Genomic DNA, 72,089 nt, shown 5'->3' with positions numbered 1-72,089 from the left:
AACCTATCTGCCAGGATGTTGCCAATATCAGTCAGTTCTGTAATGTTTATGCCTTACTGCTGTATGTCAGAGCAGATGTGGGTATCACCATCGAGAGTAGTGACATACCTCTAGAATGCTTTGTGGTAGTCCTAGGAATTAGTGGCAGTAATGTTTACATAGCTAGCTTTGGAGGATGTGATAAGGGATCTCAGATTCTTACTGAGGCTGACCAGGGAGCTCCTCCACTCATGGGATTGTACTCTACTTTGCAACAGTCTCCTCCTTCTGTTGTACATTATGTCCATGGCAGTGGACCACCAGAGTGGTATCCATTTTCTGGTGGGTACCGTCATGGCTCTGTTTGGGATAGCATGATCCATGCAGTCGTGTAAGTCCTTATTAAGTGCAGTTGTGTATGATTCAGCGGTTGTAACTGTATTGTCAATCTGCATGGGTGTCATGACGTTTACTACTGCTGTCATAAGAAGCCTGAAGTTGGCTTTGTAGAAATATTGTACTGTGTTTTCCGTAAAGGGTGTGGTGCCGGGATGTGGATAACAAGGGTGATTAGCGTACATTCATATCTAACCAATGAGGAGATAACTCCAGGTGTGGAACACCAGTCACACATGTTGGTAATGACCAGGTCTAGGATATTGTTGGCCCTGGTGGTGGTGTGGATAGGTTGATCCAGGTGATTGGAGGTTATGAATCCCAAAAAGCATTGGCCTAATGTGTCGGTACATGAGTAGGTATCCCAGTTAATGGTGGGGTAGTGTCAGTCGCACAACAATAGTGTCTGTTTGAACCCTACTTTCCAGTACACTAAGACATGAAGACAGTTAAGCGTGGGGTATGGTGTGGGATTTGTAGCAAGCTACAATTTGTATAGCAGTTATGGCCAGAGTTAGTTGCACATGGATTACCTCTGATGCATTGTGCTAAGCAACCAGCCTGGAGGTGTGGATATCCTTGGGAAATATGGACACACCTCTGCCGTGGGTGTTCCGGTCCTGGTTACATGACTGAAAGGTGTGGTATGAGTAATAGCCTGGTAGTCCAGGGGTGCTCTCAGGAGCCTAGAAGCGGTCCCAGTTACTGCACAGATATCAAAGTGGTCCATTACAAGGAGTGCCTTGGGTGAGTGCATTTGAGATGAAGACGTCAAGCATTGAGTAGCATTACCCTCAGGTTTTGCTTGCCTGTTCCTGTTATGGTGGTGAATATGTTATTTGAACCATGCCTAAAACAGGCACTATAGGAGCAGCAAGAGCCTTAGCCATTATCCATAATCCCAGGGCCAACAGGTGCAGGTCATCTGTGCCAAAGCTTCGTGTTCTGTTGACCATGTCATTCAAAGCAGACAGATACTGGATACCCTTGGAATGACACCAGAAGCATAGCCAATTGTTGAAGTAAATAATTTTGTCCTTATACTGCATTATCAGTCTGGATGATGGCCAAATGCTACTCAGGGCTAGGGCGATACCTGCCTGGGCTACAAGATCAGAAAGCTATTCCATGTCTCTTTACATGTAGTCCAGGAAGGTACATCTCAGGGCATTCACACTAACATGGAGAATGACACAGTCATATTGTACCTGTTGAGAAGTGACCTGAGTGCATAGGTTTTGTTGTGGATCCTGTTACCCGACAGGCAGCTGACTGTAACTATCACCTTGTATAGCCTGCTGAGTGGGACATCAGTGTTGCTGCCTATAGAGTCACCTATGACTAGTGTGTTGGGTACGTTATATCGCCCTATTGGCTGTGGTTGATGAGCACACTGAGTCTGTGGGCTATAAGTAATTGGTGTTGTGTTGGGGGATGGGGGCTGCCTGCATTTCTGCTTTGGAGTTCTCTGTTGCCTAGACAAAGTAGTATTGAGAGGGTCTGCAAATGCTGTAGTCCTACTATGTGTGGCCTGTGGTGGTGGAGATCTAGTGAGACTATGTGATGAGTGTGGTGTGGTGCAAACGTTTAACATCCCCACATGATTGTCAGGTTCAGTCTGGGTTATAGAGAGCTTTACCTCCAGCATGGCTAGATATGTGCATCTCCCACAGGTTGTAGTGTTGTCTGTTAGGAGGGGAGTATTGACTGTGTACATGAGACAATTTCTATATTGCCTCATGATGCCCATATTCATCATATAGACAGGCGATAACACTGGGAATTGACACTTGGACATGCCTGAATATTTAACTATTTCCCACTAGATATGTGAGGAAAGTGTGTACAAGAGCTGCTTTACTCTAAGCAAGTGGGAAATGTAAGTACAAACAGTGTTTACCTGTAGGTAATGAGGAGGATTGAGTGCTATAGTAATTAGTAGCTCATGAAGTGCTTACATGTTCTGAACCAGTGCTGAGCATGAATAAGCAATACAAATTGGGTGTTGGATAACATAAACACACTGCCCCCCAACAGGCACACAATCACATATCCATGAACACTACAGAGCCCCTGTAACTATAACTATGATGGTACAAGGTGCACTCAGGCTGCATGGGACTTGTCCACATCCCTGGTTGTATCATACACATATGGCAAAACAGTTTGCTCTACACATACACATCATGTAAAACATAGCTTCATGTCAGTCTGTGAAAACACTGAATGGTGCACACCAACAGTTATCACGACCCACAAAGTGGAGACACTACTCATAATGGGAGGCACTACACTACTACCCTGCTGAGTCTGTTCTGAAAGTCCATGAACCTTAATCAACGTATATGTTGTTAGCAGTACAGATGTAGATGACAGTACAGATGATTTCACACTGCATATCATACCTGTGACAGGTCATAGGACATCATCACCCATACTGTGTTCCATCTACACTCAGTATACTAGATGTACCTTTGTATGTCACAGGAGTGTTCTGCCAGTGGACTGTTGACAGAACCAACACTACAAAAGGTGTCTGAGTAATATGTGCATATCACACCAGTGGCAGCTATAGTAAAACAGGGTTAATTCACTGTACTCCCCCTCATTGTAGCCCATACCACACAGACAAATGGGAGGCATCTGCCTATGTAAGTATGTGAATGGCTATGACCTAGGAGCAGTAGCTGACTCAGTGTTGTGGACAACATACAGAAGGGGCTTTGTAGGTGAGGTGTGTGACATATGTGCACCATCTGACAGCTGCATATTGCATTGTCACTGCTAGATTAATAACCCTGTACCCATGAACTATCACCTAGCCAGCGGTCAACATAATGGACACTGTGTGTAAGGGATGCTGCTGTGCAGTTTACCTCCCTGAGCTAGTGACATCACCAAGCCTATTAGGTAGTCATAAGAGGCAACCCTAGTCATGACAGGGTGCCATCCATGAACATGGAGATCATTGTACAGCCATACTCATCACTCAAGTGACCAATATCGGATCACATATCACCTTTAAGAGGTATTGGACATGTTTGGATGGGCGACACCAGCCTTCACAATCCTCATCTCCACTATGTAGCATGATGCCTACCCTGCATAAAGACATGTCCAACACTGTGATGTTGGACATGCTACACGTACATATCCTGATCTGAAATACATACGTCATGGACATCCACCTTCCTAGTACAAGGATTGCCACATGCTGGACAGATCCTTGTGCCATACACATTACATACTCCTGCCATACTATGCAACCCTGTCCAGCAAACTTGCACATTTCACCTCTGTCAGACATGGGGTGATGACCGCATGGTAGATGTATCATTAACCACGTGGATCAGTTATGTGGTACTGCTTCACCTGGCACCGGAAACACGGCTGTCGGCTACAGCTAGGTAACCTTACATCCTAGGCTCATACATGGCCCAGGGCATAAAGACTACTAGATGACCTTGGCCATACATGCTATAGTTGATAACCATCCCTGCAAATACCATCAGGCTAGCCAGTGTCCCATGTGTATCACATGTGCAACACAGGCGATACGTGGCATGATGTTGAACTGCTGTACAGTGCCGTGTAGATGTATATGGCAAAACACATGCATGTAAAGGCTTCCGTGTGCATGTCTGCATTGTTACAGGCCATGCCCCTTAAGGCAGTGTATGTGTTCACACGTGACATATACACAGCATTAAGGTTGACAGCATTAATGTGGACACATCCAGGCATGTGCTGATAGGTAAGAACACCAGTATAGGCAAACAGACATGCCCACATCAAGACAGCATCCACATGGAATATGAGCAATGAAATCAGGTGACACACATATATGGTGATAATATCCAATCCCCATTGGGCGTCACATGTGTGTGACACAAACATGTCAGTGGTGTCAGTGTCATGAAGATTTGCAAAGACAACTATTTATATGTAATAAATGTGATACACATGTATGTGCAGCTGTATCTCTGTGCATCTCTGAGATACTGTGACCTGTCTCCATCATTATGTCTTCCAGATATGCCACGAGCAAGGCTCCCAGTTTATACCCACTTGGAGGATGAGGCCCTTACACCTTACCTCCAAGACAACTATGATGTCCTGTTTATCCATGTGCCACAGGATGCACAGCAGTGGGATGACCTGTGGCCGGAACTTCGCAGGAGGGTTAATGATGTGGGTGGCCATAACCGCACATACCAGCAGGTGCACAGACACTGCATGGACCTGATTAGATGTGTGAAATAGTGTGCAAATGCAATCACCAGGGAACAAGGTGCAACAGATGCTGGGCCACCAACCCAGCCCCCACTCACACATACTGAGGAGCTACTGGCCAACCTGGAGACACCGTCAGAACAGCATCCACAAACCTTAGCTGACATCGTGGAGGTGGGTGTCTCTCAACCACCAAGCCTGGAGTTGCCTGGTAAGTCACTACTGCACATATAACTATTATATCCCATATAGTTGCATGTCTCACTGTACAATAAGTAATGTAACATCATATGCAAGGCATGTATACACACATGCCACATACTATAGTATGCTACTCTGTATATGCACACATGTGCATACTCCATAGTATATCCTATTGTACTAGCGAATGTGTTAACATGCACATTGCACCCTGTAGCTGTCATACAGGCGTGGACAATGATCATACTACTGTGTCACCCCTATATAGGTACCTCTTGCATCCCTCTGAGACAGCAGGCCATTGCAGGTGAGACAGTTATAAGTATCAGGCATGTTAATGCACAGATCTATTTGCCACGTGGCCAGTTAACACATGTACACATAATGTATGGTCCAGTCACAATATACAGGTTGGTTCTGCAATCCATCATGCTGGCTACCCATGTACAATACTTACAAACTAAGTGAAACACCGACATGAAACCTCAGCAAATGTCATTGCTAGATGTGTGGACAGCTGTGCATACAACAGTGGAGATGTTGTTCAATGTAGGTACGTGTACTACACATCAGAACTACACATGTGGGGTACACAAACAGCACTACACAGTGAGCTGGAGTATGGGCAGCCCACAGGATTCACCATTGTGGATTATGCCCCTGCTATGAGTGCACACATTGTGATGTGCCATCTGACATGTCCATGACATGTAGTGGGCCGGCTGCAACATTGTCTCACTATCCCATAAAACAAACCCCACATACCAAACATACAACCCTTTGTCTGCATAACCTTGTGGACAGTGGAGTATATGACATATATGGGTGTATGTCATATGGGACAACACAGACATGTGAGATAGATGGCCATCACAACCATTTGGCCAACACATGTTCACACATGACCATGGCGGATGGCCAGAGACATGTATCAACACACAGTAGATGTGATGTGTCTGTGTGTACACCCTGTTGTACATTGGCTACACATGGTCCAACTATAGCCTTTGTTGAATGGTTATATTGCAGATGTGGAACACTGGACAGCCTACAAGTCTGTGCACAGCCTGTAGAGGCGTAACTTCATTCAACCACATAAGATGTGTTGAACATCATGACTGTGTCACAGCATGACAGTACTCACCTGTACAGCATCCACATACATACACAGGCAACCACATCAGGCCACAGGCTGGAACATCTGGCAGGAGTGAAGCATAGGGCACGTGGACGTAGGCCAGCTACGTCACCTGGTGCAGGTCTACGTGAACGAGCTACCTCACATGCCCGCTCCCATAGTGGCAGTAGCAGCAGCAGTGCAGCTAGTGCTGCGCTGTCCACACCAAGACACAGCAGGCCATGTGCACGTGACCCTGGATGGTCCAGTGGATATGTGTCATTGGACAGTACCCGATCTGCACCTCTGCCTGGTAGTGCCCGTGCAACCCCTGGCAGGGACAGGTCACATGGCCATGGCTGGACACCGTGAGCTGTAAAACCTGGTCTGTACAGTCTGGAGCTGTTAATAATACCCCTATGTAGGCCAGACACATGGTAGAACTGTGTGCACACATACACGCACACACCAGAAACATCTGTAGGGCACCGCAACACTCACATGGCCAATTAGATCACAGGCCCTAACCCACACATATGATGTCATCCACTGGTGCAGCCTAGGCCCCTGGCAAACATTATCACCCTGTGCATATGATGATGCCTGTACCGCATCCCTGTCATCCACACCATCGGTGCAGGGACATGCTCATATGGTCTGATGCACAGGGTGAACAGAATAGGGAATAGGTGTACTGTTGGCACGCAGCAGACATACCATGTAATACAGGTTTAGAATGCATTGTTTTCTGTTCACAGTATGTGTCCTGGTAACAACAACATGTTGGTAATGATGTCCTGCTTCACTCCTTCAGGTCTAATTGCATGTGCCGTTGAGTGCCAGTGTTTGCAGTTTCCCATGTGTAAATGTGGACTACTCACAAGTATGTATGGCAATACCAGCATGCTATTCGTAGCTTCAACCTCACTGTTAGAAAGGCTGACATTCCAAAGATGTCTACACATCTACCAAAAAACAAACACACTGCAGACAAACTGTTACTCTGAACAAAGAACCAAGCAAGACCATCTCATTACCAGGAACCACAAATTTCACCAAGCACAGAAATGCTGACGACAATTTACCTAGGATTCGTCTTTAATGAACAGACTTCTTCAGAACAACTACCATTTGAAATCATTTCAATTATATACATTTCCCCCAAAAACCAATTAACACATTCTATTAAACAATTAATTACTTGTAAGTTTATATCTTTGATAATATGCATAAACTAAAAATACAAATAATACTATACTTACAAAAAAATGCATCAAATTAAATAAACATAACACACCAAAACCTTAATAAAATTTCATACAAAAATTCTTTGGAAATATATACTGACTCCACTACACCAATAAAAATTAAAAAGTGGCGAATAAAAAAAAAAAAAAAAATATATATATATATATATATATATATATATATATATATATATATATATATATATATTCCATAAATCTTAACTATGTACATTTAATTTCATCCTAAAATGTGCTTTAATTTTAAAATGGGAATTATACTAATATTTTCATTAATACCCAGAAAAACCGTGGCATCCAATCTCAGTTGCCATTTCATTTCACATGTATCCAAGTGCACGTCCAAGGCGGCACACTGACTATCCTTCTTAATATGCTGTATCATACAAAACTTGAATTCATGTCCCGAGTACTGCTCAATATGCCTAACCAAAGCGTTGGTATTTCTCATATGCTTGATATCCAACATATGTTCACTAATTCTTTCCCTAATGCTTCTGCATGTTTTCCTATATAAAAGGCCAAGCAATGGACACATTTCCCTATATAAACAACATTTTTAGTGTGACAATTAAAATGCCCATAAATATTAATGGGTACATCACCCACAGTAACTTTTTCACCACTGGTTAAAATATGCTTACATGTACTACATCTTCCGCATTTGAAATTCCCTTTTACTCTATTTGTTTGACTGCTCTCAATATTGGACTGACATCCCATTTCTAATAATTGCTTAAATGACCTTCACAACTGTTTGGCCAGGTAAACTGTCGTCAGCGTTTCTGTGCTTGGTGAAATTTGTGGTTCCTGGTAACAAGCTAGTCTTGCTTGGTTCTTTGTTCAGAGTAAAAGTATGTCTACACATCTACTGATCCAGGAGCATGGGAGCTGTGCACTAAGCTACAGTGGCTAGAGACGTGACATCCATCCCTGGTGACATCACAGGTATAGTTACCTGGGGCGGGGAGTTTACACAGCGGTCTAGCTGATGACAAGGGTAGAGGCCAGTTGATATCTTGAGGCCTCACTGTGTAGCAGTAATACACATTTACATTACAGGCTGAGAACACACAACTACACACACACACACACACACACACACACACACACACACACACACACACACACACACACACAGGTATTTACACACATGTATTCAGACACACAGTAACATGCCCACACTCACGGGGTCAATGACACTGCAACACACACACACACACACACACACACACACACACACACACACACACACACACACACACTTGATAGTGTTGAGGTGAGGACCCCTGCCTATGTGGTAATCACCATTACAGTACTGTGCACCCACATGACGTGACACAGAGAATACACATGTACAGGTAGTCAGTAATGCCTAAGATCAATGGCATCAACAGGATAGTAGATTGCATCACCTGGAGGGGTTAAGGGTCCTATCTGTTCACTATGGTAACATACATCCTGACTCCATGGACCAGACAGCCATACATACATACACACACACTGTGGAGTCCACAATTGAATGCACCTATGTCATGCACATACAGATAGCTCACATGTGTGTGATACACACCCCACCCCTGCCTATGTCTTGCTTTCTACACTGCAGTATGTACAGATCTCTACAACAGTGTACAGGAGTGTGAGTAACAATTGGGATGTATTCCCCACCATACGTGGCATATATGGACACACACGCAAACACACATGGCAGTACTGTGCATCAAACACCTGCTATCTTATGATACATATGACAGACATGCAGCAGTATTGCCCACATTACAATGTGTACCGACGCTACCTTTGGCAATTGTGCTGATATATGCACACGGGAGGTCTTAAGTGTTACAGGTGTCAAGTGATTTACAGTCAGTGGCACCCTGACCGCTGTGTAGGTTGTATGTCTTCCCCTTCAATTAACAGAAACATAGCTTAGTGTTTGCACATGTTATGGTAGGACAGCTTGTGACACACCTGTGACCTGTCTTCAGCAAACATCCATCTGCAAAGATGGCCCACCACTTAGTTATGTCCACACATCCGTCCATACCTGATGCACATCTTACCGTACTGTCAGTATATCACCATATACAGTTGGCAATGATGGGGCTGCATTGCAACTGCATGCTGTAGTAAGACACATGTCACCTGCAAACATCAGCTACTGCACACACATGGTTGCTGAATGCACACCACTACATGTACATGTGTGTAGGTCCTACATTCCTGTCATTTAGCCATGTTTGTAGGCATTGCAATTGGTGGGCATGTGTGATGACATACATGACACATGGACTGTTGTATGATATGATAATTGCCATGGGTAACCAGTACAGAGGGAATGTTAACTCAGTCAACATTGATATCACACCTTATGTACTGTTAGCATTCAACAGCCATGGATCTACCTTCCATGTGCATGTGTGTAATTGCTGTAGCCACCTGTCTGCACGAAGGACAGCAACAGCTATGTTATGTACATATGTGTTGTGTGTGTGTGTGGCATGTACATATCCATGGCAGGTACATGTATGTCATATCCAAACATGAGGGTGTTTACTGGTGTACAGTAACAGTCATATGTTACTGCTGTATATGACCCAGGGCCCCTGTTATGTTTACAGCCGACCTGGTTATGAACAGTGGTATCATTGCATTGCATAATACATGATGCAACTGTGTCAGTACATGGGTAGTCTGCACAGTTGATGTAGAGCTAGGTACAGTCCACATGGTGTTGTACTAATATATATTCTACCACATGTATGGATGTGTGTTGCTGGTCCAAGGACATGGTGATGTCTGAGGGCTACATCCTAGAATGCGGCTTTTGACATCGTGATCTGCACCTGACACATCTGTGATGCCTTTTGAGGGTGTACTGGTCAGTACATGCGACTGGCTTTCATGTACGTGGGGACACCACCACCTGGAGCGGTCCGTAACGGTGTTATGGCCCACATATCTGTATCCGAGGCATACGGTGGTAGTGTTATTGTGCACAACTGAGCCTTCAGCCAGGTGTTCCTCACTGCACAGATGTCAGTATTCCCCATTGTTGGATCTACATTGGGCAGCTGTGATTACCAACACTACACATCTAGCACTTTTTAGCATACACATACAATGCAGTTGTCCTCTAGGTGTCAGGGTGTTAACCTGGTCTCAGGACATTCGTCTATGAATGGCACTATATGGGCGAAGAAGCCACCCTGGCAGGACATCACCACGGCTGGTATTAGTGTGCCAGGTTTAGATTGGTACATCTAAGGTGACAGACAGCAGCAGATGTTGTGTAGAAGACCGGTGTCAGATATATGTAGTGCAGCATTCATGCTAACAATGACATCTATCGGCACCGGAGACCATTACAATGTGTTGTTCACGTCTAACTGTAATAGCATGGCCACTGTGCCATTCTGTGTTTAGAATCAGAGTGCATACAAAACAGCCCTTTGCTACTAAGTGTGTGAGCATGCCCAGTATAACGTTGTGTAGATGGACACATAGTGCATTCCAAACGGCCGTGTGCTACTAAGTGTGTGAGCATGCCCAGTGACACCTTGTGTCGGTTATGTGCCTCTATGTGTATGGGCATGGCAATTGTAACCCTGTATAGCGATAGTAGTCGCCCAGTCAACAGATGGCCATACCCCACTTCAGGATGGATTCCTACAGTGAACACACTGGTTCACATGTATGTACATCGTAACTGCCAGCATCCATGTTGATGTCCACATTACTAGAAGGTCATATTGACAGTCTTGAAAGGTGTAGTGTCTGTGGCGCGGATCGTATCTATGTAGTATTGTAATAGTGGTCCATAGATAGGCAGTTGTCCCAATCACACCACTGGCATGCGTTTGTCTCCGTCTGCCTGGGGACAGAAATATGCTTTTAGACTGCTCACACTCCATACAATCCCTATCGCCATATTTTCCATTGCTGATGATGTCACCCACCTAGAAGTACACCTCTGGGAGTGTTGTGTCCCAGTAATCTCGGTAGCATGTTCTGTAACTGCGTAATGCTGTAGTGTGACAAGGTTGTTAGGTCTGTGTTCTAATCCCAGCCATGCCAACTGTTTGTGTGTGTGTCTCCATCTGCCTGGGGACAGAAATATGCTTTTAGACTGCTCACACTCCATACAATCCCTATTGCCATCTTTTCGATTGCTGATGATGTCACCCACCTAGAAGTACACCTCTGGGAGTACTTTGTCCCAGTAATCTTGGTAGAGCGTTCCGTAACTGTGTAATGTTGTAGTGTGATAAGGTAGTTAGGTCTGTGCTCTAATCCCAGCCCTGCCAACTGTGTGTGTGTTTCCATCTGGCTGGGGACAGAAATATGCTTTAGACTGCTCACACTCCATACAATCCCTATCACTGACTTTTCCATTGCTGATGATGTCACCCACCTAGAAGTACACCTCTGGGAGTGTTGTGTCCCAGTCATTTTGGTAGCATGTTCTGTAACTGCGTAATGCTGTAGTGTGATAGAATAGACAGATAGGGTTTCTATTCCAAGACATGACAGGTGTGCGTGTTTGGCAGTCATATCCTATGTGTTGGTGTCTGTGAATGGCTAGCTCCAGGATGTGTTGAGGAGCGTGTTTTGTTGTTTTCCTATATAGTGTCCATAAATGTCACAATTGGCTAAGAGACTGGGTGCGGAGAGAGGGAGAGATGATAGTGCCATTATCAGAGGAGATGGAGAAGGAGGCTGGAGTTGTTTTTGATTTGTTTGGGGTAAAAAGTAGTAGTTTGGTTTTGTTAGGATTTAAGATAAGTTGAATGTTCGTGATTCATCTTTTTACTGAGGTGAAGGACTCTTCGGTGAGATGCTGTAGGGAGGTCAGGGATGGTGATGAACATATAAGGGTGGAATCATCTGGGTATTGGATTAGTGAGGTATGCATGGTAGATGTGTGTAGGTTATTGGTAAAAATTGAGAAGAGAAGAGGTCCTAGTATGGAGCCTTGGGGTACACCAATGGAGGTTGGGAGCAGAGGTGATAAAGTTCCTTGCCACCAGACAGCTTGTTGTCGTTCTGATAGGTAACTTTTAAACCAAGCAATAGTGTTTGGGGTGAAGGCTAGGGAGGTGAGGGTGTCTATTAGTATGGAGTGAGACACCATGTCAAATGCTTTGGCGAGGTCGAGGAATATGGTTGATACAAATCTGTTGTTATTCTTGTGTTGGTTAACTAGGTCTGTGAAGGAGAGAAGGGCGGTGGTAGTACTATGGTGTGGGCAGAAGCCATGTTGTGTGGGTGAGAGGAGATTGTTTAAGTTTAGGAAGTGCATGACTTGAGAGTGTATACATTTTTCTAGTATCTTAGATAAAGGTGACAGAATAACGATGGGTCGGTAGTTTGAGAATTCATAGGAGGTTCCCCCCTTATGAAGGGGAATGATATAGGAGACCTTCCACAGATGAGGGATATATGACTCCTGTATAGAGCGGTTGATAAGGATTGAGACTGGGTAGGCTATGGAGTTGGCTGCCATTTTTAGGAAATGTGCTGGTAGCCCATCTGCTGCAAGGGTAGTGCGTTTTAGTTTTAAGAGATGTTTCTTTATTGTAGAGGTTGGGATAGGTGAGAAGGTAAGAGGAGCAGAGTTGTTAGATGCTGTAGGCATGGGTGTGTAGCTATTTTTGGCTAATTGAGCGGATAGTGAGTTAATGGATTCGGTAAAATGTTGGTTGAATTTTTAGGCTATTTCAGTAGTTGTATCTGTGGTGGTTGAGGTGGGAGAGGGTGTGGTGTTTTTTCCTGGTTTTAGTAGGGAGTTAATTGCATGCCAGAACTTTTGTGGGTTGTTGGAGTATTTGTTTTGGATAATTATGCAGTAGTTTTGTTTATCAAGCTTGATTTGCTATTTAGCCTGGTTTCTAAGATGTTGATATTTTTGTTTAGAAAGACTAGTGTTGTCTTTCTTCCAGGTTTTCCATGCCTTGTCTCTAGTTTTTAATAGGGCTCTAGTGGGGTTAGTAAACCAGGGAGCTGAGTGGACTTTAGCTCTAGTAGTTCTTATGGGTGCTATTTGGTCAAGGGCCTTGATGAAAGTATTATTAAAATAGTCCACTGCAAGGTCCAAGTTTAGGGTATGTAGAGGTTTCCAGTTGCAATTTTCTAATACAGCGTTGAGATCTAGAGGGTTAATCTTGTGTTCCTTTCTGATTTGTTTAAAGACTGTAGGTTTGGGTATGTTAGCATGTCTGCGTAGGAGGAATGCTGGGAGATGGTCACTAAGGCTGTCTGGTAGACAACCTGTGTAATAGTTTTGTTCTGGGTAGTTCACTAATGTCCAATTTAATATGGATTTTTTTTGGATTTCCGATCTACTCTAGTAGGTTCTAGAATAAGTTGGGAGAAACCATACAGGTTGATGTGGCTAGTGGGGATTTTAGAGTTGCAGGCTAGCCAATCAGTGTTTAGGTCTCCTAGCAGAGTAGTCTCTCGAGGGAGGTTGTCTTTTGCCCATTGTAGAATTTCTTCAATTTTATTAGTGTTGTTGCCTGGAGGGATATATGTGCAGAGAATATTGATACATTTCATAGTGTTTAGTTGTAGCCTAATTCCTAGGATTTCAGCATTGTCGAACTTTGGTGGAGGGGTTGATATGGGTTGTATATTAAGTGTATCTTTATAGATAATTGCAATGCCCCCTCCCTTCTTTCCTGTTCTATCTTGTCTAATGATGTTATATCCTGGAGGGAGAATTTCTTCATTCCTTGTGCTGGGATTTAACCAGGTCTCTGTTATGGTTAGTATATGGGGGAAGTAGTCGGTTATGAATGCATGTAGGTGAGTAATTTTATTAGATATACTGGTTACAGATATCATGCAATATGTCATTCAAGGATGGGGGACAAGATATCTACCCCTATTAGGGCTGGAATTCAATAAAGACCATGTGAGGTCAGGGACTTCTGCCAACAGCAGGTATCAAAAAGCATGTATATTTGAGTATGGACAGCATGTAGGGAAGCTTAGAGAAATATTGGATACCAACTGGAACATATTGACCAGTGATGATGGGATCAATGAAAAGATAGGGGATAGACCAAGTTTTGTGTACAAGACTGGTAGGAATTTGAAGAGTATAATAGAAATGAAAACCAATTATGGTAATAATATTGGGAATAGTAGGTTGATAGGGACTAGACAATGTGGACATTGTAACCAATGTCAGTACATATTATTAGAAGACAGGATAACGTTGGATAACTGCTTAAAAAGTACTATTATATTGAGAAGAGGAAATTGTCAGACACAGCATGTAGTATACATAGGGAAGTGTACTACCTGTCCCAGCTTTTATGTAGGAAAGACGGATAGAAGGTTACGAAATAGGATCTATGATCATTTGTACTGCATAAGGAAGAAAGATAAAAATAATGCCTTATATAGACATATAGAAGATAGTCCTGGCTGCAGTACTTTCAAATTTGCTATTTTGGATGTGGTCTGTAGTAATCCTAGGGGGGGTAATATTAAAGCCCTATTGGGTGACAGGGAGATCAGGTGGCAGATCAGGCTTAATGCTGCCAATCACCCGGGTATTAATGAATATATCCCAACCAAACCATTGTTAATGGTTTGACAAGTATATAGATATAACTTAGTTATGGGAAGTGTTTTTTTATAAAAATATATTTTGAAGGATGGGCATGTTTTACATATTTATTTTATGTTTACGATATACCTGTACATAGGCATATCGAAGGTGTATTATGTATTACACATATTTCCTAATTTAAGGAAATTATGGTGGTTTACGCAATGTTTTATTTTTTATTAAATTTTACTATGTTAATAACAGTTTCACATGTTATAGGAATGAATTAACAGATATTTGTTAAATCATGTATTATATATTATGTTCATTTTACAATATATTCCTATTACATTTATTAGTGATTATGTAGGGAATTTATACACTATGTAGTTTAAATTTTAATAGTTAATGGACATGAATTAGTATGTTTTTTTTAAAAATTAATTGAATAATTGGTCAGATGGTTATAATTTGGCGGTTTTTTAAGTATTTAAATGGTGTACATTGAGATGTTCATTTGTTCTGATGAAATCTATAATGGTTAGATGAAAGCGCTCAACTGAACTGTATATTTTTACAATAAAATGTTTAATTGCTTGTAGTATATCTTTATACAGCTTCCAGAGTATTCCACGAGTTCCTGGATGCCATGTCACCACATGCCAGCGAGCACGTATATTTCCTCAACACACGTGAGGTGTTTACCAGCAATATGTGTCTCTTCCACCAAATGGCAGACTACCCTGGGGTAGTGGGTGCTATAGCCTGCACGCATGTATGCATCAAAGCACCACCCGGTGAGCAGGGTAGGGCCTACATTAACTGCAGGAGCATCCCCTCCATCAACTGCCAGGTCGTATGTGATGCTCACGGCATTATACTGAATGTGTGTGCTGGCCGCCCTGGACGCTATGATGATTCCGATATATGGCATCTGATGAAGCACTACCACAGCTTTGCCAATATGGACATCCCCTGCGTTCACGTAGTGGGGGATGCTGGGTACCCACTGGAGCCGTGGCTGATAACACCCATCAGAAATGCACACACATCTGAACAACTACGCCATAATGAGGCACACGCACAGGCAAGACATATAATTGAGCGTGTGTTTGGGATGCTCAGGTCACGGTTCTGGTTTCTGGACACATCCGGTGGAGCCTTGCAGTATTCACCAGCTACATGCACCCAAATTGTTATGGTATGTGCTATGCTACACAATATGATCCTGCAGAAACAGCGGCAGCAGTAATAACATGGGGCAGGGCCACACAGCCCCCCACCAATGCCAAGGCCTGTACAGGAACATAGTGACTCAGAGGAGGAACTACCTGAGCTGGACCCAGTAGGCGGAAGGAGGCATGCCCAGTATGACCTGGCCTTGGCAAAGAGGCAACACATAGCATATGCACTGACACAGTAGGTACATAGGGAATGTCACCCTCTCTGACTAGCACAGACAGTAAAAAGAATGCCAAACATGACACTGCCTGTGCTCAGCCATGTATAGGAAGTGCACTGTGTGCATCCAACATAGGCAGCCCTCCAGCACCATCCTCAGGTCTGGCACACCCTCAAGGTAAGTCAATCAACCTACCAATTGGCAGTTGTATTAGAATGTGTTGTTACCTGTAGCTATGGAATGGATGTGAGCATGCAAGGGAATTTGGTGGCAAATTTTAAGGCAGAGGACAGTAGACATCCATAGTGGCACCATGACATCTGTAGCACATATTGGGGTCACCATAGTAGCCAGTAGTATACAGGGTGTCCGAACCCACTGCGGGTAATGGGCTGAGCATCATGTGTGTCCATACAGCCCACACAAGTCTCAACCAGCTGGACAGGTGTAGACCAATACAGACAAATGCTGTACTATGGTAGCTGAGTATGCCCAATAGATGACCCCCCCCCACAGACACACACAGACAGACTACAGCAGGACAGGAAGTTGCATGTAGGTTGTGAAGGCTAGGACATCTGAAACTAATATGTTGGTAATTAAAGCTAAGATCTGGAGTACACTGGTATGCCTCTAGCCAGCACAAAAGGTAGGTCTACACATTGAAATGGAGTACCTGACATACCAGTACAGTAGTACCAAAAGTGTACAAGTGTCAGCTGTGCCCCCCTTCCAACGTACACATGTAACAGTCAGGTGTGCCCCCCCCCGGTGCTGTGTAGGAATGTGGATAAAGATGGATGTCCCCCTACGCTGTGCAGAAATGTAGCAACAGTCAATGCCACATGACTGATAGATACCCTGCAGACACAGCATGCCACCTGTCAGTGTACACCGCAGAGGTTGGCACCACAGTACTGACTACCTGGACATGTAACACATGCGATACAGTTGACCATACTGGGCATGCCCAAACACATGAAGGTATGACTGCAATGTCAGTCAACAACATGCGGAACAGTCATACTGGGCATGCTCACACACGTAAACACAAGATGGCCAGGTCTGCAAACACCAGGGGTCTGGACATATCTGCCAGTACATTGCTATACTGTTGGATGACTGTGCTGCATGGTATGTGTGTGGTACTGTCTATTGTCTGTATATTTGCCATGGTGTATTGGTAATTCACATTAGCTGTGTGTGCAGGGTGTTGCTACCAACAATTGCAAAGGATGGTTATTTGTTTGCGGCCAGAACAAGGCCATTGGATACAGAGTGAGTAAGGCACATTGCAGCAGTTGGGAGCGGTTGTGTGTGGGTTTGCACGGTGTTAAGCACTGCTGACCTCTGGTTACAGCTTCTTACACTTGTTTAGACTCCACATTTCTTTAACGGTGCAATACTCCCATACTGGTAGCCAAACACGCTTACACCCGCTCGCTCCCTCACTTGCACATGCACCGACATTGGTGCTTGCATTTGTCACTCATGCTGGGTGGGTATGATCCTTTGTGATTACTATTACATCAGACTACATGACTACAGTATCGGGTATGGCTGACCATTAAGCGACGGCATGGCATTCGACTGTACGGAATTGGCGGCCTGTCCAGTGAGTTAATCATATTATATGCGTGTTCCTCATACAATCTGCTCCCATCTGGCTGATACATGGGAACCGATACTCTGCAATGCAGACAATTAAATGTGTTTTGGGAACCACATCCATCTGCCGGGTCATGCTACCGCATACCTATTGTAGGTTTGCCACCTTTTAAATTGGCTGAGGTGAGACTTTAGGATTAACATCTGCCCCACATTGCGTGGGACAGTCCCTCCTTAGGCGTATGTGTCATGCGAAAATAATCTAGACATAGCAAATGTCCTGATTACAGGACAATATTATATTCTACGTTTCTCTAATAGTTGCATGTAGTGGTTATTGTATATATGACACTTCTATATGTTATGTGAAGTAGCATAAGCAACTTAACTGCTGCTAGACTAAGCTTTTATTTGTGCTAATACGTATAGTTCTGTACTAAGCATGGCTGTAGGTATGTTCTCACCTGGTACGTCTGACATTTCTACGGAGCAGGTCCCACTTTGGCCATTTGGAAAGGTGGAAGCCCTGTAGGACCTATATGTAGAGATGTCAGATTTGGCAAGGCAACACATGCCCACAGCTAGTAGAAAGTAAACTACTTCACCAGTTTGCATAAGTAAAGGTTATTCTTGTAGCATTATAGTTGCTAATACTGTTTCCTATAACATCTAGGTGTTTCAGATACAATATAATCATTTTATGTAACCACTATAGACAATATATGGATTCTTTTCCCTAAATCACAGGCCATGTGCCATAATAACATTTATTTTGCAGGACACAACTGCCCAAAGGGGACTGTCCCTCGCAAAGGTGAACTAGTGCTAACCCCAATCTATTATGCTATCATCTACCTAAGGTAGTCGTTGGAATATGCACTTTCCATCACTAGCAGACCTCACATACGAATGGGAGAAAATGAACACTGAATCAGGGACACTGCATAACACCCTCAAAGACACATTTAGATTATTGGTACTATTAACCTGACACATTGACAGTCCCAGAGCATGTGTATTCATACACATTTGTCGAGGTACATGCTGTTTATGACTCATATATGTTGTCATTAGTCATTGCGTGTATTGCGCCACCTGTCCACCTAATATTTCTGGAAGGGTTTAATTGGGACTGTTAGATTCTGATTCGTAATCACAGACATCCATGATAATCAGGTACAGTTCACTGACATAGTCCCTATGTGTTCCCCCAATGGTTTACAGACTATCCAGTAGATGGGCTCTTAAGGTTTGGGAGGTATGGGCGTCTGCTATACCCACATAGGAATATTAATTACTTCCACGGGGCGGGCCTAATACATCTCTGCCAACCAACACCTGCACACTTAGGCCCATTATTGCATACCCATGATTCCCCTACCTGATACCCCTCTACAGCACTCATCCTTATTGTGAGCACAGCTGGGGTATGAACACACCCCTACACACTGCCCACTCTCCCCATGTCGGGACACATGTTGTACGTTTAGTCAACCCATGTGTTATCAGACTTGCACAACCTACTGTTCTGTGTACAGCTACATCCTGGTAGCATCGATCATTATGCGGTTGTCAAAAAGGGAAATTTTTGGTGTCCCACAAGGGACCCCATGATCCATGTTTAAAGTGGGGGTTCCACTGGTGTTTCCCTTCACATTCGTTACAACTGCTTTATTGTGACCATGTTTATATATATATATATATATATATATATATATATATATATATATATATATATATGTATATGTATATATATATATATATATATATATATATATATATATATATATATATATATATATATATACATATTTATATATATATATATATATATATATATATATATATATATATCTCTGTCTGTACATATACATACATATACTCCTACGTACCTATTTGCATTTCCCATACTGTTGAATGTCTGCCACGCATCCCCGCTGGCTTTACCTCTCTATATCCGATGGACATTATTCTGGCCATCACATAAAATTAGCGGCCCTTGCATGGCTAGGACTCAGAAACAGGCACCTTATTCACCGGTTTGACCACTACACCATCCGTGGTACATTCCGCATGGATGGTAGCTAGGGTATATGACTTCACTACAGGTATTCAAGAGTACTGGCAACAAATGTGACGGTTGGTGTACATATGTGTACGGACCTCTCAATCACTCAGGGACTAATTTCAACAGTAACAGGGACAAGGCAAGGACAATTTAGGGACAATCACGGACACTTTTACAATATTAGTACTATTAACTTGAAACATGTTGACAGATTCAGGCATATGTATTAATACTTATTTTCTGAAGTAAAAGACGTCTATTACTCTTAATTATTGTCATTATTCATTGAGTGTCATTCAACACCTTTCCTCCAAAGGTCACTGGTTTTAGGGGGGATTAAGAGGCTGGACAGTTATTGTGCGAATGTTGTGACCATTGGTAGGGTTGCCACATTTTCATATGGCCAGGATGGGATATATTCAGGACACATCAGATTTTTCAGGCCAACACATACCCATGGTCAGTACAGGGTTTAGAACTTTACTTATTTTCCTAGATGAGAGCTTATTCTTGTAGCAGTTTAGTTGCTTATTCTGTTTCTTGTAAGATTTACGTATTTTACATACACAAATAACTGTTTTAGGCAACTGTTACATGAAATATGCATTGTTATTTCCTACAATCACAGGACATTTGCCATTATATCATTCTTGGTCAGAACACAGCTACCCAAACAGGGACTGCCTCTCACAAAGTGGGGCAGGAGGTACCCTGCTTACATCAGCACCTTAATCACCCTATATCCAACTGCCGCTATGCGAATGTGTAAAGTATATATTCTCGATAATTCATGTGGGGAGCCGTGCATCACAGTCAGGTGTTTAATCCCGGGTAGTAGGTTCTGCATGACCGGCTGGAGGCTGAGCAGTCTCGAGAACCACTACTGCACATACAACTTGTGTCCAGATGTCTACAGTACTGGACATCGTGTCGTGATACCAAGTCTGATGTTTACACAGGATACTTATCCCATGAGGGATATCCAAAAATTGAACAAGAGAATAACCTTCGATCTTTTTGGATTTACGAAAACGCGATAGGGTTTTACATGCAAGGGATACATAGTTTGTAATCCTGACACTGCCTAGGGTGAGACTGCCTACTAGATATGAGTAGTGGTCACTATGTGCAGATATGGCTGCGCCAAGCTAGCAGCCCGAGTATGGCTGGATTTGGTGGACGTTCAGGAATGGGAGGTGGGGTTGTGTGCTCTAGAGGGGATGATGGATATTAAATTATGCATCCAGGTGTGTAGTTGGATGGCTCAGTTCAGTCCAAACCATTATGTGGGTATGTGCCGGTGACATTTCTGTACATGTGTATTGCACATTTTAATATTCATATGTTTGTGGGATTGTGTTCTACAGTATGGCCTGTCAGGTTGTATTGCGGATGTGTATGTTTGTTCTTTGTGTTTCTTTCTGATTCACCCACTGCTCCCTCATACACCTCCAGTTCACCTATTGGGCATCCAACACAGTCTCCCCTTTGCGAATTATTACATTACCCGTCCCCCCCACACCCATATTTCACACAGGCCATCCATCCCTTTTCTGGTTGATGGCCCATGGCACGGTCAAGGAACACATTGCATACACTACACATCTTTGGTACCTGTATGGTTGTGAGGACTACTGTAGCATTTTGCACCTTCCACATGCTGTACATCACGCACATAGGTACACGCAAATACTTATCTTTCATGACATGGTAGGTAGACCAGGGTAATACCCGTTCATCTTTGGCCCATCCTGTCAAGGACGCCTTGGACCACAAATGGGCAGATTTTGGGCGAATGCTCTGACCATTGGTAGGGTTGCCACCTTTTCATATGGCCAGGATGGGATATATTCAGGACACACATCAGAGTTTACAGGCTAACACATACCCATGGTCAGTACAACGGATAATACTTTTGTTTTATGCCTAAATGTAAGCTTATTGTTGTAGCAGTTTAGCTGCTTCATCTGTTTCGTTTACTTGCTTATTCTATTTCTTGTAACATGTAGGTATGTTACATATGGAAATAACTATTGTATGTGACTATTACATGAGATGTGGGACATAATTATGTCCTACGGTCTCAGGATATTTTACATTTATAATGGTTTTGGTATGGACACAACTGCCCAGAGGGGGGCTGTCCCTTACAATGTGGGACAGGTGGTAACCCTGACCATTGGGCTAGACTTAGCTATTGGCGGCGTGCTAACACGATGTGTTTCGCTTCCACTTGGTATAACTATCAACACTGCAATAGAATATGGGCACGGGATTTTAAATGTCATTTGTTCAAGGGATGTGGACTCAGTATTCAGCTACGTGCATTTGTGTTTGCTTCTTATTTTTGTGTTTGCAAAACTGTCTTGCATGCTTTGCATATGTTTCAATATCCATGAACACTGACAGGTGTGATTACTATTGGAGGCAGGCTGTAATATTCAGCATTTTAGGTTGCACGTAAACAGCCGACATGTCCACGCCTCCGTGCGGCGCTTTGACACGCCCCATGCACTCGCGCACATTTCCTATGCACATGGATGTGGTGGCAGCGCGCCTTCATTAATATGCATATGGCACTACTGTGCCATCTCTACACCACACGGACGGTGCAAGCCTAATGCCGTCCTTGCGCCGAGCTTCATGAATCCTGGGGAGTAACTATTTCATCTGTAATGTTTTGCAAACAACTTCGAATATCTCAGCAATCATACATGTTGTCAGTAGCATTTTATTCATTTAGCTGAGATCTTTCATGTGAGGCTAAGCAGTTCTGTCTGTGTTGCTTGGTTGTTGAGCTATTTAGAAAAATGTGAACATTATATAAATTAATATCATAAAAACAACAGTTAATATCTATTTATCTAGACCAAATAGAGGTCAAATATTAATGCAGTTGAGTTTGCCATTGTGTAAGCTTTAAATTGAAATTTTCAAAACCTTGAAGTTAAGATGGTTTTGGAATTATTGCTGCAAATATTAACAAGCAGTATTTGATGCCTATAGGCATCAGTAGGAGTTAACTGCAGATGCACCTGGAGGTGTCACTCGGATGTAATGAGTTAAACCCTGGTAGTCATTATGGCTTTCCACGCAATCCCACAGACCTAGTTGGTAAACAGGTTTACATTTCTGCAGGTATTCATGCTGCCTTACACAGTTTCCTGTTGCTGGCCATGAAACCATGCTTGTATTTGTGAAGCACAATGTGCAGCATGCATATGCAATTATCGCTGCTGCTCAAAGGGCTTACATGTAAACTCCATGCAGGCTTCAAGCTATGCCTACACAAATGTAATTGAATCCCCAGGACCATTTCCAATATAAACTACACTATGAACACTACAGTATCTGTCAGCTAGTTCTAGCCTAGCACATATGCATAAGTAATTCCCAAGTTCAAGTTGTACTCAGTAAATGTGAATCTTGCATGGCAAACACTTTGCCATCAATCATGCAAACCAGTTGCTCAGCAGTGTGCTATGGAAAGAGCTAATTGGCATGTATTACTGTGTTTACTGCTCAGTTGGTCTTCATCCAATTATATTCCATGTAAAATACAACCAAAGAGAAGGCACTTGTTAGTGACTGAACACATATTTACTCAAACTCATGTGTTCTCTGCACCTATGCACTTAAAATGGATATGTCAGTAGTAGTTACCAAATGTCAACTACACTACAAAAATAAATAGTTTAACTGCATTGTTGCATCATCTAAAGTTTTACACTGGCAATAGACATTGATATTGTCTTATACATGTCTTAATATAGACATGAATTCATCACAAATATGAACACGTACATACACAGTTGCATCCATACTGATCACAAAATGCACGCACATGTGTGTGTGTGTGTGTGGGTGTGTGTGTGTGTGTGTGTGTGTGTGGGTGTGTGTGTGTGTGTGTGTGTGTGTGTGTGTGTGTGTGTGTGTGTGTGTGTGCGTGTGTGTGTGTGTGTGTGTGTGTGTATGTGTGACTGTAAGTGTGTAATGTACACAATATATTGATAAACAGATGCATATGTCTCACTTCTACAACATGCATTTCTGACAGCTTATTCCATCTAGGTTGAGAATTTATCTTTTAAAGTATATCTGCACATTGGAACCCCAACAGAAAATACAAATTCTACACTTTGTACACCACTCTCATAACAGGATATGTTATCTACATCATATAATGATGATGTCATCATCTATAAAGACCAGTATGACAAGGGAAAAGCATACTTCGGGGATGTTGTAATTATTAACTAGTGTATTCTGCAAATAGGAACAAAATAGTTAGATGTGGGTTAACTTACCACAATATCCACATCATTTGTGTGTCTGTGTGTGTTAGTGTGTGTGAATAGTCAGAAAAGCATGAGTCTGCATCTTACTATCTGCAATCCAGAACCATGGAAAACAAATATTTTGACAGCCATACATGCCTACACATCCATTTCATACAGGCCTCCCATCATCTTCTCCCAAACATATAATGATGACATCATCCACTATAAATTGTCCAGGAAGAGTATAAAAATCAGACTTGTGACATGGCACTTTCATTAAGTATCACTATTGCCAACAACAACGCATTCTCCCTTCAATCCATCTCAACAAATAGCATAAAAATTTGATTATAAAACTAAAGTCAACTACTATGACAGCTGACAACCTCCCAACAGAATACTTCAAGATAGCAGCTGATGCTATCACCTACCCTGTATCTCCTAATCAATTGATCTATTACTGAACATCAAGTCCCACACATCTGCAAAGTCTCTGACATAACTCCCCTCCACAAAGGTAACAATTCAACAGAACTATCAAATTACAGACTCACTGCCATATTATCTCCTCTATCTAAAATACTAGAAAGGTTAATACATTCTCAACGTATCCATCACCTCTTAGCTAACAACCTCCTAGCTAGCTCTTAACATGATTTCAGACCTAATCATAGTACAACTATTGCCCTCTTGAGTTTCACCAGTACCATTAACATTCACAGCTGTCTCATCAGTATTCCTTGATAGGGACAAAGCTTTCAACACAGTCTCCCACCAAAATCTTCTAACTGTCATTTCTAACCTAAATCTTAGCTTATCCACTCTCACTTAGTTCCAAAGCTATCTAACTGGCCATCAACAAGCAGTAAAGTGGTTGCAAAACATAAACTCCTCCCAGTCTCATCTCCCCCAAGGCTCCATTCTCAGTCCTGTTCTTTTCAGTATCTTCAATGATAATCTCAGCGCAGCTACTTCGCTAGCAACTTTAGTCCAATATGCAGATGACTGTACCCTAATATGTGCAGCCCACACCATTCAAGAACTACAGGACATAATGCAAAAATCCTTCACAACAGTAGAAACATGGCTCTCCAACAGACAAATTATACTCAATCATAATAAAACCAAACTCTTGATCTTCCAACCTACTAGAGCTTCAGACTCCCCACCCAACTTTTCCATAGCTGCTGCAGGTAACACAACTATTGTCTTTTTAACCCAGACAAAACTCGTAGATGTCATTACTGATAATAACATGAGATCTGACCTACACATATCATAAACTGTTAAGAAGATACACAAAAACTATGTTCTCTATATAAAAACAAACAGTTCCTAGCCAACACTACTAAAATAGCCATTGCTAGAACTCATGTCCTCTCGACATATCTTTATGCCTCACAAATACTCACAAACCTCAGAAAAATGGACCTAGGAAAACTCGAATTAAGCTATATTTGCTACTGACTCCCCATATAGAACACACCACTGTCTAGTACTAAAAAACTATCATGGCTAGAATTCCCACATCTCTTACACTACTACCAGCTAACAATGGCACATACATTACTTAACCAGCCAGGCAAAATACCTATCTTACAAAATCTATTAGAAACATATTCCAATCCCAGACTATTACACTCCACCAATAAATCCTTACTAAAACTTACCAAATATACAAATTTCCCAGGAAACTCTCTCTACTCTACTTATGTAGCAAAATTCTGGAGCACTCTACCTCTAGATTTAACAGCTACAACTAACATCACTCACTTTACAAAAATGCTCAAAGACCAATTGTCTAACAATTGGCTCTGCTCATGTAACAGCTCAGTATAAAACTTAGTTTTCCTAAAACACTTCTACTACTCACTAGTAATCCTTTGCATTCTTTGCCTACATAGTTTTCTTGTCTCTAAGAACTTTTTAAATAAATACAATCACAAGCCATACAAATTAGTTTCTAATACACCTTAGTGCTCATTAGAAAGTAATTTTACTAACTTTGATAGGCTAAACCTCCTACTAGATTGTTTAAGTTTTGCCTTACAATAGACATCACACTGTAGTTTGAATTTCCTACTTGATATAATGATGTTAATTTCTAAATGTATGCTGCATAATTTGTATCATACCTGTTTACTACTATATCATTGTATGCACTGTATTCTTGGACTCTGTTATAACATTTTTTACACAAACAGTTTTAACTTGCATTTGTTGTAGTATCTTTGTTTTTGTATGTGGAGCTTTTCTCCCTGGGCGTCTGCTGAAAATGGGCTGACAGCCAGTTGGACTTTCCCAGTAATCAAATGTAACATAAATAAATAAATAAATAAATATACATTCCAAGGATTATTGAGGTTGTTCATAGCAACATTTTGTGGGTATCAGCATTTGTGTCAGTAACTGTGCTGCGTGAGTCACATCCACCTCATTTGTACTGTGCCCATATATGGTATCAAGGTGCTCGAACACAGCTTTCCAATGAAAAACATATAGGCATATGATGTGCAATTGATGTAATTACATGACATAGGTAGAGTTGTATGACTGTATGAACAAAGTATGGCATGTTAAGGTGAATACAGAATTAAGAGCTGGGGCTGTTTGTAGATGCCACCACCCATACTCATCTGTAGAAAATAGATAATCTGCAAGCTGACAGTTTGTCCAAAATGAACCTCCTGTCCACAATGTCCATCAGTCAAAGTATACATGCAAACATTACTCAATTTATTTCTCAGGAGATCAACTCATCTGTGCACTGTCTATGGCTAAAAACACAGAATCAATGGGACCTGACAATATCCTAGGTTTCCTATACAATAACTTAAAACCTGACGTAACAGATGCACTTCGATCCCTACTTAAACACAGCCTCCAGACAACCTATGTTCTTGCAGAAGGGTGTACAGACATCCATCTGAACAAGGAGGGAATAATCACCCGATGCAGGGAATTATACACCCATATTCTTGACACTCCTCATTTGTGATGCAAACCAAAGACTCATCATGGACTTTATTGAAAAGGACTCAGGTAATCTCACAACTGTGTACCCAACCCATTTTTGATTTGTTAAGGCTACATCATGTCTGTTACATCTAGTTGACATCTTCAAAAAAGTCACCAAGGGCATGCATGAGGAAAAGATTGTCATCCCACATAAATTGACCTGGCCAAGACATTTGACATAAAGCCACACTCAGGTATTACAGAGAAACTGTCTCAAGTAGGTATAAACACCTACAGCAGCAAGTGGATATACAAATGGATCACAGACAGGACACAATAATGTCAAATTATGCAAAGTCACCTCTAGCAAGACTACAGTGACCAGGTCCATATCTCAGGGTTCTATACTAGGCCCTTTCCTATTCAGTATTTAAATCTCAAAAGTCCAGACAAATTTAGATATCCTTTGTCTAACCATCTTTGTGGATGATTGCAAATTGTGGGCAATTGTTGAATCCCAGAATGCTACTGATATACTGCAGAAAGTATTAACACACACAATGATTGTTGCCATTACTATAGAGACACACTAGATGAACAAAAGCATAATTAGTCCCTTTTTGAATGGGAATTTATAGGCTAATTGCAATATAGACAGAACACCCTTATGAGGAGACCAAATGATATGTTACTTGAGTAATCAGGCAGATAGTCAATGGAACTTACACCAGCATGTGCCCACAGTGGTGACAAATCCCTGGCATGTAGCACAAATCTTGAGCATGGGTAGGTCATCCACAGCAAAGGACATTATAATCCCATTGTTCTCAGCCCTCATCACACCAATAACTTAGTACAATGTACAAGTTTGCATGTAGCTCACCACACATTTTCCAAGTGTGATTTATTCAAGTGCATCACTTTTGCCACAATGAGCTTCCACATATCTTTTTGGTCATACATATGTATTCTTTGTGATAGGTAACCATTATGAGTTGACAGTGCAGACTTCCCTTCAAGGTGTTCTACAAGATGCATGTGAAAATATGGCTTCCTTTGATGTAGCCAGTAAATACACAGTTCATTGACAACATTGATGGTATGGATTACATTCTTGCAAGTGTGGATTGCAGCATATAAGTGTCATGAACACCTCCCAACTAGCCAGGATCGCTTGCAATTTAAATTACAAGTATAATAGTGTCCCTCTTACCACCTCCCAAAAGTGGTCATTTTTGAGGACAGAGTGCCTGATTCCCCTTATAGATTATTGGCAAATCATTACAGTTGTAAAAGTGTGTTCATACAGATGTCAGTCACAAATTAATAGTGGCATTATTCTGATATTGTCCACTATTGTGAATGCTTCTGTCTGCTGTTGTCCATGAACCTGTTGCTATGTATCCCAGCTGATTGAGACCAATGCTGACATTGCATTCATATTCAAGTAAATAATTTTGCACATCCTCTCAATATGCACATACCCCCCCCTATTGTATATGCCATCCTTGCTAAATGTCCTTTCCAGATCATGTCAGGGTGTTTATATCACAGCCAGTTATCTCCATTGCTATGTGACCTTGTGTGACAGTCACATAATATACAGTAACTCTGTTAAAGCTACAACTGTCTTGTCATTGGGGTGCATGTACACTGGCATGCCCTTAGCTGGTGTACATTATCGTGTTTCACTTGACCTTTTCTCCTTTCTTCATTCCTACCATCCGTGCCTGTGGCCCTTCTCAATAGACACACTTCCCCAGACTAGTGTATTTATAATGTAGTCTATGTAGCCTTGATATTCACCACCAAACATTTATTTCAGTATGCCAAAAATATGCTGTACTGTACATTACAAAGAGTATATTTTTCTATAATGTGTTAGTACTGCAGTTATTGCCTTAATTTTATCCTTGGTGGTCATTGTGGCTGTCCATGCAATCTCACAGAAAAAGTTTGACCGTAGGTAAACTTGTCTGCATGTCTAAATGTATCTGTGCTGCTTTACATGGTTTGCTGGCTGGGAACACTGTTGCTGGCCATGAAACCTCACTTGTATCCATGTAACTGTAATGTGCGTCATGTACTGCTGCTCACTGTGCAAACTTGTAATCTCCATGTAGGCTTCGTGCTAAGCCTACGTTGAGTTTATTGAATCCTTGTGCAGCAGTTCTTAAAATATGAGAAAACAGAAAGTCAGTAAAAGTAGCCTATGAAATAAATTTAAAGAAACATTACACATAAGGAATATATTACATAGATAAAATGCATACGAAAATAGTAACAAAACACACACAAAAGTTAAGAGTATTTCACTTATATCAAGGCAGCAAAACATACCATCATAGAAATCAGGTTATAAAAATCTTTGTTATCAGGAAAACCACATACATTTTTGTGAAGCATTGTGATACTTATATTAAAATGTTGTCATCTGGACTCATTCAACACATAGTGCTTAGCTGACTGTGCACAATTCCTGTTTACTAGCAGGCTGGATAGCAATTGTATATAGTAATTAGTGACAGTTAGTTAAATGTAAGAAATGATTCTAAACCAAACAAGTACATCTTCTGAAAAAGTTATAGACTCCAAATACCAAAATAAATCTTATCTATCTATTAAATCATTGATATTACTTCTCCTTTGGATCATTATTTTCTACTGGATTTGACTTTACACTGGATTTGTGTTTAAAATCAGGAGACTTTTATTGGCTGCAGCTGTGAGTGACTGGGGTTTAAGTACATCTTTTGCCTTGTTCAGAGTGAAAACCTGACCACACATAGCAATAGGTAAGTAAGTAAATAAATAAAGACTACACAAATAAAACTACAACAAAATAAAACCATTATATATTTTTTCTTTTTCCAGGTCAGAAAGTGAATGTATACCAAGTAATCTTCCTCTTCTTTTGGCTGCTCCCGTTAGGGGTCACCACAGTGGGTCATCTGTTTCCATTTCTTCCTGCTCTCTGCATCTTGCTCTGTCACACCAACCACCTGCATGTCCTCTCTCACCACATCCATAAACCTTATCTTAGGCCTTCCTCTTTTCCTGTTACCTGCCAGCTTCATCCTTAGCATATTTTTCCCAATATACTCTGCATACCTCCTCAGCACATGTTCAAACCAATGTAATCTTGCCTCTCTGGCATTGTCTCCAAACCTTCTAACCTGGGCTGACACTCTAATATACTATTCCTAATCCTGTCCACCCTCGTCACACCCAGTGCAAATCTTAACATCTTTAACTCTCCCACATCCAGCTCTGACTCCTGCCGTTTTGTCAATGCCACTGTCTTCAACCCATATAGCATAGCTGGTCTCACTACCCTCTTGTAGACCTTCCCTTTCACTCTTACTGGTACACGTCTATCACAAATCACTCCTGACACTCTTTTCCACCCACTCCATCCTGCCTGTACTCTCTTCTTCACCTCTCTTCCACACTCACCATTACTCTGATCTGTTGATCCCAAGTATTTAAACTCATCCACCTTCACCACCTCTACTCCCTGCATCCTCACCATTCCTCTATCCTCCCTCTCATTCAAACACACACATATATTTTGTATTAGTCCTGCTGACCTTCATTCCTCTTTTGTCTAGAGCATATCCCCACCTCTCCAGGTCTCCCCCACCTGTTCCCTACTCTCACTGCAGATCACAATGTCATCTGCAAACATCATAGTCCACGGGAACTCCAGTCTGATCTCGTCTGTCAACCTGTCCATCACCATTGCAAATAAAAAAGGGCTCAGAGCTGATCCTTGATGCAGTTCCACCCACCTCAACCTTAAATGCATCTGTCACTCCCAGCACAGATCTCACTGCTGTCACACTACCCTCGTACATATCCAGTACCACTCTTACATACTTATCTGATACTCCTGACTTCCTCATACAATACTACAACTCCTCTCTAACAGTACAGAATGTACACCAAGTAATAATGGGTCTATATTATATGTTCAAAGTTTTATAACTTAAAACATCATAAAATCAAATTTAAATGTTCGAGGTTATAAAACTTCGAGCATATGTACTTAAAAAAAAACCCAAACCCAAAACAAACTGTTGTAGGTAGGGGGGCAAGTCCCCCTGCACCCCCCCAGCTCTTTAAATATACCAACTCCGAGACCGCACTACAGTGCAGTAAAGGAAAATCTTTCCTTTACCGCATTATAGTGCGGTCTCAAAGTTGGCATATTTAAAGAGCGTGGGGGATGCTTACACCCCAGTCAGGAAAGTTCTCTTTCTTTTTTTCTTTTTTTTTTTTTCATATGTTCGATGTTTGAAACTTCGAACATTTAATTTCGATAAATTAACATTCCATGTTTTCAAATGTTGAACATATGATATAGACCCATAATAACAAACCAATAACAAACCAATAACATTAAACATATGTTATACATTTATAGTAAAACAGTAAATAATGTTCCACATGAGTATTATTTTTGTATAAAAATGTACACACATTTATCTTTTATTTACATTAACATGAATTACAACTGGTGTATAGTTAATAAATAAGCTTAAAAATAGTGTGATTATTGCAATAACAAAATATTACTAAAATATACAAAACTGACAACTTTTTTATCAAAACAAGCAAAAACATACACAAAGATACATATAGAACCACTACAACACACAGTGACACAAGATCAATAAACACAGAACTAAAGGCTATTTTGTAAGTGCAATAATTCTCTCCAGATTGTAAATTATTGAAAAATAACAGATTACTCAGGGGTGGCAGGCCTTCTGCCTGCAGTGTCATGCGATGATCCAGATTTTGATAAATTATCTAAATAAGTACTTCTTGAATGCATTTTGAATATGTTTCAATAAAATTGTTATTCTAGAACTTTTCACCTGAGGCACCCACTGAAAATGGGCACTTTTTAGCCCAGTCAGATTTTCCCAGTAAACAAATATCAAATAAACAAATACATTTTGGTTGTATCATAGGTTCCTAGGAGGTTACTAGACCATCAACCCTATACCTCTTACAAGCCTAGCCATGTTAAACCTGAGTTGCCCAGTTGTCCTTGGTTAGATGGACATAATTTTCAGAGTAAGTCTATGTTGTTAATCCTGAGTTGCCCCAATTGTCCTTGTTAAATGGATGTAATTCACAGGGCGAATCAATGATCAACACCAACTACCCCTGTCAATGAGGGCTATAGGTGCCACCCCCATAGTGAATTTGCGGACTCCCATCCATTTAAATTTGTATAGGGTCAGTGAGGAGCTCTGCTTCATGTGAATTGGAAATTTATTCCAGAGGAACAGACATCTCTGGGAGATATAGCTGGCTTAGTTCTTATGGTCTACACTCCTGTGGACAAAGCCTTATCAAAACTCTCTTTCCATAAGTCTGCCCAAGCATTCAGAACACTATGTCTGGACAATTCCCATCAGTTTCTCCTACAAGCCTGGTCAACATGGGCATACTGAGGCAGTGTAGCAGCTGCCTCATGTTCACTGACAGCATTCTTCTCCAAGCACATAATTCTTCTACTTGCGAGAAATGCATGTACATCAGTAACCTGGAGTCCATGCTCTCTCGTGGCACAGTCAGTACTCCTGACAGAGGAGATTGCCAGCACAAACACTACACCATACACATCACATAGCCAAGCACAACACACACACACACACACACACATGCACACGCACACACACACACACACACACACACACACACACACACACACACACACACACACACACACACACACACACACAACACCTATCCATTGTACCTTTTTTAGGCAATGTCCCAAAGGCAAATCTTCCAACATAAAAGATCTGTCAAAAAGCAAATTGAAGGTCATGCTGCTTAAAGCTTAGGAGCCTTAACCTGAAAATTCACTCACTGGAGGTTTTTCTTGCACTGGAAGATGCAGATGCCTGTGCAGTCACTGAAACTTGGTTCAGGGCTGTGGAAAGCACCCTTGCCTTACCATGCTATACCTCATTCAACACATTCTGACCTCAAAATGAGGTTGGCAAGACTAAGGATGGTGGAGTCTCTACATACCTCTCAACCTCTTAGTGCAAAAAATCTAGACAAAGCCTGATAAAATGGGGGAACAAAGGACCAAAAAATAGGGATATATTGTAAGCATTGCTCTTACAAACTTAGAGTGTTGTTACAGTGACAGGATTTGTTTTAACATACATTTTCTGAATGATTTGATGTCTGAAACTCAAATGTATGTCATTATTTAGTGACTTAAGTCCTCAAATCATCCCGGTGATTTGCCAGAAAACCACAAATTTTATGAGGAACAGACCAAATATATGAGCCACAAATCTGGACATTCTGCGAAAATCTGTACAGTTGAGAGGTATGAGTGTCTATCTTCATTAAGGACAGGCACACTTCCAAACTGGTTTGCCAGCATGACTCACTGGAACTACTCCAGGTGCAACTGACAATTGGCAAGACACCCATCCAAGTTATAGCCAACTATAGACTCCCGTCTATGACTCAGGACACCCACTCCTCTTTCCTGGATCTACTTGATTCCATCAATGTTCCCCCTAACACCCTGATCCTTGGTGAGTTCAACTACCACACCATAGACTGGGTGAACTATTCCTGCACTAATGCACTTACTCAACGATTCCTTAACTTCATCAATTCTAACGCAGTACACCAGCTTGTCTCATCCCCCATATTGGGAGATAACATTCTGGACTTGGTTCTCACCAACATGGGTGACTGCTGCACCATTCCCACAGTATGTTCTTCCCTGGTGAAGTCAGATCATTATACTGTCTCATTCAAAGTTTCTATCCCACCCAATGCCCCAAACCATATTCAAGATAAAAAACTTCTCAAAAGCTGACTACAACCTCCCAAAGGAGAGTATCTGTAGCTTCACATCACCACACCCCTCAGAGGATGAAAACAACTATGCTGAACAGTACACCAATGCAGTAGACAAGCACCTGTACAAATGCATGGACTCAGCCATACACAATAGAACTAAAACCTACTCCTCAAGGAAACACAAACCTGTTTGGTGCACATCCTCTATCAACAGGCTTTACAACAAAAGGAAGCAACTATTGTCCAAGGGTAAAAAGGAACATATTCCAATTGGAAAAACTCCCTCCTTAGCCTCAACAAGCAAATTAGATCACTAGTGAAAGCCTCCAAAGCCAATTATGAATTGAAACTAGCCTCTGAAACAAAGGGAAACCACAAAGCCTTCTTCAGTTATGTTAAGACCCTCCATGGCAAAGACCAGGCTTGACCGAATTAGTACATAACAGTATCACTTACACTGATCCTGTTGACTTAGCCAACCTGCTAGCAGATAGAATCAGTGCAAACTTCACCCCACTGTCCCCCCCAAAGGCCCTTTTAACACCCCGGTTCTTGTCCACACTTCACATCTCCGTAGATCAAGTCCTAAGGGAAAGGACACATCTTTGATGGGACATGATAGTATCCCAGGCTGTATTCTGCCCCATCTTCAGCAAGAACTGGCTTTGCCATTGAACACCCTATTCAACCACAGCCTAAGTACAGGCTTCATTCCAGCAGAGTGTAGAAATGCCATTGTCTTCCCCTTGCACAAAGGTGGTGCCACTACTGACCCTGGAAACTATAGCCCCATTAGCTTGACAAGTCTGATCTGTAAAGCCATAGAGTGTATTATTATAGATCTCATAAACAAGGACATAGGTAATTTCCAAGCACTTGATCCCACCCAGTTCGGATTTGTCAAGGGCAGGTCTTGCTTTTTGAACCTGGTTGACTTCTTTGAGACTGTCATATAGGCCTGGTGACAGAAAGTCAGTGCCTACAGCTTACCTTGACTTGGTCAAGGCCTTTGACAAAATCCCCCACTCGGTCATTATCGAAAGGCTAACACAACGTGGCATAAATCCCTATCTCATCAGGTGGGTGGCCAGCTGGCTCACCAACAGGACCCCCAAAGTCAAAATAGGTGCCTCCAGCTCTGATAGCAGACATGTCACTAGTGGAGTTCCCCGGGATCTGTCTTGGAACCCCTACTGTTTGGCATCTACTTCTCAGAAATCCAGGCAAAGACAAAAGCCCTGTGGCTGACCAAGTTTGCAGATGACTGCAACTTGGGTGCTGCCATTGACTCCCCAGATGATGTTAACATACCACAAGAGGGTCTCACAGTAACTAATGACTGGTGCCAAAGTCATGGACTCAAGCTAAATGCAAAAAAATTATCATCATACCATTCAGCAAAAACATGTCCCCTACTGATTACCACCTCAATGGCAATCCCCTAAGCACACAACCTGTGGTGAGAGACCTGGGCACCCAAGTTGATAACAACCTCATGTAGGGGCAGTGGTGAGAAAAGCCTTTTGCTTGGTTCATCTCATAAGTAAAAGGATTGCATCCAGAAAAAAGGAGGTTATTACTTCTCTATACTCCTCCTTCATTAGACCAATAATTGAGTATAACACCCCTTTTGGTATGTATCTCTCCAAACATCTGCACCAAATGGAAAGGCCACTGAAATACCTCACAAAGAGAATCTATGCTTCCAACATCTGTCCTATGAGGACAGGCTCAAATCACTATCACTCTATTCAGTATCATACATATTGCTTAGGGGTGATCTGTGTCTCACTACAAGGCAATCTCGGACCCTGCCCTAGTAGAGATGCTCCATATCTGTAAGTCTAACTCCTCTCACATTGCACAGTTGAAAGGCCCAAATCTAATATGCAGCATCAAGAAATCCTGCTAGAGAGACAGGTTTGTCTCTCAGAGGCTGCCCTGTCACTGGAATAGACTTCCCATACATGTCAAACAGAGCACCTCACTGACCCTCTTCAGCACAACCTTGATTAGTGGATGAGAAACCACAAATGTGTCCCAGGGGTTCCACCTGTGTCCCCCACTGACAGGGGTGACAGGTGTTAACTGAGATTTCTTTTTTGGGATAAACTCTTGGCTAGGCTTGTAAGGGCCCCAAGGCCATTAGCCTTGTAACTTCCTATGATCCTATGATCCTATGTTCTATTAATGTCACAGGCTAGGCGAAGATCCCAGGAGCAAGTGATTCTTGTGCCATTTGACTTGAGGATGTGCAGCATTTCCATCAGGGCAGGGTCAGAGACTGCCATGTAGGCCAGGCACAAGTCATCTCTCAGCAGTCTATATGATACAGAGTACAGTGACAGGGCTTTCAGTCTATCCACCTAAGTCATGGTTTGGAGGCCCTGTATTTTCTAGTTGAGCAACCTCTGTGGTCTCTTCAGCTGGTGCAGGTGTCTGGTAAGGTACATCCAAAAGGGAGCATTGTACTCTCTTGATGGTCTGATGAAGGTCTAGTACTGTGGTGATATAACATCCTTAGACTTGGATGCGATGGCCTTAATTATAAGATGCACAACATAGAAGGTGTTCCTTACCTCTGTGGAAACTTGGTGGTCAAAGTTCCAATTGCTATCTACCTGTGTACCCAGATCTCGTACCACTGATTTGAACATGTGGGGGGTGTTGTCAATAGAGTTTGAAGGTCGCCCATATCCTTATTGATAAAGCCCATGATGATTCTTTCCATGATCTTGTAGATGAGGCAGGTCAGACTTATGGATTTATAATTCTCAGGGTCGGTTGATGGCCCCTCTTTGTGCAAGGGGATTGCTGTTGCTGTTTTTCACTCTGTTGGAACAAAACCAGATCTCAGGCTATGGTTAAAGAAAATGGCAAGTGAGTCCACGAGGTCCTGTTTTAGATTGCTTAGCAAATATCTAGAATGTTATCTGGTCCCATGGAGGTCATGTTTTTCACCTTGAGAGTGCAGATATGACCTGATCTCTAGAGAAGCTAGGCAGAGGACTGGTGTCACGTATGCTTTTGGGTATTGCTGGTGGGGACAGGGAAGTGAATTTTGTGCCAAATCTGTCAGTTAGCAGGTTGACAATTTCCTCTGGTATAGTAGGAGAGGTATGACAGTTGGCACATAGCTGGGAACCCCCCTTTTAGATTACTGATGTAGTTAAAGGAGGCCTTATTATTATCTTTAGGTAAGGTTATTATTTTAGCTTCTTATTTAGCTTTAGGGGACTTTACCAGATTTCTGATCTGCTTGTTCAAGCAGTGGAGAGGATTCTTCCTCTGCTGAATCTGTTCCCTCTTGTTATTGGACATCAGTGCCTCTTGTTATGTGACCTATTTATACTTGAGATCTACCAGCATGGCTTGCTTTTTCAGGATGACTTGGTTTTGATCAGGTCTGGTGTAGCCAAGTATTTACAGTTGCTTAAGTGTTTATACAGGGCATTTGTGTACACCTCTGCATAGGAGTCATTGTTGTCTGTGACTGCAGGGGATATAAAACTTTTTATACTATCACTTAGTAGGCTGTAGTTTTATTTGCTTTGGAAAGTTTTTTTTTAGTTTTAGACTGATATATGTCCAACCTTACCAGGGATGACATCACACAGGGGAGAGTGCAGTGACTCCCCATCTTGGTGAGTACTATATCTAGGACATTTGAGCCCCGTGAGGTGGTGCAGACAATCTGTTCCAGAGAATTTATACTGACAGAGTCCAGGAACCTCTGGGTGAGCATGTTTGTGCTCATATATGTCACCCAGTAGATAGAAGCATAGTTGAAATCTCCCATGACTAAGGTGTTGGTCTGTATGGCAAGTGACTCCAGTAAGTCAGGGTAGGTGGTGTGCTTTTCTTGGTTCATGGTGGGGGACCTATAGCTAGCAATGCTTTTGCAGGGTATTTTGCCTATAGTTAACTGGACATGGAGTAGTTTGAGACACTCATATTGTTTGACCAGTCTTTTACTTGGCTTTAATGAAGATGGATACAACTCCACCTTTGGTGCTTTCATGCTCATTTTGAGGTATTAACGTGTGGAAGACATTGAGGCCTTGCATGGCTGGGGTGCTCTCTCTGGCCTTGAACCATATCTCCATGACTGCACAGATATCAGCATCTTTCAAGGTGAGGAATGCTTCCAGGGAATGCACTTTCATGTTCAGACTCCTAGCATTAAGCAGCAGAAACTTGAGGTTCTCTTGAGTGGATTTTGTTACATCTGAAATGTTGTTGTTTTGACATTGCCTAAAAAGGCACCATGTAGGAGGCAAGAACCTTTGCCAGTATCCAAAAGCCTAGAGGAGACAGGTGTAGACCATTTCTGGCAAAGCAGCAAGGCCTGTCGAGCATGTCTTCCTAGGATGACAGATACTGGAATCCCCTTTACTGACAGCAGAAGCTAAGCCAATTGTTGAAGTTGATCATTTTTTGTTTATATTGTGGCATCATCCTGGGTGAACGTAGAATGCTGCTTAGAGCTAGGGTCAATCCAGCGTTGGGCACATAATCTAAGAGTTCAGTCATGTCTCTCTTCATCAGAGAGGTACATCTCAAATCACTCATCCCAAAAAGGACTATTACAGAGTCATAACTGTACTTGTTGTTGACTGACTTTAGTGCATGCATGATTTGATGGATACTGGCACCTGACAGACAGCTGACCATGGCTTTTTCCTTGTCTACCCTGGTGAGGGAAACATCTGTGTGTCTCACTATGGAATTGCCTAAGACCAAGACATTTGGTTTTGAGGTGTTTTGCCTTGAGGGGGCTTATTTGCTGAGACACTGGTGTATGTGTTATTGTGTGTAGGGGTTTCTATTTGTATAGCAGTGTGTGCAAGTAGTTTACATTTATAAGGTCTATGACCTTCTCGTAGGCTTCTACTGAGTGCCTCCGCATATGTAGGTTTATGTGTAGTGACCTTATTTTGTGTGAGATGTGAAGCGTGAGTGCTGACAACCTGTTTTATGTCTGGTTTGTTGTTACATGAGCGAATTGATTCCAATTTCATAGTGTAATTACATCTCTTACATATGGTATTTGTATGTTTTAGGAGTTAGTGGCTGTCAGTATACATGAGGCAATTACTACATTGACTCAGGATGCCCATGTTGATCAGGCTGGCTGGAGAAATGATGTGAAACTATCCACTCATTGTAGCAGGTTTTTACTGTATATACTATTAGGGAAGGGAGTGGGCTAGTTTAACCAGTTTTTTTTGCTAGGACTAACAATGGGGCTTGATCTATTGAAGGCTATGGATGATAAGTGTGGCAATGCTGCTCAGTGCACAACTGGGTTGCCCGTAGTGCAGCAGGGAAGCTTGGGAGAGTTCTTCTGACAGATATCTAGGAAACAAAACTGTGTTTCAAGGCATTTGTGTCTATACAGGGCACAGCTACCTCCCGCACAAGCACAAGGCTTAAATACAGGTGAAATTAAACACTTTTAAGCTAATATACTAGTAGGAAAGCATACAATGAACCTTCCTCCAGCAGTCACCAGCTCAGACAAGGCTAGATCCATGCACTTCAGCCACAAGGGAGCAGGGGACCCTTTCTTAATGTAATATGGATGGTTTAGAGTTCAAGTGTAATAACAACAGGCTAGATTCAGCAGGTCTGAATCTCGTCTATGCTATCTAGGTATCAGTACAGTGCAAATCGATTGCAGAGAATAAAGTAGTCACAAACAGTAAAACAGTAAAAGAAAAAAACAGAAATAATGCAGTAATTCGCTGCTTTTTTTCTCAAAACAGCAGATACAGCATTTAGTTTTCAGAAGCATTCTTTAACCTGGCAAGTTCTCAAAGTAAACTTGTGTAAGTTGCGGCAGTTTAATTCAACTTTGCCTAACTTTTATCTCTTTGTCCTTTATTGTTAAACTATATAATTTCTTCAATGCCGTGAACAGTCCATAACTGAATATTGTAGGTATTTGACAGTCTCTTTTTTCTCTTAAGTCGATCTTCACAATATAGGGTAATAATTTGTAAATAAATTGCATCTTGCTGACCTGAGTTTGATGCTTATTCTGCATTTTTTAATAAGAATAACACAATTAACCAGAAAAAAATCCCATGTCACATCTAGGAGAAACAACTTATCTTGTGAATACTATAGAAAATATTTACATAAAAGATGGGTATTATTGAATAATATCCAAGATGGCATAAGCGTTAAGGTGTTTACCTTACAGATACAAGGTTTGATTCTCACATAGTGTAATTTACCAGGCTTAAAATGGCCCCCAAGGGCAGTTAGCCTAGTACTAATCTGTGAACTATATTACATTCACTCCATTGAATCTTTAACAGTGATGTTCTTCTCATTACATAAAAATATTTTCTGCAAATGTACAGGTATATAGCTACTATTCCTTGCATTAATCCAGTGTCATACCATTTGTAGTAATAGAAACGCATTCAAAGTTTTGCCTTTTGGTGGCACACCCTGTCTTGGATTGTTCAGCTATTATATATCGCGCACTGTGTTTCAGAAGTCTGTACCAGTTTACAAATACCAGATATTCACTGTCCTGTTTTGCTACTCCTGATGTTACCTTTTAATTTTATAGGAATGTTTTTAATCATTAGCTAAACACCCCAGTACTGATGAAAATGGATGCTAGATAATTAGTTTCAGTGGATGAGATTAAGATGTTTGCTGAATTTAAATTTTCAGCATTCCACTCAGTCATTTTTGCATGTTGTGCTATTCTCTAATAATCTAAAGGTCGTTTGAGATATTGTGAAGTAAACATACTACTGTGGAACAGTTTATGTGCTGTAGGATGAGGCAGTGAGTACCATAATTTCTTTTCTCTCTCTCTTTCTCTCTCTCTCCCAGTGAACCAAGCAGATAGTACGTTTGACTATTGCTGCTGCAAAAGTTATCATATCCCACTACCTAAAGCACTTGCACAGCTGAATTTCACCTGCAGTTGCAAAAGTTCACAAGGAACAATACATTAAGTTAAATCTATGTAAGGCAATTTCCAAGCCTCAAACCAATAACTTAATTTGTGAAGTCATGCATCAGTGTCTTCTGTTTTGTAGTGCTGAATCTGTTGGAAGGATATCCCCACCCCCACTTACTTACCCACACTCATAGGCCTTTTACTGCTGAAGGTGAAGCTAAATTAACACTTTAGCATATTTTACTCTTATCGGTGTAGCATATCTTGTAAAGACAAAGGTCCATAACCATAAAATTAAATGCTGTGACTGAAGTCAAGTATTTAGAGTTCAGAGACATTGCCTTTGTATAAATGAATGTTCTACTTCACTGATTGTTTTTGGTGGTAAACCATGTGAGGGTGTTCTTCCCGCTGCATTCGCTTCGCTCACTCCGGTCCCTGCCCTGCCCCCATCCCACCTGCCCCCAGCACCTCTACTGTTAACCCAAGCAAGCCACTCCCTCTCATTCCTATGATCTACTTATATATAACTCTACCTTGTCCACACCCGCATTTCATTCATACCTTACAAACTTTTATATACTAAAACTTATCTGCTTTCCTTTAAATCCATCACCTTGAATTCTCATCCCTACTATAATTATTTACATCTTACTCTACTCCTCCATGGCTCCATCAGTACAATCACCACCTCAAACTATCTTACATTAACTGCAGCCTTGTCACCTTCTCTTTTATTATACATACATCAAACTAACATTGCACCATAATTTTACTACTGACCAATCATATCTATCTCCCCCACCCCTCCTTACCACAGTCCACAAGGCAAAATACCTAACCATACTGCAATACCCCACCCTGAAGTCAAAACATTTCCAACCTTACCTTAACCTGCTCACATATCACTACATTACATACATATCTATTTACACCTGATATTATATTCTAACATATACATACCACTTTTACTATTTCTTTCAAACCCACTGGCACAGCTGACATGCTCCTCCCAACCTGCCTAACCTCTTTATTCTTAATTTTCAACCTCGCTACAACTCTATCCTCTCATACCCCCACACACCAATACACATCAACAGCCTCCTCCAACTATCCCCTCACTAGACAACACAGCTTCTTACAAATCTCCCCCCAGCTTTTCCCCTGTACCCTCCAATATTATTCAAACCACAAATTGGCATCCTCACCATCTATGAAACCACATTTGACACCAGTACCATCAACTATGACTAAAAAACACTTCCCATGGTACTCAGTCCTCATTACCTATCTACTCAAATGTGGAGACATGCATTCTAACCCAGGCCCACTCTCTAATCCTAACCACAAAAGAAACCTCAAAGATTTAAACATATTTACACTGAACCTTAGAAGTATATGTAATAAAATAACCCCTCCGTATGCCTGGATTTATCAAAATAAACCTGACATACTAGCCCTTACCGAAACACGGCTAGACTCCAATGTAAACGAGTCAGAAATAATACCACCAAACCTTGCAATAATCAGAAGAGATAGATCTAAAAAAAAAAGGGGGTGGTGGTGGGATAGCCCTTCTATATCCCTCTACATTCAACATCAGACCCTACTCCAGTAATATACCCATATTTTATAACGTTGCGTTACTAATTTCTTTTTTGAACCTCAACACATAAAAAATAATTTGCATAATAGTAATATATATCCCACCAGGTCACAATATACCAGTGTTGGAAAATATTTTATCCTGGACATCCCAAACAATATACCTCAAAACAATAATCTTAGGAGACGTAAATATTGATTAGCAAACCATAACTTCCAACTCCCCCACAAATAGTATGAATCCGTACATTTTTTTCTCAGCTTATCAATACTGCAACCAGATACAGCAAAGATCTTACCTGCCAGTCCACCTTTGACTGGATCCTAGTATCCCAACCCACCAATTACCCATCTTCTGGTACACTGCCTAGCTCCTTGAGCGATAATCTGACAGTTTATTCCCTTAGAACGAACTGCCAACAACTAAGAGCACACACTGTAAAATCAGGAAGGAACTCAACTCATTTTTGTCAGCATAAATTCAACTATCTCCTACATGAAATAGACTGGACACCCCTTAAACAACTACTCCTTAATAATGCTGTACTATACTTTAATAACACCTTCCTTCACATACTTAATACCCTATCACCAATTCATATGAAAAAAATCAAAAAAGAACTCAGCACCATGACTCTCTAAGGAATGTCAACATCTGATGAAGCAAAGTGACCTAGCCTGGATAACCTGGAACTAAACAAAAATAAACAAAATCATGTCAGTTTCAAAACACTATGTAACAAAGTGACAAAACTAATCAACAGAGATAAGAAGTCATCCTATTCCAAGCTTCAACTTCAGCATAAAATCAACCCCAATAAATTTTGGCACTCCATATCTTCTCTACATAACCCTGATACAAACAGAGAGCACAACCCATCACATGATACCCCTCCATCACAAATAGCTGACACCTTTAACAAGCACTTCATAAAATCAATATGAGACCTACTAATAAGCACCCCTTATGCTGAAACCCCCACCCTTCAATCTTGTCAGACATCAACTCTAGACCATCAACTAATTCTAACCGTCATTAATGACCCTCCTGCTCAACAAAGTGTCTTAAAATCCCCATTCTCATTTCAGCCCATAGCCACTGACACCATTAAGAAACTACTACAAAAACTAAAACCCTGCTCCATCTCAGCTGATAATCTTCCACCACTTTACCTCAAACTGGCTGCCAACTCAATCACCTACCCAATCAGTATCCTTATAAATAGGTCTTTATCTGAATCAGAAGTGCCTACCATATGGAAACAATCTCACATCACCCCAATCCACAAAGGAGACAACTCTTTTGAACCATCCAATTTCATCCTATATCCATCTTGTCACCCATATCCAAAATTCTTGAGAGGGGTATCCATTAGCAGGTAATGCAGTATCTATTACAAAACAATGTTATAACCAAAACTCAACATGGCTACTGACCTAGCCACAGCACAGCTAAAGCCCTATAATCTTTTACAGACACTATGAACAAGGCCAGAAATGCAGGATGCTATAAAGCCTCAGTATTCCTTGATCTCTCCAAGGCCTTTGACAAACTGTTGCACCCCTTACTTTTGAACACACTGTCTAACTTAGGTTTCTCACATAACACAGTAAAATGGTAAACAAGCAGTGAAATGGTCAGATGAACTCTCAATCTTTCTCCACAACTCTACAGCAATCCCTCAAGGCTCAGTCCTTGGACCCCTAATTTTCAACATTTTCACAAACAACCTTCACACTGCCTCTCACCCTGGGACCAGCATTCAGTACACTGATGATTCCACAATAATCTGTACTGCTCAATCACTACTAGAACTACTTTCAAAAACTCAGCAGTCCTTTACTGCAGTTGAATCCTGGCTAAGAAATGCCCAACTCTTTCTTAATCCAAAGAAGACTAAACTAGTACTCTTTAACCCCCAAAACACCTCCCCTGTCACTGATCATTTCAACATCTTTGCATCTAACAACACTATCATAGAAATAGTGCAGGAAACCAAACTTCTAGGAGTTATCATTGACAATAAACTTTCATTCTACCTCCATATAAACAAAATATAAAGAAAATTCATCAAAAATTGTGAATCTTATATAGAAACAAACATTTCTTTACTGCAGCATAACTACCCTTGCAAAAGCATTTTTAATTCCCTCCCTTCTCTCCTATCCTACCTAACTTACAAACTTCTGCTCTAAGCAAGATGGAACAGTGCTACAACAAAGTTTGCAACAAACTGTAGATATCACATACACCACTGTAAACTACTACTTGAACTAAAGTGGCTTGAATTCCCTAACCAACTTGCCTTTATTCAGCTATCTGCCTTGCACAACCTTATTTTCAAGCCTACTTCCTATCCTGTGCTAGTCAGTCTAGTCACACTTTACACACCAAATCGATCCCTATGATCAAAAGACAAAAATCTCTTAGCTAACTAAAAACCCAATAGAAAACCAGGTCACTCTCTGTATTCTTACTCTGTCTCTGTACTATGGAATTCACTACCTCTAGCTAATAGGTCTATGCCTGGCCTAACCCATTTCAAAACCTCTTTAAAAAATCATCTCAAAAGTATATGGTTCTGCTCCTGCATAAAGCCTGTCTAATGCACATCTCTTTCCTCTTCTTCCACACTAGCCTCATCCTTCTCTTCTGTTACATTTTACTCCCTCACAGTCTGCAAGGGCCTAATGCTCTCCTAACTCCATCTCTGTTTCTATACCTTATCCTTAAGTTACTGCTCAAGCTGTAATGTCTATATTCTTAACCCTCTCACTATCTTTTTGTTGATTATTTTCCTAACTGAAACAAACATTCTATTTTTTCATGTACTATAACAGTCAATGTCATACAGTGCACTACCTACATACTACATTTGGACACTATATATTCATAGGCTATGTATATGGTGAGAATGACTATTGCTATCTATGTTTTAACTCTATAGAATTGACTTAGATGTCTAATCTTGTAACATAGTTTCCTTCAACTTATTTTTATATAGCATTTCTGATGTAATTTGTATTGTATTGAATTATACTGTATTTGTTCTTTATCTGGAGCTTTTCTCCCTGGGCCTCAGCTGAAAACAAGTTCTGTAGACCCAGTCAGACCACCCCCGGTAAACAAATGCCAAATAAATAAATAATTCACACAATGACATCTTCCAAATCTGTCTGTGCTGAAAAAGTTCTGCCTCCCAACAAGAAAAGTTTTATGTAAAATGACAATAAAAAAAGGATAAGTATTGTACTAGAATACAGTCCTCCATTTCAGCAATATCCATTCAAGTTTTACATATATATAAGTAGGTGATCAGTGTGGAACAATAATTTTCCTTCTAAAGGGATACAGTTAGTGAAATATTAAACGTTTACCTCTTCAAGTCAGAATTCATAAGTGCTCTGCATTCTTCTCTTTATGCAATCAGCAGAGGGATTTGAACAACCTTTCCTCCTTCTCTCCCTTTTTCAATTACTGTTTATCTAATAAATGAAAATAAACTTTGGGTGCACAAATGAATCAGCAGCTTGGTGAGAGCTACACAATGTAATGTGAGCAGATGAGATGTGAGCCCTGATTCCTGATCCATACCAAAACAGCAAATTATCAAATTTCAAACAAATTATCATTTGGTTGTTGTGTCTTTCGGCTTTTCCCGATTAGGGGTCGCCACAGTGGAACTCCGGTCTGCTAATGATTGGCAGTAGATTTTTACATGGCGAGTTGCCAGCCCTGATGCACAACCTTCAATGAAGGTACTCCCATTCATGCAGGTCTCCACACAGAAGATGCTTTAGCTGAGAATCGAACAGGAATATGTCTTACTGTGAGGTGACAATGCTACGGCAGCACCACCACTGCAGTTCAGCAAATTGTCATTTGGTATGCTTCTTAAATATATGACATGTTACATTGCTTCTTAAATATATGACATGTTACATTGTTTTCTAAAGTAAAAGAGGATAAATATACTGTTACTATCCTTAAAGTAATGCAAGTTACATATCAGGAATTATAAAATCCATAAAAAGACATGTTTACTGATCCATTTTATGTTTCCATCAAGCCAAACTGTTATATGTTTATGTTACTCATATAAGTTTGGATAGGATAGAAATGTGGCTTCAGTTAAATGATATCAGAAGTGTTTAATATTGTTATACTTGCTAAGATACAGCAAACAGGAAATGTACCATTAACTGGAGTAAAGTTTGCTTGATAATTCATTTATGTTACACAAGGCCAGAAGATTTTGTAATTTTCTTTAATGTTTTCAGCAGTTCATCTATTAGTCTTATTCTCCAGTATAATTTCTAAGTCTAATGTATTTCTGTCCTGAATGATAAAACATTGATTAACCATAATGTTTTTATTGCATTACATTGTTACAAGTAAGAAATGTATTCTGTATATTGATATCAGATTAACTCTAATGATAATGGTTAAGCTGCCTTTTATAAATGTAAAAGCAGTGCCAAATTAGTGATACTCATTGCAATGTGCTGTGCTGTAATACTCATGGGGGGCCATGGAGCAAATGCAATGTTTACATTCCTTACTGCAAAATGAAAGTGTTTTATATATATATATATATATATATATATATATATATATATATATATATATATATATATATATATATATATATATATATATATATACACACACACACACACACACACACACACACACACACACACACACACACACATATTGAGAGCCATAATTGACTGTTTATAAATATAAACCTTTTAAGCACTCAGATCTGATAAAGTCCCAGTCAAAAGTGACAAAGAACATTTATCCAACATCATATTTATATGCTATTGTACAATCATTAATCACAAGATAAAAACAATTCCAGACACAGCCCCACTGGGTTTTTGTTTTCAGCAAATTAAAATAATTAAGCATCTCAGAATGTTGCATGCGCACCTTTAATGCTAGGAAGATCAGAAGGCTATGGGTTCTATTCTCTACACCAGCAGAAACTACAGTGTGGCATTAGGGTCTGCTTTTGTTTTTAGATGCTATCCTTCAGGTGATATGTTAAACTTATATCACAGCTGCCTGAGTTGGTGGATGCTTCGGCAGTTGTTTATTTATTTATTTTTTTATTTACATTTGTTAACCGGGTAGTATCCGACTGGGTTGGAAAAAAAAAACATTTTCAGCGGAGACCCGGGGAGAAAAGCTCCACAACAAAAAAGAACATTATTAAGGTACAAGCAGTAAACTTAGTTTGAGTAGTACATTGCTAAAAATATGTAAATGAGCTTAACAAAAACATTATAGTAAAATGTAATAACATAATACAATATAAACATGCATGTTTCAGCCATACAGCAATACTTTTTATTTATTTTTTACAATATATATGAAGTACATAAGTCATGTAGCTTTACAAGGTGAGTTACTTCTGAAAGACCAAAATTGGTCATGTAGTTTTACAAGTTAGGTCATTTGAAGGAACAAAGATTAATAAAGATAAGACAGATAGTGGGATAGCCGTATGTGGGATGAGCACTATTTGGGCTAAGGTGTGAGATGAGTGGGGAAAAATAGTAAGAGTATTAGTTGGGAGCAATACAGTGGCATAGCCAATTATCATTTAAATAGTCTTTCAGGGTAGTTTTAAATGTGGACAGGTTGGGGTTTTTAGTTAGCTGTTGAGGAAGGGTGTTCCAATCTTTGGCTATTTTATGGGGGTAGAGGTAGTCTCTGTGATAGTTGTGAGACTGGATTACTTTTAGCATTAGTTTGTTGGATGACCTGAGGAATCTACAGTTTGTGTTTGGCTGGACTAGGTTTGATAGAGCTGGGCAGTCAGTAGGGTTGAATATGATTTTATGGGCAAGTGAAAGTTGTTTTAGTAATAATATGTTGGGGAGTTCTAGCCAGCTGAGCTGTCGGAGACCAGTGCAGTGGTGTGTTCTGTGGGGTTGGTTGGTGAGAAACTTAGCCATTCTGTTATAGCAGGAGTCTAGTTTATTTAGGTCAATTTTTGATAGGTTAGTAAAGACCTCAGACCAGTATAGGAGGGTGGATAGCAAGTGGGATCTTGCAGTGACCAGTCTAGCTTGTTGTGCAAGGTAAGGTTTAACCCTCTATAGAGTGCCTAGTTTAGAGTTGATTTTTTTGTTGGTCAGATAGATGTGTTATCAGAATTTAGTGAGTCATCTCTGGTTACCCCTAGCAGTTTGGTCTGATTGGTGGGTTCAATTTTTGTACCGTTGTTAGATAGTATGGGGAGGGACAGGGTACTGGGTGTGAAAGATTTATTAGAAAATTATGAGCTTGCTCTTATTTGGATTTAAGATGAGTTGGTTGGTGAGGTACTTTACAATGTCTTGGAATGATGATTGCATTTTATTTTGGAGTTCTTGCGGGGAGTGGGCTGAGCAAATAAGGGAGGAGTCATCTGCATATTGGATGATGGTGGCATGTTGGGTGGCAGTATATAGGTTGTTGGTAAATATTATGAAGAGGAGGGGCCCGAGTATGGAGACTTGTGGTATCCCCGCGGCAACTGGTAATAGTGGGAAGAGGCTGTTTCCCCATTTAGTGGCCTGTTGATGGTCAGTCTCTGTAAAGGTTACGAGGGCTGCATTAGTACTGTGTTTAGCCCTGAAGCCATGTTGGGTGCTGGAGAGTAGGTTGTCGGAAGTCAGGTGATTCATGAGTTGCTGGTGGATACATTTCTCTAGAATTTTGGCAAGGGGGATAGAATAGCGATGGGATGGCAGTTAGTTATGTTTCTAGATGGGCTGCCTTTATGAAGTCGTATGATATGAGAGATTTGTTTTATCAAAATTAATAGGATAGTTTAGTTTAAAAAATCATTCTAAAGTTACAACATAGTGACTTCAGTGCATTATTTCACATTAAACTCCTACACAGAAAATTGCTATTTCAGTAACAGCTACTTTTTCAATGTTCATTATATAGTGTAGAATTACATTTTTCAGTCTTGTGTTTCTACAAAAGATCACACAGAGTCTGATTATTCATAGCAAATTACTTATAGGTATCATAATGTTTCATTTATTCAATGAAAACATTTTCTTCTCTTATAACCCATGTAACTCTTCTCCAAATGAGTCATTTTATGTCTTTCTTGTATTTTTCTACCCTTGCAACAGAATATATCCTGTGACTATAATACTCCTTCTATCATGTAAATTGTATTCTTTTGTAACAATTTATACTGTTACTTTCCTTAAATAATTGTAACTGTAGTGTCATTTGTGTCTGGCACCATTGTTTCTCTTTTCTATACAATTGCCATTTTATTGCCTGATCGGCATATGAATACTGATCCATGAATACCTTCTGCAAGCAAAAGAAACAAAAGTTACAAACTATACAACAAGCAGATGAATCATCAATAGCACCCTCATTTTACTTAAACCTATAAAAATACCATTTTATTTTGGATTCAGCCATTACCCCATATAGCTAAGAACCAAAATTCTCAACAGCTGTGTTTCAATGTCCTTTGGAATAACAATAATTCAAAATGAGAGAGAGGTATGGAAGGGTGAATAAGATCCCTGGGCTGAGTACATAAATAGGATAATATAGTGTATTTACTAAATACATTCCCAAACTAAAAAGGGCAGTGTGCATCCCCCCAAAATATATTAAAAAATGAATTTATCAAACTCAGAATAACCCTAAGATAATGTCTCACATTACAATATGCTGTAGGTCCACAGACAATAACACCTTGATTTGAAATTAAAGCCTACATTACTGATATTGATAGCCATAGCCATTATTTGCATTATTTTATTTCTATTATTCCCACTGCTAATTTCATTGTCTATACTGTTATGTATTGCTTACCTAGTATGATTGTTACTGTGTAGTGATTGCAGTTATTACCTCTGTGTATTGTTGTATATTAACCTTGCTGTTCTCCTGATATATAATGTGTCATTCCGTAACAAAACACTCCAAAGCAGAACACACAAAACCCTGTAATTAATACCTTGTTTTCATATCTGGTGGTGGTGGGGGGTTCTGTGTTATCTCCTATCCTAGTATCTGTTTTCAATAAAAGAAAGAGACAAATATTGATACATAACCTGAGCCATTACTTTGCTCTGTGGAAATTAGGTGTCCAGAGGTCCAAAAGGATAACAAAACTGACAGGTTTTATGAGGAACTTAATGTTTACAAAGCAAGTACTTCTTTTCTCTCCTAGAACATATTTTGTAAAAGAGCAATAAATGTGGACAAAAGAAAATAAGCTTCTTCCACAGTCCTAAACACTGAAGAAATAAATTAGCCTCAAAAAGTTATGTGTGACTAAACCTCTTCACATGTGATGTTCCTGAAGATTGGAAAATGTCTCTTATAATGCCCCTTCACAATGGTAATGCTATTTCAGAACTAAATAACTACAGTTCCATCAGTCTGACAAGCTAAATGTAGAAAGACATGGGATGCATCATATAAAACTTACAAGCTAAATGTATAGAGACATGGGATGCATCATATAAAACTTCTTAAATAATAATATTAAAATCCTTATTGCCCTATTTGGTTTTATCAAGGTTAGGTCTTGTATTAAATCTAATTCACTTCTTTGAAAAGGCTGCAGCAACTACAGATGGAGGTTCTGCATTCTATGCTATATACCTAGATCTGGTCAAAGTCTTCACTGCTATCCCCCATGCAGGTACTGTAAATAAATTCAAATATGCATTGATATGTATGTTTTAAGGTGTATATCAAACTGAATGCCTGACAAAGGATACATATCTGAAGTAGCAAGCATCACCTCAGAATGCAAAAAGGTGATTAATGGAGTACTTTGGCCCTTCTTGCTATGAACACTCCTGTCTAGAATTAATTTCTCTGATTTTTGCATGACTATGTGCTGGGTGTAGCAGTTCATTCAGCTTTTGATATTGAGATACTTTGGAAAAGACTATACTATACAAATCATTAGTGTAAAGATAAGCCCTCATATTGGCTGAAAAAATACAGCAGTGTCACATCTGGCAAATATAACTTTCATGGTATGCACAGTACAGACAGTATGTTTCTCCACACTGATTTTTTCATCAGTGATTTGGCCACCTTCACAATTAGCTTCCTGGTCTTTTACCACCATGTTTCAACAGTGATGAGGAAATCCTTCTATCTATGCCAACTAATATCCAAAGACATAAAGTTTGGGTCTAAGAAAGTTATCATTGTTTGATACACATCCCTCAACAGATTAATTAAAGAATACAACAACCCTTTTAGCATATATCCATCCAAACAAATTATACAACTAAAAACCCCTCAGATTCTTGGTGAAAAAATACTGGTATAAAGAGTATGAACTATCAGAACATGCTCAAAACTCTACCCCTGTATTCCTTTTTTTATATATTTCTCTGTTTAGCCTTTAGCACATGATAAAAGATACCCTCCTACATCTCTGTCATAAAATGAATGGCTCAACAAATATCTGCACAAAGGATTTGACTCTTTATCAGTAAACAACTGGAACCCTCTGGTGGAGAAAATACAACTCCCAATGTTTACCTCAGCTCTAGAATAAATTACCTGTACATGTTAAACAGAGTGATGCCCTAGCTACCTTTAAGAAAAATCTTGACAATTGGATAGGCATCCATAAATTCTCCCTTGGCCAAATCTATTTTGCTCTCCTGGAGACGAGATGTGCCTCTTGAGGGTGTGAGCTGTCTAAGCATAAATGGTGTTTAGACTCATTCTGCCCTATACGCTCTGTGGTCTAAGCATAAATGGTCCTTAGACTCATTCTGCCTTATACGCTATGTGGTCTAAGCATAAATGGTCCTTAGAGTCATTCTGCCCTATATGCTCTGTGGTCTAAACATAAATGGTCCATAGACTTATTCCATCATATATGCTCTGTGGTACTGTGATATAATGATAAAAAACTTTTTTTCTTCTTCTAATTTGGCTGAAATTAGATTCCATTCACTTTTCTGCTATTGTCACATCTATGTTTGAAACATAAACATAACTTATTCTCATTTTTTGTCTGAAGCTTTATTTATAATCTCTCAAAAATCTCCAAAACAAAAATTCCTTTTTCTTTTACTGTCTCATGTAAGAACAAATCACCAAAATTACAAATTTAGTACTGTACATAATCATTACATAATCATCAGTTAATCCCAAAGTACTAAATGTTTAGTATAAATGTCCATTGCCCTTTTTTAGATATTGCCTTCTTGACCTTCACATACTTTTTCACATGTTTTTTTTTTTTTCTGGAGTTCTGTATTCCTTTTCTAGGACTTCTAGATTTCTTCTTCTTTCTTCTTTCTTTTGCAGAACTTGTCCATCTAGATTGCCTCGCCTTCATCTTGCATACCACTGTATTTATCTTATCCCTTGTCATCTCAGCATTCATCTTGTTCATAGGTTCATCCTCCAGTATACATCCATTCACGCTTTCTCCCTCAGTTTCTCTATAAGAATGTCCTTCCCTTCCTGTTATAAATCTTCCAGTGGAATTCTTCAATTTTCTCCTTTGATTTTCCATTCATCAATATTCTTTCCCTCTCCCTCCTTCACTTAGCATCTGTCTTCCTCTCTTCTCTCTGTTTTTTTTTTATTTTTTTTTGTATTTTCTCCACCTGCCTCTACTATCTACCATTACCCACTCCTCCAGTGCCATTGTTTTTTTTTTAATTCTGTAATTTACTCCCTAATTCAATTACTGTAATGCTTTCTCCTGATCTGTAATGCTTCCTTTCTCCTTTTTTTTTTTTATCTTGCCTCTACCTACTCTCTCTCTTTTTCTCTTTCTTCATCATTTTTCTTCCTGCACTGCCTTCCCTACCCAGCCAGTTACCTTACCTTTGATACCATCCCACTCCTCATCCAGTCATTCTTTTTTTTTCGAGCACTGTCTGTTATTACTATTCTATTAGGTGCGCCTCCTTCTCCTACCACTTCTCACTAGCCCCACCAATACCTTGCCATCTCCTTCCCATCAGCTTCTGACTCAATTGTGATCCTATATCACCATCCACCGTGATGTGATGTGTCACTCCTGCATTTGGATCTCTTTCATTATTTCCATTAGATTTTCCTTCCCTAAGAACTTGTCTAACCAACTCTTGCTCCTAATCTAAATAGGTCTTGTGAATATATATTCCCTGGGCTACTACTACTATTTATTTTCTTGACTTTTTCTTTTTTTATTATTATTCCTCCTTTTTTTGGTTTATTCTTTCCATTCTCCGCCTCATTCATATTCCTCCTCTGTAGTGTCTTGTTATCTATCTCTTCTTATCTAAAAGATTGTTCTTCATCTTCTGTCTACAGTTCTCTAGTTCATCTTTTCTGTTTCTGTTTTCTTCTCTCTTCATCTCATGTTGTGTTCATAATCCTCCAGCACTCCTATCCTTTTATCTAATAGATCTGACATGATACACTCTATGACTTATCTATTTTTATTACTGTTTCTATTGCATCCTGATTTCCATATGAAATATATTCCTATTTCTTTTATTTCTTTCTTTCTATCTAAGATGTCTTATCTCTAGCTCATCACATCTTCCTATTCTCATTTCATTTCCCTTAATACCTGTTTCCTATTTTAGAAAATGATCTCTTTCTATTATTGGGTTTTTTTATATATTCAACTACTAATTTCCTTCCACATGTTTCCCCCAGTGTTCCATGTTGTTGTTTTAACTCCCCTGCACTTTTTTACCCCCCTGCACTTTCCCCAATCAATGTCCCATCTTCCTACCTCAGAGCTCTTTTTGCTCCCTGTCAGTCTTTTTGACCTCTGCCTCTTTTGCAACCCTCCTCCCCCACCTTTAACCTGTGTATCAGGTCCTTTTTAATTCACTAAATACATGCACCTCACATAAAAATTTTTGTAGCCAAAACTTTTTGGTCCTTTTAAATCTCCAAATCAATTTATGTTCACTCCCATTGCTGTATGCTCCCTCCAGAGCATTGTTTATATGTCTGTGTTACCATTCTTTTGTCATTGGTGTCTCAATCCCACTTATGCTCTGCTGTTCCTGCTTTCCTTCTTCAACTCTGTTGATTTTGATTTTTTAGTGTACCTTGCTTTTGTGCTGCTTGTCATGCTACCTGTCCTTCTTTCTCTTATTTTTGTCTCTTCTGTTTCTTGTATCTCTTGTTACTTTTCCTTTTCTTTCCCATACATTTTGTTTTTATTTTTTGACCAGTAGTTACTCCATGTACATACTTTATTTTTGTAATCATAGACATTAAATCTGTGTCACTTACAAGTTATTTTACACCAATAATTACTTACAAAATACATCTCCTACCTTGAAAGCTTGCTTAGTTGTTCCTTGACTGCATTCCCGTTTGTGCTTGTTCAATGTTGATCTTGTATCCATTAATTGTTTTTAGTCATTTTGTTGTGTGTTTTACCCAACCTTCCTGTTCTGTCCATCAATTTTCCCTTTTTCAATTATTTCCTCCAAATTCACCAGATCTGTGCTCACCTTCCATATTTCCAGTAGTCATTACTTATTTCTTTTCTGTTCTATACTCCCATCAATTCCTGTAGTCCTGCCTATCCAGCTCCTGAATCAATCAACCATCCAGCATTTGTTTATGTAGTTTGTTCAGTCCTATGCTTTCTCCCAAGTCCACATCCTCTCATTTGTTTTTCAAAGTACTTCTTCTGCCTCTCTGCTTTGCTTTCAACTGCCTAACCTGTCTCCTACAATGCTCTGTAGAACCATTTCCATCCTGTTTTTTCGAAAAATTAACATAAAAATATATATCCACACACAAAATTAAAATTAAATTGAAAAAGGAAAGCTTATAAATGGAAATGGTTAAAAAGAAAGGGATGAGTATACCAAGTATAAATCCGTTGTGTATAAATTGGCATGAGAAAATTAAAAAAACAAAAGTAATATGTTAATAAAGATGTGATAGACAATGAAATAGGTATGCACATAAAAAAAAAAATGGCATGCTAGTATGTGATGGAGTAGGATGACAAAGTTGTTAATACCACGCAATGCATGCATTATATATTTATGGAAATGCGTTATTTTTTTTGAGATGAATTAGCATGGAAGTTTTGTATGATATGGATAACCAGTTTTGTATTTCCTACCTCAGCATGTATGTATGTACAAGAGCAAAAGGACCTTTCAGCTGTAATGCCAGATATATCAGAAATGGGCATGTTATTGCAAATAAATGGCAGTGGCAGTAATATATCTGGAGGTGTTAAATGCATGTTGTGTTATGCAAAAAAAATGCCAAAAGCAAAAATTATACCGGTTGAAATGCTACATATGTGTGCATGAGTGAAAAATGACAAAACAGATCTGTTGATATGTCATGAGCCCAGTTTTGAAATACAAATCTAAAAATGAAAAACACATCTTTACAGGAATGACACAGCCATTAATTTAACAGCAAAGTAATAAAACATCTCCGCAACATCTAATATACATAGAAATGAGCAATGAATGACACAAGAAACATTCACATTGTATCATTTTCAAACACATACCAGGACAGATATCAAACAGGTGCATAACAGTTATGGGTGCCGGAACCATAGAGCCAGGGAGAGGGGGAGCCCCTCACTTTTACAGCTGCAAGACTTGTTGGAAAAAATTAATGAAGTGGAGTTTTCACACTAAAGTGGATTCGCAGGCAGGAGTTAAATTTACTAAACTAGCTGTTCTTGTTCTCTTATCGCTCTGCTACAGGAGTTGTGCTGCCACTGTTCTGTTGGTGCTGCCAGATCCAGAGTTATGCCGGTAAGGAGAGTTTTGTTCTTTTATTTGCAGGAGTTATGGTGCTCCTGTGTGTGTGTGTTTGACTGTGTGCGTGTGTGCGTGCCTGTATGTGTGTGTGTGTTTGAGTCTATGTGTGTGTAAAATGCCCCAGTTAGTTATACCTGCTAGTTAGCGTTACTCAGGTTCAAATAAGAGCCTGAATTCTCTACCCATACCATCACTTGTGATTCAGGGAGTTGAGTCTATAGCTCTCAACTGTCTACATTTTCACAGAATATGTGGGTCATACTTTTGGTCTGTTCCTATTAAAATTTGTGGTTTTCTGGCAAATCAGTGAGAACTGAATTCACTAAATAATGATAGCCCTTTACGTTTCAGTCGTCCTGTCTTTCAGGAAACACATGGTAATGCAAAACACTTTATTTTAGCACTTTCTAAGATTATACAAGCAATATTTAAAATATGTCCCTTGTTTTGCGGCTTTGCCCCCCCCCCCCTTAAAAAAAATATAAATTTTGGCTTTTTCCAGATTTCTTGTGCTGTGAAGTTGAAAGATTTAGTTGATCATCAAGTGGATTTTACAAGGAACTGAGAGCTTCGGGGGAAGAGAAGTTTATTGCTACCTAAGGTAAGTAGCATGCATTGCTAGTAGCACAATAGGTAGTATACCTGCTTTTCATGCAGACGGCTGTGGGTTCTACTCTCACAGTATGCAGATGGATCGCTGATACTGTACTCTGTTGTACTTTAAAGGGAGTGGATGTTGCAGTCCTCCTTTGGATTAGTTACCTAGTAACTATGTTTCTGTTATCAGTTTACCATCCATTCCCCATTGCAAAATTACTAGCTTATCATTTTTTTAATGTAGCATAGGCAATTCATTCTTCAAGGGCTGCAGGCACTTTATTTGTAGATGAAACAATGAAATATAAAGTTGTTTGTTCGCAGCAACCTCTTCATTAGTTACAGATCCCTTTAATGTGGAATTATTTAGATGACTTCCACAGATATTTTACATATTTACTGATATTGTGGATTGTAATGACAGAAGTTTGAGTGGGCTTTTATGGTTGAAATTTTCTGAAATGGGTAGTTTTGTCATTATTGGTTCATACTTTTTGTTTCATTGCTTACTAGAAGACTGTTCAAAACTACACATTTAAAACACATTCTAACAAGTGGTACTGTATTATACAAGGAATATAATTTAATACAATCAGGTTAATACAATCAGGAAGGTGAATCAAAGAATGCATACATGTATGCTTGCTCACAGGATGCAGGAGATCAAAATAGTGGAATTGACCAGTCATCAATGGAGTCCTCCAGGGTTTGGTGCTGAGACTTTTTTTTTGTTTGGCATATATATCTCAAAAGTAGAAGGACATACAAAAGGGCTTTGGGTGATTAAGTCTGAGATGACTGCAAGCTAGGAGCAGTTATTGAATCCCCAAATGACTTAGCCATCATGCAGGGAGGTTTGTCCCAAATAACTGGTGCCAGAATCAGGAATTGAAACTAAACTCCAAGAAATACATTATTGTATACTTTGTGAAGTCATCTACTCCAGGGAACTGCCAAATTGACAATGCCGCCTGAGAAATGACCCAGTTGTTTGGCATTTGGGAACTTGTGTGTACAGTGACCTAACTTTTAACCAACATGTGCTCAGAGTCATAAGAAAGTCTTTCTATATTGCACAGCTTATAAGCAAATTGAGTTTGACCAGATATAGAGATGTTATTGTCCTCCTTTACAAAGCCCTCATTAGGTCAATTATTTTGTATAATGTCCACTTTGGCATGTATCTGTCCAGACTCATGCAACAACTGGAATACCCACAGAGATACATTACTAAAAGGATGCAAGTCCTAAACAATAGGTCTTACATGGTCCACCTCAAAGATTTATCACTATACTCAGTATCCTACAGAGTGCTTAGAGGTGACATGTCTGGCATACAAGGGATCCTCCGACATAATACAGATGGACCTACTGAACATCAGCAAGTCAAATGGCATCAGAAATACTCAGTCCAGGTATCTAAACTGAATGTTGTGGAGAGATGGATATATATCACAGAGGCTACCACTTTTCCAGAACAGACTATCCATTCAAGTAAAACAAAGATCATCCCTGTCCATATTCAAATGCAATTTGGATCAAAGGATGGGTAATAGAAAATATACTCCAGGATTGCCCCTCATTCCACTAATGGATAGGGGCAATTCCTAAATGCTGCATCCCTTAAATGGGTCCCACTCAAATTATCTATAGTATGATCACGTTTATTCTCACTAGGGCTAATATACAATTATCAACCATGGGATAGGTAAGACCCATCAGGAACTGTTAATTAAAGCACCAAAAGGGAAACTGGTTAAGCTTAAAATGTCCCCCAAGTGAACTTATGTTGTGGTGGTAAATAGTTTTAAAAAATTGCCCTTTTTAGATCACTAAGTGCCCCTCTCGCCCTCTGCCCCCCCCTAGTCTTCAACAGCTTCCGGCACCTCTGATAACAATAATGTTCTCCACAGAAATATACACATCAGTCTTGTTATGAAGAACACCCTTGAAGGGCTTACAGCACTTTCCCATCATGTAAGGTATATGGATGGCCTTTCTTGTTGGACAAGGCCTAAAAAAGGTGGAGTGTGCCATAACTGTCTGGCAGCAGATGTTACTAGAGTCAAACTCCAATCTAGTATACAAGGCTGTTCTCAGACTTCCATATTGACTGCATGTGACACATCAGATAGCAATGGATGCTGTCACAAATGAATTAAATGTGTTCATTAAGATAGGAGTTACAAATGTAATGTGAGCAATCGGATTTAGTTAGACTGCCAGAAAGGAACTACACATGTTACTGTCCACATAATAGTGAGCAGTACAACATCAATGCTTCTTTGACAGGGAAGCTGTTTCAGTCATGTAGGACACACACACTATCCCAGAACTGAGCCACAGTCTATCTGTGTAGGTATGCTATACAAGGTCAGTGCTCAATGGATGTATCACAGAAGCACTCACAGCATGGTATGCACTGAATAACTATTTCACTGTAATGCAATCACAAACTATAATGATATATCATTATCCGATATAAAATGGATAACAATGACTAGATACAATGTTGCTTATATAATATTAGTATATTCATATAATGTTGCCCCTTTCAGGGTTTGAACAGCAAGTTATGTGACTCTACTGACTAATGACATGTGGATTTATTACAAGCATCACAGTGGAAGTCTTAACAGTATTGCAACACTCCACTTATGTTAACTTATTCTATAAGATGTATGTGTGGTAAACAGTCTGAGATAAAAGGGAATGTGACAACCGCTCCCACTTTAAATGGGCACAATATAACTGGGGTGAATGAGATTCATGCATTACAGTATAAGTCCCTATAATGCTAACAGGCACTGAATATGGATGTTGAACACATGAGAATTTAACAACAGAAAATACATGATATTGTACAGGATGACTGGATCATGGCCGAAGTGCCACAAAAATTGAGATATGTTGATATGTGAAGGCATTACACCATGTTATTCTGCAAGATATATGTGTGCCTGTTATTGCTGTAGTAAGTCAACAACATACACCATGTCATCTCATTATCTCATGTCAGAGGATGACACTTCCTACATATGAATGCAAGGAAAATATAATCACAGTCATCATTACTCTGAATGAAGCATTGCTATGTGACAAATTATCACAGCTTTTTGTGATAGAGGTCAACGTCTATATGTGTACACAGCGAATGAGTTTGACAACAGTGTTAATGACATGAACAGTCACAATAAGACTGACACAACATAGTCTGAGCAGTAATGGTTGCATTTGAACTAACTACCCAAAATCACAAGCTAAAGATTAGTGTCAGAATCACAAACTCCACACAGCATGTTGAGGTACAATTAGGACAGCGCACAGTTAAAAGGATGACATCACCACCGTTTATTAGCTGGATGTTTATGCTAAAAAGTGGTCAAAGTGCACAATAACACTGTACACAAGGGCGCCCGCAGGCAGGTGCAAGGGGGTGCACTTGCACCCCCCTGGAATCGGCTGGCTGAGAAATTAATTTTATTTTAATTTTTAAAAAAAAGTTTTTTTTTTTAAAGAAAGGGCATTCCTGTTTAAGAACACCCTTTGCATCCCGTTTTAGGCGCCGTAACCATAGGGTGAGGAGGAGGGAAGCACCCTCCCACTTTTACAGCTGCAAGACCTGACTCATGCATGTGCCGCACGCTACGTAATTTAAATCACAAAAGTGCGCGGAAAAAAAAAACGATCTCATCAATTCCTGGTGGTGGTAGCCACACTAAGTCAACTCCCATGGGTCGGTAAGCTCCATTTCATTTAATTTCATTTAATTTCCATATGCAATTGTTGCTCCGTTTCATGTCCTTATGTAGTGATGTGCTCCGTTTCAATTAGGGGGTGTAATAAGCTTTCATTTCATTTCTAAATGCAGATGTTTCTTATGCAGAGCTGTCTTGTGCTCCATTTCATTTAAACATTTCATTATCAAGAGTTAGTTTCTGAATTTTAAATAACACAGTCGCCTGTGCTGAGAATTTATTACACAGTAGAAAGGTAAGTACTTAAGTCCATTAAATTGGCTAGGCTACTTCTATACTTTCTGGTCAGAATGATATGCGTTATATATATGAACATCTCTATGAAGAAGATCATTGAGTAGATCCTGCTTTTTTCATAGCACATCAAGGCTGTGTATTTTAACTGACACATGCTGTCTAGTGAAGTGTGGCAGGTGCATCTGAGAAAAGTCATCACAAAATCTTGATTTTTGCCAAAACAAGTTTATTATGTATATTTACAAGGTTCCTTGAAGAATCTAAGGGCCAGATTACAGGAGACTAGAAGTGCTGTGCAGATTAGTAATCAAGAAGCAACAGCTTCCATTGTGTCAATAAAAAATATATGGTGTCAAAACAAAACCAATCCAGATTCAAAAGACGTTAATGGAATTAATGTCAGCTGCAAACACAGCCTAATAAACTGTGACTCCATTACAAGTAAGAGACTCATACCTCAATTGATTTGCTCCTGAAAGTACCATTTCTGCCTGAAGCCAAATTTATGTATGAATTAGGGTAATGTCATGGCCATTTGTTCATAATGGAGTAAGCAATCTTCAACAGTCCTCCATCTTGGATATGCATATATTGAGATTACTGAACACCCTTGTAACATAATGGAAAAAATATCTGCTTAGCAAAATCCTCTGTCTTCTAAGGTTTCTGAATATTATGAAACATTAGCATTTAATCAGTGGTAACTGATGTGGTTGTTAACCAACAAGAGACACAGCATCTGTTAGCCTGGATTGAGATGTGCAACTCACCAGGGTGTGTTAAATCTGATAGGCCTTGCCACTCTTCACTTGTGAGGATAAATATTTAAAAGGAAGGTTTTTATCACCCTTATTGCAATTTTTATACCTCTTCAAAAAAAATATGAAAAACACACTCACAAAAAATATAAACAGTCTCTTTGTTGAAGAAAAGTAAGTTACTGTTATTGCGTACATGCTCTTATCACATGCAGGTTTACTGCATTTTAGGTTAGTGAAGTTATTGATATTTAAAGATGCTGCCATAAATTCTAGAACAGCAGCTACATTATTCATTTAAAGGCAGCATTAGTGACAATTAATATTTTCTTCTATTATGCAAGAAACCTGCTGTCCTGATTAATACACATGAGGGCAGTGAATGGCTATGACAATCACAATACTGAAATTAACGTGCTCCATTAGAAGATATTTGTTTTTTTTCACTGAATGGTCCCTTCTGACAAATAACCAAACCATTAGATGTTAGCTGAGAAAACGTTTCCACTTTGAATGCCAGATAGTGCTGTCATGACATAATTAATGTACTGTTATTAACTTCTGCTATAATAATCTCATATTTCATGATACCTGGAAATTCAATGGTATATTATGTCCTTTTACATGCTTAGCAGCTACAGATTAATCAAAAAGATATGTGTAAGGCAATATTAAGAAATGAGTAGCACATGCAGTGCTGCAATTACCAGCCCAAACTAAGTGAAAGAATTGCGTGTTGAGCACCTTTATGACAACATAAAGGTGTTTAACAAAATATCTTTAGTGCCCCTCCATTGATATTGAGCTCTAGTTCATGTTAGGGTATGCAGCAGAAAGCACAAGTAGCTTTAAGAACTGATAAATATTTAATTTGCACCTTGAATGAAATGTTTAAAGGGTTTATAGCTTTTAAAACTATTTGCACTGTGCACTGTTATTCTGTGGTGATGTTACAGCTTTCAAAGCAGAAAAATGCTTAGCGCTCTAACTATTGCAGTACTAGGCAGAAGGTAAAGTGCCATGTGCAACAAATGACTGGGTGTCTGATCATAACTCAGCTTAGGTTTTTTGTCACGCATGTCAAGATTCAACTCTTGAGCTTGGCTGTTGTGAATTTCTTCACGTTCATGAATCAAGCACAATAAGCAGGTTGACAAAGACACAGACATAATCCTGCATGTTATTTTTTTTAATAATGCTTTGGATTCCTAGAAAATAATTATGAGAATCACCTAAGCTCAAACTGGTACAAATGTTACTTCAAAAATGTAAGCACACACACAAATACATAAATAAATTTAAAAAAACGACAAAGAGCTAATGCAATACAAACAGATTAAACACAAGTTGGTAAAATGCAAGAGAAAATAATGTATGAAACTCTGCTTTGTCAGCTACTGTTACTTAATTTTGTAGTTTGCAAAAAATACATTCTCCTGATTTTTCAGTTACATCTCTATCAATTTTACTTTAATATTCTAAGAATTCATTGTTGAACTGGTAGCTACACCATTAAATTTCATGAGGACTATTCTCATTACCTGTAGGTTCACTTTAAGTTCCTCATTGAAATTTCAGACTGCTGGAATTATACCAAAGATACTTTAAATTTGAAAGGGCAAGCAAAGGAAGAACCTTACACTGCAGAAGATTTTTTTTTTTATATACATTTAATGGAGACAGCCTCATGCAGGCTTGCCTCTGCTTACTTACAAACATGTAGAATATGTCACTAGTGATTGATTTTGTTATGACTAGCTAGGCTGACAAAAAAAAATGGCAGATAACATTCTCCACTATGTGACTGGTAGGAAAAGAAGCAGACTACCCAGCTATTTTGCAGATTTGATGCAATGAAATACAGGATGCATAAGATGTGGGGGGTGATATGGGGATATATTCTGCACTGCAATATCATATAATGCTTCTCGCAAAGTATTAGTTACCGTAGTTACTGGGCACTGGGGAGCTGGTCTGTACTTTAACATCTTAAGAGAATCTCTTCCTCTGGATTTTCATAAAATTGCTTGCCCTAAAATACCATGCATTTTACAAAGTAGACAAAATAGAAATTTCATTAATTGCTGCCTTTTATGTTTCTAGTTATATATTTTCTAACAGATGTAGCAGCTAAATGTAGTGAGGGATCTAGGAGTACAGCATGATGCAGAGTGGGTGGGTTGCATAAACTCAGAACTGTATTAGTTTGCGCTTCTTTTATTAACTTGAAACGTTGCATTATAAGATGTGAAAGGTAGAGTGAAAGTTTAGATATTAACAGCTTAAATGTTGACAAAATATCTAAAGTTCAAAATATCAACAGTTAAAAATATCTAAAGAAAAAATATCTATAAAATTGAAGTTACACCAGGGAAGGGTATATGGCCTTTCATCACTGTTGCACCACTTTGAAGATGGTATATATAATTAGCAGGGGAAGTGGGAGTGCAACCAAATACTAGTTTGAGATGTGATTAGGTTTTATTAATGTTTTGTGCTTAGATTGCTTTTAACTATTGATATTTCGTACATGAGATATTTTTGTAGATATTTAGATGTTTCAGTCTGTTGCCATACACCCATATATATGTCGACTGATTTCTATCTCACATCTTGTTATTTTTGTGTGGATTTTTCTCACATTGATTCCTTAATTGTGCACGTGCTCAAAAATAAATATTTCATTTCTACAAAGGGAAAGGTGGGCTCCTGATTAAAAGTCATTGATGAGGTCTGCACCTGTCATCTGCCCATCTTCACATGTGAAATCTAAGTAGCCCAGCTGATGTAAGCAGTGTGGCTCATCAAATTATATATATCTTATAATATATTAGTGATGGGATGTTACATTTTAGATGCATTAACATTAAAGTGTGGCCAGAATGTGGTGTTTCCAAAAAATAGTTTTAGAAACTATATGTATTTAGTTCTGTAACAGGCAGACATGTATGCAGCCTTTTTGTTATTCTTAATTCTCTCATTTGAATTATCTTTGCACAGTTTCATATAGCAGAAAAAAGTAGTCCAACATTTATGATTATGAAACCACACCTTCAGAGTTAAGAAATAAACTGCTGCATACTCTGACCATGCTATTAAAGTCTGGCAGGATTGCTTACAGCAGCCAGCCCACTGGTGCAGAGGTAAGGTGTTTGCCTTGCTGGACCGGACATAAGCAATAGATTAGTGAGGTCAGGCACTATGGAAACAAGAAATGAAGAGGTGCCTGCTTGCAATCCCAGGTCAACGTCTCATGAAGTACCACTTTAGGAGTGATAAGTAGTGTTAGCTAGAGGTCAGCTTCCCCAGTTGAATGCTCTTGGAGCATCAAAGGTAGGCATCCTATCAGGGTGGTATCATAAAGGAAACTTCTTTGGATTTAGTCTTGAGATCTAGAGCATAATATATTATTTGAAGGTTTACAACCAACTATAATAGTGGAAAAAATTGTATTCTCTTGAAAAACAAACATTTTTCATTGAAATAAAATATTAACTTTGTTTTATTAACTGGACTAAATGTTAAATATTTACTAACTGAATTTAGTATGATACTAGTAGGAATAAGGAACTTGATTTCATATAGTTTCACTACTCATCCTGAACACACACACACACACACACACACACACACACACACACACACACACACACACACACACACACACCAATAAATTCATATGGTTGCTCTTAGTTAAAGTTCATAGACATATAACTTTACTTAACAAATTTTTATAAAGGTTAATGTAAGAGGTTCTGAAATACATGCATAAGTTTATATGAAGTCCTGTAAAATATATCTGCAGGTGACTATAGAAATACATTACTTTTCAAACAATACATTGTATTCCCTATTTGAAAAAAAAAAGGCATTTGATGTATACTAGGCCACCTAGTATACATCGTGGTACAGTAAGTATCTAAAAGTGTATGTTATGAAATTGCAGGCAAAGTACTTATTTCATTACATAAAGCACCCACGGGGCTATAAATGAAATATTTGACTAATGTTACTTTGCATTTCAATTTCTTCCCAAGAAATTCTGTAGCTCATGGTGTTTTCATAATATTTTAACAAAGTAATGTTCTAAACTATTTTCAGTTATCTCCAGTGATTCCATTATTCTGTTTTGCTCTCAGCACTTCAGGTTTGGCACAAATTGTGGTAGTTAAGAAGCTGAGTTATAAGTAATATTATTCAGATCTTTAATTAGACCTATTTGTAGTTATTGATCTACTACTTATTTCTCTTTGGTAGCGTAATTTGTCCTTTGGTAGTAAGTGACTTTTTTATTTTAAAAACAGTCTGGGTTTGAATAACTGCACAAACATACATTTGTCCTGTGTGTCATCAAGAAGGTACTTTGTCAGAAGCAGGTGCAGTGATTCTAGCAATGTTCTAAGTTCATGACAGCAATATTTATAATCTTCTCCTATTTATTTTAGTCTTTGTCCAGATTTCTTCCATTAAGAGGTTGAGGTGTGTGTGTGAGAGAGGGAGAGTGAAATGTCCTAGTTAGAGTTAGCAGGTGGATTTTATTTTCAAGTGCATTTTCAAGGAATTGTGAGCTTCAAGGGAAGAGAAACTTACTGCTGCTCATGCTAAGCCTACTTAAAATGTGCAACTGATTTGTTTAGCAAATGGCATCACTATTGTGGTATAGAATTTTTAAAGCAGCACAGCAGGTAGCATACTTGCATCTTGATACAGAAGGCTATAGGTTCTACTCCCACAACATGTAGATTTGTATTTTAAGGAGGTGGAGTGCTACAGTCCTGAGTATGTCCTCCTTTGGATGAGATGCCTAATAACTATGAACTTGTTTTTCAGCTTGCCACCCATTCCCTATTGCAATATACCAGCTTACCATTTTTTTAATATAACGTAGGCAATTTATTCTTCATGGGCAGCAGGCATTGAATTTGTAGAGTAAACACTGAAATATAAAGTTGTTATCAAGCAACAACCTCTTCACTGGTTTCAGATCTCTTTAATGTGGAATTATTCAGATGACTTTTACTTCTGCAAAGATTCTGCATATTAATTGATAATTCTTGAATTGTATGACAGAAGTTTGAGTAGAGTGGCCCTTTATGGTTGAAATGTTCTGAATTGGGCAGTTTGTCATTATTGGTTCATATAATTTGTTTCATTGTTTAAAGGAAAAATGATCAGAACTATAAATTTAAAACAGGCTCTAACAAGAGGTGCTGTATTATACAAGGGATATAATTCAATTATTATATAGTATAATTAATACAGTCAGGAAGGTGAATCAAATAATTTTTCCATGGTTCTAAAAATGTGTGCAAGGAGCCTATGATTTGAAAACAGCCCAAAGGTAAACTTACCCTGCCACTGGCCAGATGCATTTTGTTTGAATGCGGGTTTCAATGTTGTTTCAGTGAATGTGGGTTTCAAAGGTAGAGAAGTTTTAATGCTAAGTCTGTTTTCATTGTAAAACTATTGCTTTGTTTAGGTTTAGTAAATGTCTATCAGTGTTTGTGCTATAAAATTTGAAATAAAAGTTGTAAATGAAATCCAAATATCTGTAATCATTGTAGAAGTAAAGCATAAAACAGTATGCACACTGAGAGATTTGAACAGTGTCTATGACAAATGGGGAGAAATAGCCAAGTAATGGAGCACTGGAATGGCTGCGTGGGGGTGGGGGTGGGGCTGAGTGGGCAGGGACAGCAGAGGGGTGGGGCTACACGGGCGGGGCTTGGGATTGCACCCCCCCCCACCTGCAAAAAATCCTGCGGGCTCCCTTGACTGTACAGCTACAAATCATGTATGTATTTGAAGAGTAGTATACACAGTATGAGGGTGAAAGACACACTCACAGCTGACCTCAAACATCATTACATGTGTAGTTACACAATGTAAAAAGCACAATATCAAAGTCACGTAACACAGGAGAATTTGCACTACAACTGTGAGATACTGCAGTTATGACAGGATATGTAATCATTGTGAGGCCAAAAAGTCATTTTCCCAGTGGATGCTAGATTTGCTAGTATCACAGAGTGCCACTGTAATTCCATCTCTTAATTAGAAGTATACATATCGTTGTTTGTGAGGTCGCTAACTATATATCATGGTAATTATAATCTCAGTTTTTAAAAAAGTGATGGACTCCAGCCACCTAACTTCCATTTACAGCATATTACAGCACAGTATCAGCAGCCAGCACCACAGGACAATACTGAGTACACTTGAGGCATACAATTCCTATGAAGTGATGACATCAGCAATGTATTGTCAAGAAGCTGTGTCTGGTAAAATGAGTTTTGCAGCCATCTGGGTTTGTAAAAATTACCAATGCAAATTTATGCAAATTGATTATGTCATTTGCAGTCACACTTATAAACGTTAAGCACCACTGTATTTAAATTTCTTACCTAGCTATTTAAGCATATATAGAATAATGTAAGACAAGCAAGCACCACAGGAGGAGTCTAAAATTTAAGCAGCAACAGTTTACTTGCAAAAGAATTACCTCATCTGTGTGTTGCAACAGAGGTGGAGGGCAGGCAATATAATTCTGTAATCACGTGCTCCCATTGCTGCCCCGCAAAACACTTGTCATTTAAAAATGAAAACATTTTCCATCCACCCCACTTAACAAATGTTTGCAATCACTTTCCCTCTTATTGGAAGCATTACTTTAGACAATTTTGTATTGAATATGGCATAGAAATGAGAACATCGTACTCACTATAGTACAAACAGTATGTGCAGCTACATCTTTGTGTTGCAATGAAGTTGTGGATGTGAAAGGTGGGATTAGAGGATGGTGGAGTCATGTAGCAGTTTAAAATAGTTATCCAGAGTAGAAGTTGATTGAGCACATACTCACTGAACTGCAAACACCCATAGTCACATAAACACGTTCCCCATATTCAGTAATGAACAAATTGCATTACACAATGTAGAAAACTCTGTATTATTTACAAGCAGCACAGAAGAAGTCTGACTATTAAGTGTAGATAATTCACTTTTGTCAGGATGACCTCACCATTGTGTTTCATAGAGGATGCTTTAGTAAAAAATTGGATTAAGAGAGCTGTGTGCAGATTTACATGCATTAGCTTCAGGGATAGTGAATACAGCAACAAGCATTACACAAATGTTCATAAATTTATCAAACCTCCTACTTATTTCATTACACAATGTAGAAGCACTGTAGAGTGCACATTTGTCTGGCTGATCTCATCAGTGTGTTTTATATAGGCAGTTTCAATAAAAAACTGGGATAAAGGAGCTTGCACACATTTAAATGTATGTTATTCAGTGAAACTGGATTCAGCAACAAACATTACAAACACACAAATTTCCCAGGTTTTGCATCAAATCTCTTGCCTATCTAGGTACACAATGAAGGAAGCACTGCATTAGTTGCAAGCACCACAGGATACCTCATCAGTGTGTTTCATAAAGGATGTTTCATCCAAATTTAGGATAAAGAAGCAGAGTGAGCAGTTACACATTTTCTTCTCAGAGGAAGTGGATACAACACCAAATGTTTCACACAGTTTCACACACACACACACACACACACACACACACACACACACACACACACACACACACACACACACACACACACACACACACACACACACACATTTTTCCTGCCTGGCTTCAAACCTTCTTTCTATCTAGTTAAGAAATCACTGTATTAGTCATAAGCAACATGGGAGAACACTGACATTAGCAACATGAAACAGGACACTTGAACTTTTTTAAAAAATGCACTGTTTGGAAGAGATGGCACTGTGTGTCACACATTGTGCAAGAAATGCAGATGTGTGTGCAGGACAAAATAATGTATCATCCCAATGACTATCACATGTAATAACACAGTTCCCTACTGAAATGTAGCATTACTATGAGGGACATTGATATTTCAAATATGGGATGACATCCACATTGACTCTTATACCCCAGTGGATTTTCAATCAAACATTCCTGCAATTTCACGTCAGGATGACTGCACACTTAAATTGTCTCATACTTACATTTTATGCATTGAAAAGACAAACATGCAAGTCATACATAGGACTGTGCATTGCAGAAAAACAGTTATAGATTATGTGAAAATAGGTTAACCAAACTTGTTCACAGGTTCATAGATGTTTTCTAGACTAAAGACCACGAGGACCTTTTTAAGCCTTGCCATGCATCCCAAATCTCTGACAAGTTCTGACACCCTTGATAAGTGTAAGCATGGGCCTGGGAGATGACTAATTTACAGGTTACCTGTTTGCATCAAAGACATAGGTGCAAAACCTGGGATGAATTTTTGGTTTCCTATCCAATTGTCCAAGTTGCACTTGAATTGGATTAGGGACGAACTCTGCTTCACATGGATGGGGAGCCTGTTCCATTGACAGGGTAGTCTCTGGAATACATAGCTATCTCTCCAGCAGGTTTTATTTATATCACAGGCAAGGTTTAAGTCTTTAAAACAGGTAATTCTGGTACTGTTTGTTTTGTGGATATGCAGGAGGTCCATCAGAGTGGGATCTGACAATGTCCTGAATGTCAGGCATAGCTCTCCCCTCAAAAGCCTGTAGGAGACACAATACAGGGATAGGGCCTTGATGCTGTCTACATAGGGCATATTACTTATGCCCTGTATTCTTTTATTGAGGAACCTCTGTGGACATTCCAGTTGTTAGATATGCCTGGTTAGGTACATACCAAAGGGGGCATTGTACTCAATGATAGGTCTAATAAATGCTGAATACAGTGGAACAATGACTTCCTTGGACTTAGATGCCATACATTTGTTTATAAGTTGCACAACATAGGATTAGTTCTTCACCACTGTAGACACGTGGTAATCAAAGGCTAGATTACTATCTATGTGTGTCCCTAAGTCCCTGACTACTGGGTTAACTTTAAGGGTTGTGTTGTCAATATGATAGTTACCAGGGATGGATGACTTCCCAAAGGATACTATTATGCATTTTTTGGCATTTAGTTTTAGTCCATGACTCTGATACCAGTTATTTGTCTGTGTCATCCCCTCCTGGAGAACATTTGTGTCAGTGTGAGATTGTAAAACAGCTGGAAGTGTAAACACTATAGAGCAGACATACATTAAATGACTCAATTAGGTGAGTCAACATCATTCTAAAATCATGATCACCTGTTGACAAATGTAACAGACATACAAACACTGTGCAACCTAAAACAATAATTTGATTTTCTATTTTTCTACTCTTTCAGCATAGTGCTGCTAAGCTGAATTGTGCTGCTGATGACAAAGTTTTAGTGCATGCATAATCATATATGGAAGCATTGAACTTAGAATGGGATTTGGCTATACTCTGTGTTGCTCTGTGCCAACTTTCCTGCAAAGACCTGTAAAAGACAGGCTTCATGATAGGTAGCAGGCACGGGTCTATATTAAAAGACCAAAGAGGTATTTCATCTAACATCTTTTGGTCGACACATAAACCGCTTGGCCATCCCCGTGTGTTTGCCCCTTTCCTCACTGTAGTGTGATCACAGGACTGGTATATTTAGTTAGGGGGGTGTGGAGGGCACAGCCCCCCACTTTGGGAGGTGTAGGGGTAAAGTCCCCCACGTTGTTTTGTTTGGAAGTGTGTGTGTGTGTTTGTGCTAGTGATTTCTTTCCCAGGGAAAGCAATCACTGTTTTGAGCATTCACACTTTAGTGCGTTTGCTCTTTATGTGTTGACCAAGATGTGTTCGATGAAACACCTCTTTGGTCTTTTAATATAGACCTGCAGCCACATTAATGCAGGAGCAGGATAATGATGTGTTAAGTAAAGCTGTAACCAACAGTTACAGGCACAGGAGACAGACAACACTTCCTGAAACATTTTTTCATCCATATGCATTTGAACATTTACACCATGCCAAGAAAAACATTTATACCCGAGTATTATCAAAGCAGACCATGCAGGAAGTCAAAATTCCCATAGGTAGTATTTGAAAGCAGATTTCAGCAAATGTGATTGAATGTATTCAGCTTCATTACTCTTTTGAACACTGCACATCCAAGTCTTCAGCTTGTTGAAAAGTATATTAAAGTGACTAAACACAGTTTAGCACAATGGCATGACATGTGATAGAGCAGTGTGGACAAAGGCAATAAGGTCACACAATTGCCATACACTGTGTAGTTCCATTTAGCCTTAGTTGCATCTATTGACCTGCATCAGACATTGTACAACTGCAGAGGTGGAAGATTAATGATGCAGAACAGAGAAGATGCAACAGAGTGAGATGGAGGCCAGGACAAAGTAGCTTATGGAAGAAGAAGGATAATGGTGGCTCCTAGCAATATGTAGCTAACAGGTGCACACAAATTAGTGTACCAACAAAGGCAGTAATCGTCTACTCAGAGGTGATCTCTGCTTTACATACAAGGCCATGTCAAACCCAGAGATGTTGGACATGCTACACTTAAAGAAATCCCAATCTCTCAGAGTCACACGCTCTAGGGATCTAAACCTTGT

The sequence above is a fragment of the Protopterus annectens genome, chromosome 3.part1, assembly GCF_019279795.1.
Source record: "Protopterus annectens isolate FY-2018-M chromosome 3.part1, PAN1.0, whole genome shotgun sequence".
Taxonomy (NCBI): Eukaryota; Metazoa; Chordata; order Ceratodontiformes; family Protopteridae; genus Protopterus; species Protopterus annectens.
This window is presented reverse-complemented; position numbering follows the sequence as displayed.